At 43.0% G+C, this 72,089-nt stretch overlaps 1 protein-coding gene and 1 non-coding gene across 2 annotated transcripts; both read right to left on the bottom strand.

Moving 5' to 3' along the window:
- Nucleotides 1-9,264: 9,264 nt before the first annotated feature.
- Nucleotides 9,265-9,337, bottom strand: TRNAE-UUC (transfer RNA glutamic acid (anticodon UUC)). Its single transcript has one exon. It is a non-coding gene; the product is annotated as a tRNA-Glu (tRNA).
- A 14,423-nt stretch (nt 9,338-23,760) lies between these two features.
- Nucleotides 23,761-68,759, bottom strand: CYSLTR2 (cysteinyl leukotriene receptor 2). The gene is made up of 4 exons (XM_057707206.1): nt 68,579-68,759; nt 60,208-60,277; nt 26,887-27,921; nt 23,761-25,006 (listed from the first exon to the last, which is right to left on the bottom strand). The coding sequence occupies exons 1-4, from the start codon at nt 68,757-68,759 to the stop codon at nt 24,937-24,939; spliced, it is 1,356 nt and encodes a 451-aa protein (XP_057563189.1). The 3' UTR covers nt 23,761-24,936.
- Nucleotides 68,760-72,089: the final 3,330 nt, after the last annotated feature.

Here is a 72,089-nt window from a genome sequence, read left to right as displayed (position 1 = left end):
AGTGTAGTGGTTAAGAACATTGACTTAAGTTCTGCCACTTGAATAATCTTGGACTGTTTACTTAACCACTTCATGCCTTACTTTCTTCATCTGTAAACTGTGCTGAGAACAGTTCCTGGCCCAGAGTGAGCACTATTAAGCCTTTTGTTGTTGGTGGTGGTGGTGGTGGTGGTGGTGGTGGTGGGGGTGGGTGGATGGCCCATGCTGTGCAGCATGTGGGATGTTAGTTCCCTGACCCGGGATCAAACCCGCACCCGCTGCAGTGGACGTGCCGAAACTATTGAGCCTCTGCTACGGTTCCCTTTTCTGACTATTTCCTGTGGTCCCTCCAACCCTGATCAAATCATCATTTAATTCCCCCGCATGGTATTGAGACAAGATTTGCCTACAGAAATGAATAGCTGAGGAATTCACAATGTTCGTTACAGAGTGACATTCCTCACTTGAGTCAGTGTCTCCCCCGACCCAAGAAAGCCTATATGACAGCAGGAAAGACCCTGTTCACACTGGCTCCCAGCTCATCCTCCTACCCCTCAAAATCACACCCTAGCTTTCTCCAGGGCCCCCTTCCAAATGCCCAGCTGTGGACTCTTCTACCTACTAAGCGCATTTCCTCTTCTAGTGTTAGTTCTGAACCCTCTCAAGGAATCTCGAGTAGTAGGTGTCACTAACTTAGATATAAAATTTATATCTATTTTATAGTAAAATTTTTAACTTATGCTCATGGAGACCAATGTTCTATTTTACACTCTTTGTTCTTGGAGTCTGCTCCATTCATTTGTGGGTTTCGGCATGGAGTTTGGGTAGATGTCTACCTTGGTGTTTTCCGTATATTCCATAAGCCTGAACAAAAGCCTGACATGACACTGCACACTCATCATTTCCTCCTCTTCAGGAATTGCTCTGTGCAATAATACGATGCTATTGCTTTTTAGTGATTTGTTTGTGACAAAAGAGCCAAAAATTATATCCTGCTGGAGAAAGATCATACTGCCTTTAAAAGCAAAATTCTATTTCTTTCAGGTATAATATAATTTGATTTGTCGCTTTCTTCAAGGATATTGCATATTCATCTTTGTTTTTCTGAATTCTAATATTCTGGTTCTCTCTGTTTTATCGCGGAGATGAGCCTTTTAGGCAAAAACTCTCAATGCTTAAGCTCAGTTTTACTTTTATCTTTGCAAAGGTGTAAAGGATAAAATGACCTAAATGATGTTAGCTCCCCTGCTCTATGTCTTGACTGGAAGCCTAACTGAATAGACTTAACTGGCAGGTGTGTCCTAGTGGCTTTGCAGCTGGGACGTGTTAAGGGTGAGTTTACCGCCGTGACTGCTGGCAATAAGAAGAAATACGGAGCTGTTAAGAAGAGTACATTAGCACAGCAGGTGTGACATCTGAGCAAGTTGCCATCGTGTACTTTCTAGGATTCAGTCCCCTACTCACTGAGGGATTTCAAATTCGTATACACTACCTTACTATAGTTGGATGGGAAACTGGGAATCTCATATACGGCTTCCTCAGTAAAAGAGCTCATGTGTCTCCTACTGGTGAGATCCCAGCCCTCCACGTCTCACTCTGAGCTGGTGGTGGCCCTGGGTACTCCTTGGTAACACTATGAAGTAGGTGGAGGCCATCTGGGGTACCTCCGCACATCCCTCGCAGGGACCCTTTGCCCCACTCTGGGTTTGAGTCTCCTGTGGAATCTCTGGCTGCCTGGAGCCCTTTGCTCTTGGGCCTTACCCTTGGCAGCTCTTACTTCTTTCCCTTCTTTCTTGCTGCCTTGGAGAGAAAAGAGAAATGCATAACATTTGCTTTTGACACCTAATTCCATTTCAAAACCCTGTGTCTCTGTACTTATCATCTGTATCAATGATTTAAAAATTATCTTATTGGATTTTTTCCAATAAAATTAAGCATGAATAGGACTTGTATGCTGAAAGCTACAAAATACTGATGAAAGAAATGAAGGAAGATCTAAATAAATGGAGACACATACCATATTCATGGATTGGAAGACAGTGTAATAAAGATGTCTGTTCTCCCCATGCTGATTTATTGGTTTAATGCAATTCCTGTCAAAACCCCAGCAAGATTTTTTCTGCAGATATAGGCAAGTTTGTTTTAAAATTGATATGGAAAGACAAAAGAATTAGAATAGCTAAAACAATTTTGAAAAAGAATAAAGTGGAAGGAGTCACTCTACCCAATTTTACGACATTACAGACTATAGTACTCAACTTCAGCTATCCCCTCCACACAAATGCCACCCCACTCGTGTTTGCAGCCTGGAATTCATTCTCAAGTTGCTTTCTTGAATCTCCAGGGTCTTGCTAGCCATTTCACCTCTCACTTGGGGTTGTCTCACCAGACCCCAAATTTAACTTGTTTATGCCAACAACACAAACAAACTCCAGATTTTCCATCTTCGCCCTGTGATGTCATTGCTTCACCTGCTATTTCTTTAATCCTACTATCTGCTTCCTCTCCAACTTGTATTTACTTGTTGCTCCCCCTCCCCCCGACCCCCCGGGGTCATCATAGTTTGGGTCCTTATTATTTCATATCAGCTGTTTGTAACAGTCCTCGAACGACTCCCCCACTTTGTATCTCTTCTTTTTCTCCTTAATGACACCCCCCTCCAAACATCATCAATATAACTCCTAAAACACCACTTTTACTATGCCATTTATCTGCTCAAAAACTTTCAGTGACTTCACTATCAAAAGGAATAAGCCCAAACTCCTCAACTTAGAACTCAACCTCCCTTTTATTGATCCCGGTTTGTCTCTACAAACTTGATTCCCACTGTTCTAAAAGAAATGGGCCAAATAGGCTGGTGCACTCTCAATGCCCCAATCACCCTGGGCAAATTCCCACTTTGGTGCCTTTGTTTCTTCTGCCTAAAATGCTTCCCATGTTGACCTTTCTGTCTCCTCAATTCCTGTAGCTCCTTGAATACCCCTCACTTAATTCTTAGTCTCCAGATATTTCCCTGAACCTGCACACACATTGATTTCTTTCTCACCGGCCACACTGCAAACACTGACTGGGTGTACTTTCTCCATTTCATTCAACATGTTATGTCTGCATCCAGCTCTCTATTATAGGATCCCTGAGGGCAAAGGCCACGACATACATGCACATACTCACCAACTTACCTAGCACAGTCCTCTGTACATAGCCAGGGCTCAGGAAACAGCTCTGGCTCACTTATGTCTTGATGACATTATAAAGGATAAATTGCTTTATTGTGTTTCATTCTTTCTTAACTTTGAGTCCAAAGTCATACAGACTATGATGAAACCACAGAAAAACTGCATATAAAATGATTAACTCTCGGTGTCAATGAGCTGCTGCTTTCCGGGAATTATTTGAGCACTGTCTCTCAGGAAGTGTCATGATTTGGCCAGATGGGGTCCATATCCGTCCAGACTGAGAAGCCACATCCAGCCTTCGCACAACACTGGCGAGGGAAGCAAGGGCTTCTGCAGACATCAATTCAATAAAGATGCAGGATTTAAAAATGACACTTGCAGCAATTGTGCAAACAAAGGCTAAGAAGTCAGCACTGGACTTCCTAGGTGGTGCAGTGGTTAAGAATCTGCCTGCCAATGCAGGGGACACAGGTTCGATCCCCGCTCCAGGAAGATTCCACATGCCGCAGAGCACCTAAGCCCGTGCGCCGCAATTATTGAGCCTGTGCTCTGGAGCCCATGAGCCGCAACCATTGAGCCTGTGTGCCACAACTACTGAAGCCCACGCACCTAGAGCCCGTGCTCCACAAGAGAAGCCACCACAATGAGGAGACTGTGCACACAATGAACTAGAGAAAGCCCGTGTGCAGCGTTGAAGACCCAATGCAGCCAATAAATAAATAAATAAATTTATAAGTATAAAAAAGTCAGCACTACCAGCTCTGAAGCAGGAAGTGGGCATTTCAACGGAGGCAATGAGGGAAAATCCGACTTAAGGGGATGTGCTGCTTTAAGACACAAGAGGGTTCCCAGATGTGCCCCACCCTGTCCTAAGTGAGGACAAACAGGAGTTTGATGCCAGAATCCAGTAGGGGTCACCACACAGCAGCCTCTGAGTATTGTTCTCATTAATACATGTAGGTTCAGCCACCTTTACCAAATCCCTCTGTCATCTGCATAAATTCTCGAGTTGAAGAACACATCTGGACTCTCTGAACAGAGTGGATCCAAGTGACTCTTTGGAGTGGACAGAGCCCGTCTTCATCCCACGCACTTTCACTCTTGTGTCTGTTACAAACTCACGCCTCTAAACAGGGGCACGAGGAAGGAAGGTGGAAGGCAAAACTAACATTGACCAAACACCTGCCCTATACCAAGTTCTGTGTTAGGCGTTTCATTAACATTATCTGCAACTTTTACAGGTGTCCTGAAAGGTGGAAATGAACTTCATTATACAAAGAAGGGCACTGATGCTTGCAGAGAGGAAGCCGACTTGGTGGGTGTCACAACTGGGAAGCTGTGAAGCAGGACTCTGCTTGCCTCCGGAGCTCATGAGGTGTGGCCGTCTGTATCTCGGTTCCTGAAATTTTGCAGCCGTGCACAGGCTTCCTTCTTGGGGCCATCAGGGCCTGCAGGACAGGAGCTGTCCCTCCAATGGGCAAAGTCGCTCCTTAACACAAGTAACAGCCTTTTCTTGGGAGGTAGCTTCTTGATGAAGAGGTTTGGAAACTCCTGCAGGAAAGAAAACATGTATCAGTGCAGCACAGACCCTTCAGAAGGCAGCGTGGGAAAGCCTCTGATTGTGTGCCTGCCTTGGCAGTCACCGAGGTGTCCTGCAGAGCGCTCACTCAGAGAAAGGTCAAGGGAATCTTGACTCCCTGGAAGAGAACACAGAAGAACAGCTTCCCTGTTTTGCCTTGCACCGTGCTGCCCCCACCCCCCTGCCCCATTATATAATTTAATCCCAGTTTCAAAAAAAAAGGAAGCAGAGTCTCTGAGAGGGTAAGGAAATTGTGCAGGTCACATGGCTCCTAAAGAGCAGGGCCACTCAGACTCAAGTGTTCTGCTTCTAGGACTCATGACTGCCCTGCTGCAGATGCAACACTTTCCAGAAGAACCTGCTCATCCTCCCTGTAGCCTGGGGCTGGCCAGCTCTGAGGTGTGAATTTCAGAGACACCAAAGGGGCTGCCCACTGACCCCTAGACTCTCCCTCCCAACTATTTCCAGAGGCTTGGAATTAAAGACAAAAACCAGGGAACAGATCCTTTCATTCTTTAACTAGAGTTATTGCAGAATGCAAATACTGATACGAAACATAGAAGCATTGATTAAAATTTGTGCTAAAGTGAAAACAGGTAACATAGCCAGAAGGGTAGGGCATGGGCTTTGGAGTCAGGACTGAGTTCAAACCTGGCTCTATCAAATGTGAACTGTGTGGCCTTGGGCTTGTTGCTTCACCTCTCTGAGCCTCAGATTCCTCATCTGTAAAGTGAGAATTATGCTACTTACCTCTAAGGGTGAGCAGAAAGATTGCATGAGAAGTGCACAGAGGTGCCCAGTGCAGGGCCTGGCACACAGTATATGCAGAATCAATGATAATCCTTCTTTCGATGGCCATCACAGCTTCTCAATATGTTTGAGTTCCCAAAAGTGTAATCATACAGAAGGTAGAGCAAATGTGATTAGCTGACTTTAGCCCCACCATTTGGGAGGTCTGTAACCTCAGGCATATCACTTTCCCTCTTAGCCCTAGATTCCTCTCTTTAAAACCAGACCGTTGTGAGCATGAAGTGAAATGACCTATGTGAACATGCTTTGTAACATGGGAATGTCTACGTCAATACGCTGGGAGAGGGGGGTGTTGGATATTTGAAAGTGCAGGGTAAGGGACTTCTCTGGTGGCACAGTGGTTAAGAATCCGCCTGCCAATGCAGGGGACACAGGTTCGATCCCTGGCCCGGGAATATCTCACATGCCATGGAGCAACTAAGCCTGTGTGCCACAACTAGTGAGCCTGTGCTCTAGAGCCTGCAAGACACAACCACTGAGCCCGTGTGCCACAACTGAAGCCCACACTCCCAGAGCCCAGGCTCCACAACAAGAGAAGCCACCACAATGAGAAGCCTGCACACTGCAACTAAAGCCCGCGCACAATGAAGACCCAACACTAATCATCACAGCACTAATTACAGGTCATAGAAATTTTCTGTTGTTGTTGTTGGTCATAGAATGTTGATGGCAGAATCTTGCCGGAGCTGTAAAGAAATTTCGCCTTAATGCTATATCTCTATTAGTGTGTATATATGTAAATAGGCACATAAACTTTATAGACATGTAATAATAAGTTGAATGATGATATCGGTTTGATTATGCTTCACATAAATCGAACAATAGTTTGTCCTTTTCTTTTGAAGCACTTTCTAGCACTACCCTCAGGCCAGTCTGCGAATAAGTGCTACTATACATGTTGACTCACAAAAATAAAACATGACACTGCAAGCCGGGCCACCAGACAGCCAGGTGGAGTCCTGAGGACTCCGTCGGCTCTGAAGGCAGCATGTCCCTGAACAGGAGACCTGAAATGGCCAGGAGGGGTGTGAAAGCATTCACAGAAGTGGGCTTCCTCTGAGGCAACCAAGAGCCACATCTGAAACAGCCCTTGGAAGGCTTCCGCAAAGAAGGTCAGGAATAGGCTGCGCAGAGTGGGAAGTGCTTTTGAAGTTGTCTGCAGGCAGATGCTGGGGGCTACTGCTTCTGCATGAGGGTATGGCAGCCCAGCTCCACCTTCAGAATCCTCGCAGAGTCTAAAGGAAAAGCACTGTCTCTCTTCTACCCTTTTCCATCCACTAAAGCAACACTCTCAGTCTTCATCTGTTTGCCACAAATTCTTGGGTGTGTTTTACTGGCGAATTCTCTTCCCTCCAGAGAATTTACCATTCTGGCCTGGCATCCCAAGTAGTTTTACAAGAAGTAAATATAGCCTTTTAGGGTGCAAACAAGTGCAAGAGGGAAAAACACAGATAGTTTTATGGCGCAATTGGCCAAGTGGATATAGTTAGCAGCTATCAAGCCCTTGAAATGTGAAAATTAATTAAATTCAGCTTGATGAATGAGAATAATCACTTCAACAGGCTAATGTGATAACCCCTTACATAAGGAAAACAAACATTTCAATGCTACAGGTGCCATATTTTGAGAATTGCTGAAATGAGAAAAAATTCAGGTTTTGAAGTGAGTGGTTTTGATGGTCATGAAGTGAGCCCTGAAGGTCCCTCCAGCAGGACTCCTGCTTCTCACCGCTGGGTTGGTTCTTACTTTCCACCAGCTGGAAGTGCTCTGACCCCCAGAGATATATACTTCTCCCAGTGTTCATTTCCTCCTGCTGCTGTAACAAATTACCATGAGTCTAGTGGCATCAAACAATACACATTTTTGTTGTAGATCGGAAGTCCAAGATGGATCTCATTGGGCGAAAATCAAGGTGTGGGCAGGGCCATGTTCCCTTTGGAGGTTCTAGGAGAGAATCCATTTCCTTGCCTTTTCCAGCTTGTAGAAGCCACCTACATTCCTGTCGAATGGCCCCTTCCTCCATCCTCAAAGCCAGCAGTGGAACAGCTTCAAATCTTTCTCTCCCTCAGATCCCTGCTTTCAGTTTAGCACACATGCATTTGTCAGAACCCACAGAACATACAGCACCAAGAGTGAACCTCAGGTAAACTACGGACTTGGGACGGTGATGATGTGCCAACGTAAATTCATGGCTTGTAACAAGTGTACCATCTGGTGGGACATGTTGATGGTGGGGGAGGCTGAGGATATCTGGGGAAAGGGAGCATATAGGATATTTCTGTACTTTCTGCTCAGTTTTGCTATGAACCCTAAAACAGCTTAAAAAAACATAAACTCTTGGGAATTCCCTGATGGTGGTCCAGTGGTCAGGACTCGAGCTTCCATTGCAGGAGGCACGAGCTCAGGGAGCTGAGATCCCCCAAGCTGCTCAGCACAGCTTAAAAAAAAAAAAAAAATTAAAAAATAAAAGCCTTTGAAGGGAAGAATGAGCTGTGTAATGTTTGTGAAAAGGTTAGGAACTATTGCATTAAACATAACTTATTTCAACTTTACATCCTGAGAGCTGCACAAATTCCTGCCCTTGGTGGGAGCTGGATCTACGACTGACACGGGAAGGAGACCAGGGTGTGGGAGGTTTCATGCCGCTCAGGGTCATCTCCGGTGTCAGCCCAGAGCAGAAGTGGGGACCAGAAACCAGCACTGTTCAGCCCTGTGCCAAGTACTTCTGCATTGTCTCACTTCAGGCTCACAGGGAAATATTAATATTTCCTTTTTTTAAAATGAGAAGAGTGGGGCTCAGAAAGGTTAAGTAACTTACCAAGCTACAGGTCAAAGGGCCTGGATTCAAACCTAAAGCTCATGCCAGGCTTCCTCCTCAAGTCACTAGAGAGAAGGCGGTTCTTTGTGTGTGTTCTGAGCTCTGGATGTGGAAAACATGCAGAAAAATGGACCTGCAAACCAGGAGCGTCTCAAGGGTGGGTTCACTGGTGAAGCCAGCCTCTCATATTCATATAAAAGCCTGGTTGCCACTGGAGGAATTCCCAACCCTTGGAAGATGCCAGTGGTCCCTATGGGCTCTTGCGGGAAAGGGGAACCTGGTCTAAGGCTGTCAGATCTGACAGTGCTGGAGCAGAGAGAGGCCGCCAGACGGCGCTGTGCAGACATGGTGGGCTCATGTCTTACCATAGGACCCTGCCCAGCTCAGACCCAGCAAGTGCTGAGGGCTAAGTCAGGAATGGAGAACTAAATTTGTTTCTTTACCTTGAGACAAAGTAACACAGAGCATATTTTTCAGAAAGATTTGGAGAGTGAAGTTTGCCTCTTGCAAAATCACCGATTGTTGTGGGTTTCTTTCTCTTGCATAAGACTTTCTTTGGCCACAGTGGATGTCAGGAGACTGCAGAAAAGTAGGTAGAATAGAGAATGTGGGCGTGTCCACTCCCAGATCTATCCCTTCTTAGAGGTGTGGGTTTTCTCCGAACCTCTTTTGTGTCTTCTGTAAGCTGGCGATCAAAGGCTTTACAGGTCTGTTCTGAAACTTAAACCTGTTCTTATAGGTCTGTTCTGAAAACTAAAGAGAAGGCAGAGAGTAGAGAAGCACACAGTCTCAGTCAGTTTGCAATCATTTTGGTCTTATGACCTCTTTTCAGTCTTAAAAATTATTGAAGACTCAAAGCTTTTTTTTTTTTTTTTTGGCTGCTTGGCTTATGCAGATCTTAGTTCCCCAACTAGGGATTGAACCCAGGCCCATGGCAGTGAAAGTGCCAAGTCCTAACCCCTGGACCACCAGGGAATTCCCTCAAAGAGCTTTTGTTTATGTGGCTTCTATCATATTTACTGCATTAAAATCTAAGATTTGGAATTTCCCTGGTGGCTCAGTGGTTGAGAATCTGCCTGCCAATGCAGGGGATACAGATCCAATCCCTGGTCCAAGAAGATCTCACATGCCACAGAGCAACTAAAGCTGTGCACCACAACCACTGAACCTGTACTCTAGAGCCTGCGAGCCACAACCACTGAGCCCGCATGCCTAGAGCCCGTGCTCTGCAAGAAGAGTAGCCTGCGCCCTGCAATGAAGAATAGCCTGTGCTTGCCATGACTAGAGAAAACCTATGCGAAGCAATGAAGACCCAATGCAGTCAAAAATTAAAAATAAATAAATTTATTTTAAAAAAAACTAAGATTTACTTTTCAACTTAATTTCTCATTAAAATATCTATTTCGTTAGGAAAAAATATTAATTAGCAAGAAAAAAATGTAAGGCAACTATACTTCAATTTAAAAAAGAGTAACCAAAAAAAATATCCGTTAGCCCATCACATGCTAACTTAAAAACATGTTTTTAATGAAAAATAACTATATTTTCAAAATAGAAAGTATTTAGTTAGAAGAGTGACTAAAAAGCATTTTGCATTTTTTAGACCTCTTTAATGGCTGACATTTGCCCATATGTTCCACATGCAGACTGTTGTGATATCACACATCAGTGGCCTCTAGAAAACTCTATTGTACACTCACGAAAGAATAGGAGTGAAAAATTCAAATAACATCCTAGTGTTCTATGGAAATAGTTTTGATCCAGGCATTCAATAAGTGATAGTGATTATATTGTTCCCCAACAGAGTTCATCCCAATTTTGGGCGGCTACACCAGTCTGTAACACAGGATGCTCTGTGCGCACAGGAGGTAAGCTGGTCCTTGGAGGAAGTGTCTCCCTGGAGGGCTATGAGAGCTTTTACTCAGCATGCAAAGAGCCTGATGAGGAGTCAAGTCGTTGTTGAGATGACTCAGACCTTGCATGTTTGGAACAAGCCTGAGCTCATGGTGCTTCCAGTGAGTGCCAAGTTGATATCTATCTTGAACATACAAAACCCAGAGGTCATAAAAAAAGAATGAAATTCTGCCATTTGCAGCAATGTGTTTGGACCTAGAGAATATTAAGTTTAGTGAAATAAGTCAGACAGAAAGAGAAAAATACTAAAAATAGAACTACCATATGATTCAGCAATTCTACTCCTGGGTATTTATCTGGGAAAAAATGAGAACACTGATTTTAAAAGATACACACACCTTGGGACTTCCTAGGTGGCACAGTGGTTGAGAGTTCGATCCCTGCTCTGGGAGGATCCCACATGCCGCGGAGCAATAAAGCCCGTGCACCACAACTATTGAAACTGAGCCCGTGAGCCACAGCTACTGAAGCCCACATGCCTAGAGCCCATACTCCACAAACAAGAGAAGCCACCACAATGAGGAGCCCGTGCACCACAATGAAGAGTAGCTCCTCTCTCTGCAACTAGAGAAAGCCCGTATATAGCATCAAGACCCAACATAGCCAACAAATAAATAAGTAAATAAATTTATATTTAAAAAAAAGATACACACATCTTGATGTTCAGAGCAGCACTATTTACAATAGCCAAGACATGGAAGTAAATCAAGTGCCCATCAATAGATGATTGGATTAAGAAGATGTATCTATATATATAATGGAATATTACTCAGCCATAAAAAAGAATGAAGTACTACCATTTGCAGCAATGTGGATGGATCTACAGAATATTATGCTTAGTGAAATGTCAGACAGTGGTTACTATATATCACTTATATGTGGAATTAAAAAATATTACAAATGAATATATGTATACAAAAGGGAAACAGACTCACAGATAGAGAAAACAAACTAGTGTTTACCAAAGGAGAGAGGAAGGGGGGGAAGGGAAAAATTAGGGGTATGGAATTAAGAGATACATAACTACTATATATAAAATAGATAAGCAACAAGGATACATTGTACAGCACAGGGAATTATAGCCATTATCTTGTAATAATTTTTTAATGGAGCATAATCTGTAAAAATACTGAATCACTATGCTGTACACCTGAAATTAATATAGTATTGTAAATCAACTCTACTTCAATTAAAAAAAAAGTCACAGAAGTCACTCAGAGAGCAATTGATTAACCAAACATCTTATTTCAAATGAACATAAAATCTGCCTTTCAGTGACTTCCAAAGTGTTTCATTTCCTTCCTGCTTTGAATGATGAGATGCATTTACTGTGTTTCCATCTCCTCCCCAGCAAGCATCTGAGCCTGATGTGTCCTGTGTTAACGAATTTCTGCCTCCTCCTGAGACTTGCTCCACTTCTGTGGGCCCAAATAGCCCTGCATCTGCCCAGGTGGGCATGAGGGCCCCCCCAGGCTGCCTTCAGCAGAGGGAGAACACAGCCAGCAAAGCCAGTGCTTCAGCTGCTGTGTGGATTGTGGTATCCCTGGGTCTCTGTCAGGGTCTTGAGTACCTCCATCACCAGATTTCTCTTCCTCCCCTCCTCCCCTTCCCCTGCTCCTCTTCACTCCTGGCCATCCCATTACAAAGCTCCCTCTCCTTGATCCTTTGGACTCTCTCAGTCCTCTCTGTAACCCTCATTTCTCCCCTAGGTTCTTCTGTCTACCCAGCCTGAATCCTTTCCACTGACTCATGGCTTTCTCCCTGTCCTGTACCACCTCTCCTTTTAGGCCCTTCTTCCTCCCACCTCTCTCTTCTGTGCCTTTCAATAGAACTCCCTTCAGGTGCCAGGGCCATGCTGGGCTCTTACATTATAATTAAGATGCAGGGCTTCCTAGGTGGTGCAGTGGTTAAGAATCCGCCTGCCAATGCAGGGGACATGGGTTCGAGCCCTGCTCCAGGAAGATCCCACGTGCCGTGGAGCAACTAAGCCTGTGCGCCACAGCTATTGAGCCTTCACTTTAGAGCCTGTGAGTCACAACTATTGAGCCCATGTGCTGCAACTATTGAAGTCCATGTGCCTAGAGCCCGTGCTCCACAAGAGAAGCCACGGCAATGAGGAAACTGCACACCACAACGAAGAGTATCCCCCACTCACTGCAACTAAAAGAAAGCCCGCGCACAGCAAAAAAGACCCAACACAACCAATTAAATAAATAAATTAATTAATTAAAAAAAAAAGTTGCAACTGGGAGTTCCCTGGCAGTCCAGTAGTTAGGACTTTTTGCTTTCACTGCTGTGGGCCTGAGTTCAATCCCTGGTTGGGGAACTATGATCCCCACAAGCCATGCTACCCCCCCCCCCCAAAAAAAAAAAAAAGATTCAGTCTACAGAGTAAGTAGCATTTGTACCCATTTTCCAGACCAGAAAGATAAGACACAAAGGAGTTAAGGAACTTGCCCAGGTTCCCATGGCCATTACCACTGGGACCAGGCTGTGACCCTTCATCTCCAGACTCTCCATCTCATCACTGATGCCTCTTTAAGCAGCTTCTTATTTGGACGCTGTCCATCTTCACTGTCTTTCCCACGTGCTCCCTTTCATAGGTCTCACCACACATATTCCTACCATGTGCCCTCTAAACGCATCTTGCAGTAGACTACAGATTGACTGAGTCTCTGTGACGTGCCAGGAACGGCTCTAGGGCCCGGGAGAGAGGGGTGAGCAGCCCTTTTCTCACGGATCTCCCAATCTCTTCCTTTTTGCACTGACATTCAGGCTCGTTCAGGCCTTTTTGCTTCTTTGTCTGCCTTCTGCCTTTATTCCAGAAACAGTTTTCTCTGTAGCAGATGTGGACTGGATAAAGTTTGGCTTTGTGCGGTGTCGTTAGCAACCCCTCCCAGCCTCTCCTCTAACAAGGCTACTCTGCTTGCCATTCCCGGCCTTTAAGATGTCAGCTGGCTGTGAGCCCTCTTCTGTTCCTCATCCACTTCCCCCTTTACCCTCACCGCTCCCCCCACCAGCCTCACCATTTCGTGAGAAAGCCACCATTTCAGGGAAGCTGGCCTTTCTGGAATCTCTCACACGCGGACAGCAGCCCAACCCCATTGTCTGCTGAAAGCAGGAAGCTGGCGCAGCTATAGAAGCTGTAGGGTGATGGCAGCTCAGGGTCTACCTGAGATGCTAGAGCTTTGTGAGGCCAAGGGCAGGCCAGAGTTCCCTGAGAGCTAGATCTAAGTGAGGAAGAGCCAGGTTAGGGAAGAGGAAACATGTTAAGTGCCTCATTCATGCATCCATTCCGAATATGTATTCAGTGCCTTCTTTGTTTCAGGGACTATTCTAGGCCTGGGCTCCAGCAATGAACAGAACCAACAGATCTGCCCTTGTGGAGTCTGCAATATATTGGGGAAAACAAACCATAAACACAAACACATACAATAGTGTCAGATGGTGATATGTACAAGCATAAGGAGAAAGAAAGCAGTGTCTGAGGACAGAGTCGATGGAAGTGAGGGGAGGGTGCTGTTTTAGATCGGGTCATCAGAGAAGAGCTTTTCTGGGAGGGATGGTGTTTAAGTAAAGTAATAAATGAAGTATGAGAATAAATGAAGTCCAAGTGAGTGCCTGATGGAGAGTATTCCAGGCAGAGGAAACAGCTGTTGCAAAGTCCCAGAGGAGGGGAGTGTGCTTGTTGGCTTTGAGTGGAAGGAAGAAGCAGGCCAGCATTGCTGGAAGGAGTAAGAGACAAAGGGGGTCAGGGATGAGGGTGGGGGAGGGGCAGGGGAGCCTGAGTCCCAGTCGTGAGGAGGCTTATGAGCTATGGTGAGCTGTTAGGATTTGAGCCCAGGACTTCTGATCCCAGGTAGAGTGCTCTTTACACCGCACCATGCTGCCTTTTCTGGGAGTTATCATAAGAGAGAGTCCAGTTTTGAAGATCAGCAAAAATGATGCTTTGGTCTCTCTTGACATTTTCTTTCCTTCGATTTACTTGCAAACCAACCAACAATCAGAGTGAAAGTTCTGCACAGGATCAAGAATACAAAGAACAAAGCTTCCTAACACCTTCCTTATTCTTCGTGGAAGTGTACCCCAAGTTCTGAGTTTATATAGCCCACGAGGAGAGTAGAATCTGCCTTCAAGAGGAGCCCAGAACTATTGGGCTGAGGAAGGTCATGTTGCCTTCAGGGGCTCTGCCTCCAATTTATTGTTGCATTCTCCTAAGAACTGAACTGTGTCATCCCCAACACTCATATGTTCAAGTCCTAACCCCCAGTGTGACTGTACTCGGAGATAGGACCTTAAAGAGGTAACTAAGGGTGGGGCCCTGGTGTCCTTATAAGAAGAGGAAGAGACACAAGAGCTCTCTCTCTCTCCCTCTCTCTGTGTGTAAACAGAGAAAAGGCCATGTGAGACATAATGAGAAGGTAGTCATCTACAAGTCAGGAAGAGAGGCCTCACCAGTGTGAAAGTGAAATAAGATGGGATCGCTTATGTCAAGGGGTTTTAAATGGAGCTGGGAGGACAGTAAGGAGATGGGCCTTCTGCACATCCTCACTTGGAAATGCAAACTTTTGAACTGGACTGAGTAGCAAATATTCCAAGAACTCTGCAAGAACACCTGCAACTTGCTCCAGTAATGGGCTTCTGCCTAGTGACAGCCTTAGCAACCAGATCCTGTGTAGCCAAGGCAAGCTTTCAGCTGCCAACACCAATCAAAATTCTTTGTAAACAACTTATGCAAGCATTTCCCTTTGTCTTTAACCCCACCCTGACTTTCACTCCCTAATGGGACACCATTTAGGTTGCTACTCAAATCTGTGTACCCTGACTTGCTGTGCTTTGATCCCAAATAAACACTGATTGATCATTGCCTCCTGAGAATTTAAAGTTGACACCAGGAACCAACCCTGATGGCACTTTGATCTTGGCTTTCTAGCCTCCAAAACTATAAGAACATGTCTGTAGTTTAAGCCATCCAGTCTGTGGAATTTTGTTATGGCAGCCTGAGCTCACTAAAACACATTCCAATGAATGACTTCTGTATTCTGTTTATTTTGCACCACTGGACCTCTGGTAGGCCTGGCAATGGCCTACCTCACCATCAAATTAGAGAGGAAGGCTTCCTCTGATTTCTAGGAAGGGCACTTTTGCTTGCAAGAGGGTTGAGCAAGAGGTAGATTGGAATCCAAGATGCTGTAACTTGTTTATGCCTCTGTTTCTTCACCTATAAAATAAGGAAGGTAATACCAGTGCTTTGGGGGAAGTTGTAAATATAAAATTCAAGTGAATAAATAGCTGTTGACATTACTTATGCATAAGGGGCTGTTCTGGGAAGGATGTAAGGGTAAATATGTATGTTTCCCTTTATGGGAAATTTTTCTCGATCATAAGGTATATGTGTTTAATAACTGTGAAAGTATTCTGTGACATTTTTAAATGAGGAGGGTTTTTCTTCATAATGTTAACAATCTTATTACTTGTTTAATGTAAACGTACTGATTTTGTAATCATTATATTAGTCTAAGTATTGTCTCTTAAGGTGTTAAAACATTTACAAGACATATATCTGTGAATTGAATTTAACCTTTTAGAAGTATTGGATTAGGTTTGCAATGTTTAAATATTTGGGACAATTCACTATTAAATTTATACATTTTGATTTACTACCTATGTAAGTAATCTGAAAATATTTAGAGGATTGTTGATAATTTAATATTCAAAGAAATGCTAATCATTTAATAAATGTCTGTGTAAGATGACTACATTATGCATCCCCCTGGGTAACAAAATGTTAAGGAAAAGTAGGGGCTATTAAGACAAAGGGACTTCCCTGGCAGTCCAGTGGTTAAGACTCTGCACTTCCACTGCAGGGGGCACAGTTTCCATCCCTGGTTGGGGAACTGAGATCCCACATGCTGTGCTGTGCGGCCAAAAAAAAGAAAAAAGAATGCAGCGTAGGTGATGTAGGGAGAATCTAGAGCAGCTGCCCGATGTTTGAGAGATGATGACAGAGAGAAGGGTGGAGGAAAATTACTATGTGCTAAGAAAACAGATCCTCTTGGGCATTTTCTGGAAGGGATACAATAAAGATTCTAAGTGTTTCATTACTCTTGGGTTGCCAGGCTGTTTCTTTGAATGTGATCCGATGTTGTGACTGGACCACAACAATACCTGACTTTACACGAGTTACAGGTGTAAATGTGTAAGTTAAAACACAGAATGATTTAAATGAAGCAGCTTTCTCTGCAGTATCATCCAAACTGATCCAAAGACTTTCCTTCTGGAAAGTACAAATGGACTAAACTTAAAATTCCTGCAAAATGACTGCATCCAGGTTGGGTTATAGATAGAGGATGATGTTATTTAGATGAGAGCATCTCAGAAAACCTACAATGCTGAAACTTTCCTCCAGTGCTTGAAATGTTTCCCTTCAGACCTACAAAGGACCTCATAGACACACACACACACACACACACACACACACACGCACATTGAGCTGGGATTTTTTTTTTTTTGGTTCTCTCTTTTCATTACTATTTTGCATTACTATAATAGTGCAGATTTTCTGACCCTGTGATTTGATGGAATTCAGGACACACTCTCTCAAAATACAGCACATTGGCATATTGAATATTTGGGGCTGCGGGAATTTGAAAGAATCATGGAAGCAGAAAGGTCACTCTGACCCTTCCCACCACCCTTCTTCCCTGAAAACAGATCATAAAACCTTCATGTGAGGGGTGCCCTCCCTGTACCTAAAGAAAAGGATCATCCTTATCTCAGAAGACAATGGGACTCCAAGTAGAATCCAAACAGGACTTGCCAGGTTTCCGCCAGTTTACTCCACTCACCTTATATTCCTTAATCTGTCATATTTCTGCCTGACTACCCAGTCTTCATCAAGTCTAGCATAAAAACACTCAGGTCTAACTGTTTCTTCCAGGTCTTCATTTTCTCATAAGGGAATGTAAAATTTATATGAAATAAAATTTATATTAAATAAATGTGTATGCTCCTTCCTTCTTAATCTGTTCTAATGTGTGTTTTTCCAACACCACCAAGCAGTTAACTCAGTTCTGACACTATCTACCTGGAGAGAGCATCAGATTCCACAGGTTAAGGGTTCAGTCCCACAAGACTGCCCACCCCCATTTCGTGTTAGATGCCAACGGCAAGTCCAGGTTGTTACCTGTGCTTCTGACCAACGAGCTATACATTGGAGGGTCCCCTGACCTCCTCCTTGGGTTTGGTTAATTTGCTAGAGTGGCTCACAGGACTAAGAGAAACATTTTTTTTTTAAGGTCTTTATTGGAGTATAATAGCTTTACAGTACAAGAGAAACATGTACCTATGTTTACCAGTTTATTATAAAGAGTATTAGGGAATTCCCTGCTGGTCCAGTGGTTAGGACTCAGTGATCTTACTGCCGGGGCCCAGGTTCGATGCCTGGTCAGGGAACTAAGATCCTGCAAGCCACGTGGAGTGGCAAAAAAAAAAAAAAGATAGATTTTGATCATTTAAAATAAAAAAGAAGAATATTAAAGGATACAGATGAACAGCCAGATGAAGAGGTACCTAAGGGGTCCACCAGGGTCCCAAGTGCAGAGCTTCTGTCCACATGGAACTGTGTGCACTACCCTCTCAGCACATGGCTGCTTCTGCAATCCAGAAGCTCATCAACTCTTGACGTTCAAGGGTTTTTACAGAGCTTCATCTCTAGCCCCTGCCTCCCCTTCCCAGAGTTCAGTGGTTGGTTCTGAAAGTTCCAACCCTCTAATCACTTGGTCTTTCTAGTGACCCGCTCCATCCCAAGGCTCCTCATTAGCATAAACTCAGTGTCCTTGAAGTGGTACGTTGTGAGAGACGAGAGAAAACCCTGTCACTCAGGAAATGCCAAGGGTTTTAGGAGCTCTAAGCTAGGATCTGGGGACAAAGACCAAATAGATTTCTTATTTTCCTACATCTATCTTTGTCAGTTTAATTTTCAGACCCTGCTAGGGATGCTTAAAAAAAAAAAATCTCTTTCTTTCCCTAGAGGTTCCTGCTCCGAAAATAAGCAAGATGTATTGAGTGCCTACTCTGTACCCAGTAGTTTGCTGGCTGCTGTCACGTACATTATCTTGTATTATCTTCACAACACTGTGAGATAGATTTCAATGTTTTCATTTTTACAGATTAGAAAATCAAAACTTCTAGAGATTGCCTTCCTTGCCTGAGAATCCAGAGCCAGAGTTCAGATGCAGGTCTCCCAGCTGTGAGTCCATGACCTCCCCACTGCACTAAATAGCTTTCTAGAAACTTAGCCTTGAGTCTTATATGTGACCCATAGCATAGTCCTTACTATTCTGTGGCTTTCTCTTTCTTGCAGCCTTGTGGCAAAATGGAAACAAGCCAACCCAAAATAAACCCCATAACCTCTGGTTTAAGGTTATGCATTTCAAGCTTCCCTAAAGAACAGATGGTCAGCACAGAATTCAACCAGATTTGGACTACTCTCGATTTCTAGCACACAGCTTTGAGGGTCTAACCTTTCTCCTTTGAGATGATGGCTTTCTTCCCATTGTTCTTGAAGTCACTGACTTTATTTATGGAAGAAGCTGTTTATAGATGTCTGCGTGTGAGAGGAGGTTAAGGAGATCCAAAGGGGCTTTGAGTTATAATAAATTAGGCTTCTGTGATGTCACTTCTTATGTAAAGAAGACTGAAGTCATTTGTTCCAGGAGCCCTCGGGGGGCATGTGGAGGCATTCCAGGAGACTTGTTTCTCCCTCATCACATGAGTGAATGCCAGCATCTGAGCTCCCTCTGTCCAGTGCTGCATTATGCTCAGTATAATCATTGCAATCTTTTAAGCAGGAACACGATTGCGCCGTATTTTCAGAACACTCAAAATAGCAAAATTCAAAGAACAGACAAATCAGGGACTAACTTATCACAAAATAATTATTTGCTTTAAGTAAAGATTCACTGTGTGATCTCATTTTAGGGGCAGACTCTCCAAAGGCATTTAACTTGTAAGTTGATTAATATGAACTCTATTTATGCAAAATTTCTAGTAGCGTAGAATAGCTGGCATTTCTGTGGGGCTTTAGAGATTTCAAAAGGATTTGACACGTGTCTCCATATTTTATTTTGTCCTCAGGACCACTCTGAAAGATGGCGTGAGTATTGTCATTCCCATGTTACAGATGAGAAAACTAAGGCAAAGAGACTAAGTCCTTGGCCTGAGGTCACATAGCTGGAAAGTGTCTGAGCTAAGGCTAGATCCCAGCTCTTGTGACTCTTTGTTAAAACACTCTTTCCTTTATAAGCATACTTCTTTTTTAGGTTTATTTTTTCTTTGAAGTGGAACTCAGATACTTAGGAGCTATTTTGGAGTACATTCAAATTTGAAATGGAGAACTGTTTGTAAAAAATGACTTGTCTTCTTTCAAAGAGGGTAGCTGGAGATCTATATGGGTCTGAAAAGAGGATCTAAAACTATACTTCATCAGGATCACCAGTGAAGCTTTAAAACAAACCACACAGATGATCATGCCAGGCTACAAATATACTCAACAAGATTTTCCAGGTGTGGGTTTGTTTGTTTTTCTTTTAAGGCTAAAGAGTCAAGTTAGCCCAAACTAAAAAGCACAAGCTCAAATGTGGCCAGAGGGAGGCAATCTGAGGACCGCTGATGAGGGTCATAGGTTTTCAAGGTGAATGGCTCCTATGCTCAAAGATTTATGCCATTTCCTTGCAGGCAAACCTAATAAAATTGATTTGTACTTAACTCCTCTAGCAGAGAAGAGATAATGAATCACTTGTAATTGAAGATAATCAAGAGAAAATTCTGTTTAGCTTTAGAACATGGTTCTAAATTTATGTTGAAGATCTAGCCTATAAGCTCTTTCTAGAATAATGTTCCTCATACTTGGACGGTTCTAGTCATTACACTGTTCCGCTCAAAAGTCTTCCATGGTCTCCCAACCACCCCCCCACCCCCTGCCCCGCGGAACACCTACAAGTCCACCAAGTCCACATCAGAGGGCTTGCAATTTTCTAAAAGCACTAGGTTTTGTTGGGGTCTTTACCCATGTCCCTCAACTGAAATTCTCTTTAATTTTCTCTTCTTCAATGTCTGCCTGCTAAATTCTGCCCATGAGTTGACTGGGCTCAGCTGGGAAGTTCTCACTTGGGGAGTTTCCAGGGGTGGAGGCAGAGGGAAGCAGGGGCTGGAGTCATCTTGGGTGAAGGAGAAAAGAATAGCTTTATTGCTTTGCCAGGCAAAGGGGGGCACAGCTAATGCCCTCAGAACTGTGTGTCCCAACCTGGGGGATTTGGCAAGGAGTTTCATAACAATGGTTCAAGGGCAGGGTTGCTGTTAACCATCAGGGTGTGTGCAGGGCCTACAGTCCTTTCATCTGGCTTCAGGTAGTCTCCTGATGAGCTTCTGTGGTTCTCGAGGTTATCAAACTGTGACCTTCTCTCTGGAATGAAGAATGCTTCCTCAAGTGGTTAACATCTTCTATCTGTTGGGGGCTTTAGTTCTGCAGAAGAGCTCCAAGATATTGTTGTGTAGCTCTTGAGACAGAACCAGGGTCCTGTCCCAAGCCTGCACTATTGTTTCGTGACGGCTCCTCCCTTGTCTCTGCTTCCCCTTCCTTCCCTGATTGGCAACTGTTTGAACCTGCCCTTTGGAACTCAGGGAAGGTCATGGAAGCCAAAGCCAATTCCCGAAAATAAGAAACGGGGAACACAGCAAGGCTTTCATGCCCAGGGGCCCAATAGGGTCCTGCCAGGTTTCATAAGCTCCATCCTCAGTGTAAGAGCAAATGAGAAACAAACATCAGACAGAAGGAAAGAGAAATGGACTTTGCCTGTCTGGACCCCTTCCTCAGGGGCAGGTGGAAAATTTGAATCAGGAGCTGATTCCTGGAGAATTACGGACAGAATTTTCACTTACCTGTGTGGTATAAAAAAGAAAAAAAAGAAAAGAAGTCAAGTAATGAATTTAATCTAATATGGTCACAGGATTGTAATGCATCCAAGAACCTGGCATAAAAGAAGGGCAAAACCTCTCCGGAGGAAAGCCAACATGAGCCTCAAAATTTTTTCACTGATGAAAGTCCAAAGAATAGGGGTCCACGGTCGCCATATCCCCCAATTACCCCCTTCCCACTCCCATTCTCTGCCAACAGGGTCTCTATTTTCAACCTCTTTTCCAAGAAGAAAAATGAGTTATTTCTAGAAAGCCATCTCCCCTACTGATCTCCCTCCTAACCCATTTTTGGCCAGTTTGATATCATCATCTCTACTCCAGAATAAATTACAAATCAGCTTAATCGAATCCAAAACAGAGAACTGGTCATTTAAAATAGTTACAAAATAGAATGGCATTTGCCTCTTAGGTCTCACTGAAAAAGCACAGTTCTAGTATCATAATTCTACTAAAGTTTGGAAGACAAAAATCCTTTCTCACAGCTGAACAATGTATGTAAATACTTTCTTGAGGGGATACTTAATCTCTCAAACAAAAAGGACTATATTTAAAACTCCAGATACTCTTGGCTTTCACTTTGGTAAATAAAGAGTTCCTTTTTATTTTACTCCTCAAGGACAATATTCTTCACTCAGCTGGGAAAAGGAAGTCTTGGGAAAAGGAAAAGGAACTCATGAAGTTCCTCTCTCTCATAGACACACACACACACCCCATAGACTTCCAGACACTGATACCTCACAACCCCTTCACGGCTGCTCACCCCAAGGACCTTGCTTACTCTCGGGTATTCCCAGCTGTATCTGGGTTGTCTGACCCTTGGAAAGTTATTGAGATTTCCAATTGCCATTTGCAAATCTCTAGGACTCTATGATACAGACACATATTTTAGCTTTCACCCTTCTTTGAGTGCATCATTCCTCCCACCCTCCTCAGTTGCTGCACCTGTTGAATGGGTCCAGGCCATGCCCATTATAGATGCCCAGCGGGCTGGTGGTTCTCTTTCCATCTCACTTGCAATGCAGAGTATGTGGTCTCTGCAAGCCTCATTTCACACCGCCCCCCCAGCTGCGATTTCAGTAGGTTTAACCCCAACACCCACTTTTTATTTATTTATCCATCCATCCATTAATTTTTATTGAAGTATCGTTGATTTACAATATTATATTAGTTTCAGTTGTTTACAATATAGTCGTTCAATATTTTTATCGACTGTGTGATTATACAGCTATCATCTTGGTAAGAGGTGGGGCTGGAGATGGAGCGGGGAGGGTCGGAGCCAGGTGTGAGCAGGGGCTGCTTCTCTGCTTGGAGGCTGTCACTGCTCTGTTGGGGGTGGGGGTGGGTCCCAAGTTGCTGGAGCGGTGACCTGAGGGTCATACCCAAGCTGGCTCTATTCCCTGTAAGCGTGTGCTCTCCGCGCTCCCAGAACCGGCACCCCGCCCTGGCGGGGAGCAGCACTGGAGCAGGAGGGGCTGGTGTGAGCACTCAGCATGGCTTGTGATGTGGGCTGTGGCATCTGGCTGGGGTCAGAGACCCAGACTGCTTCTGACGTGCTGCCTGTGGAAGCCCCAGGAACGGCTGCCCCCCACCCTGCTCGACACCACTCAGCTTCCTTTGTCCCTGAGAGCTGAGCTCTCCCTTGGCCTTTGCCACCCTTACCCTGGTGTGGAGCTGCATGGCAGGGCCGGTGGGATCGGTGCGGGCACTCTGCGTAGGTCAGGGCGTTGGTTGTGGCAGTCTGGGCGCAGAGATGGGGACTTCTGATATGCTGCCTGTGTGTGGACCAGCGATGGTTGCCCCAGCCTTGCTCAGACGCCGCTTTGGGTCGGAGCTGCTTTTGTGTCTCATACCCAGGAGCTTTCTCCTTGGCTGTAGCAGCCTTTGCCCCAGTGTGGAGCTGCCTCGTGAAGCAAGCGGGGCTTGAGCCGTTGCTTTGGTTCAGGCTGGGACACGTGCTGGAGCGATCTCGGAAACCAGCCAGTCACCTGCGCAGTTTCAACCGGCCCTCTCCACCTCTGGAAGTAAGTGATTGTGTACCTGCCCCTCACGAGTGGAGTCCAGGCTTCCCACAGCCCTCCTCTTAGTCCCACTGGCCCTCCTACCGGCCAAGGGGACTTCCTGGCGTCAGACCCCAGGCAGGGGTGCCCAATGCGTAGCGCTAACTGCTCCCTCCCCAGGGAGGGTCTCCACCCGTGAAATCTCCACCCCTTCTCTGCTGAGTCCCTTCCCAGGAGCACAGGTCCTGACCCCATGGTTCCTCTTCCCTTCCTACCTGATTCCATGTGGATCTTTCTCACAACCTTGGTTGTGCAGGAGTCTTCCTGCCCGTCTCCACGCAGTTTTCAACGAGAATTGTTCCACGTGTAGATGTATTTTTTGGTGCGTTTTGGGGGGACGTGTGTTCTGCCTCCTCTACTCGGCCATGTGATCTCCTCCCCCCAGCTCCCGCTTCAGGTGTAGGCTCTGATCACCCTCACTCAGTCAGAGGAATCCCTTCTTGGCTGGTTTATTAGGAGCTGGTGTGTAATCTGAGTCGATCGGATCAAAAGGAAACCTGGGACTTTTGTTAGATGACTTGGGCGGGAGATACACTGTTTCTTCTCCTGGATACAGGTGAGGAAATATGTAGCCTTCAGCTTCTTGCAATCAGCTGGTCTCCATGAGGAGACGTGTCCATGGGACCAAGCTGATGCAGGGAGAGAAAGGCTCACAGGAATCCTGGTTGAATAGTGCCTGAAGCCCAGCTTCCCTGTGCATGGTTGGGTTATGTGGTACAGTGATTGTTTAAGCCCCTTGGAGTTGGATTTTTCTGTTACTTACAACTAAAAAATGCTGACATACCAAATCACCCCTGACCCCAGAAAGTGACTCCCCTCACCCCAAAAGGGAGCTCCCTTTCCATGGCAGGGCCAGGTGGGCTTTCCTTAGGGGCCCAGATCCAAATGTAGTCCTTTTCTGCTTTCCTTTCTTCTCTCAGTGTACAACTTCCTCTTCTGGTCACCTTTCTTTTCTTCCTCATCTTTTTTTTTTTTAAGGCAGAATGAATATGAATTTTAAAATTAATTTTCAACTTAATTTTTACTTTGTTTTAGTAATACATATTCACAAATTAGACAGTTAAATAGTTATTAAAAGGAAAAGAGACATCCCCACCTTATCCTCCCAGACCCAACTTTTCGCCAAAGGCAATTCCTGTCAATCTTTTTCACTGTTTCTTCTGGGCTTTAGCCTCTAATGCTAAATAACATTTTTATACAGATATTTATCATTCTTTAGCTTTAGTTATTATGCATTTTCTGTGATAAAATATAGGAACATAGATTTCTTATACCCCTCCCCCCCACATACACATCTTCTCCCTTCATTTCCTAAAAAAAGTTATATCATAGTATTTTGCTATTTACATTCTCTGTGTAAATATTGTTCACAGCTGAGCCATGTAGTGCCTACTATGGTACTATGTCCTTTTTAAACAATGGTTTCTTTTTCCCTAGCATGTAATAATTGCATTGTCTTTTCACTTGTTTATTTTCCTATGTATTTTTACTAGTTTGTCCCATGCTACCCAAGAAAAATATAAATCCCTCCAACATGTGCAGATCAATTAGTTTCTTGTTTTTCTGCTACACACCAACGTCCTGGGAATTTTCTTCATCTTTCTTCTGTGTTGGATTCCTTGTTTGCTAGATGTCATGCTTTCCTTTATCCTGGTTTAATCTCTTACTTTGGAGAAGCAAATTCTCCAGTAGGTTTCTGATGAAAGGGTGAGGGTAATAAAAAGGTTGAGAGCTTTCATACTGAAAATGTCTCTATCTACCCTCTCATTTGTTGTTGGTTTTTCATGTTTGGGCCCTTTCCTCCGATGTATAGTAGTCACTGACTGCTCATAATAAGTGTGAGGCTCTAATAGGTTGATTAGAGGCTCTCTATGAGTAGAAGGGATGAATTGCCATGTGGGCTTCCCTGTCAAGTACGTAATAGGGCCAGCCCTGGCTTTTGTGTTGGGGAATCCTCAACAGTCTGTGTCTGTTGGTCTTTTTCCTGGAGTTGGGCAGTTTCCCCATAGGAGGACCCTCCAGACTCCTGTCTTGACAGGATATGTATCTGTCAACATTCTGGCAGCTGAGTGAAGCAAGGGCTCTGGGGCTCTTGTTCACTATGAAGACTTTCCCTCAGTCCCTTCCTAGCTTCAGAACACCACCCTCCCACCCACCACTCTATCTTGGGGTCAACCACTCCAAAGAGAAAACCTCAGCCTTCAGTCTTCTCATGGGAGTGTGGAGGGGTAGGTAGATGATGGGGGAAGAAAACTCTTACTTGGGCTTGCAACTAATCTTCCTGGAGGTTTGCAAGGGGAACGGTGGGGGAAGCACCCAGCCAATCCCTCTGCACAGAGGTTTTTAAAACTCTTACAGAGCTGGGTGAACGTGAACAGATTTCTTAATTTCTCCAGGCTTCGGTTTCCTCATCTGTAAAATGAAAATGTAGAGCTTTGGTGTGAGGGTTAAATGGGATAATGGATGGGAAGTGCCTTGCACAGCCTGCCCAGCACAGAGAGGGCACTCAATGGTTAGAAGTACAGTGGTCATGGTGGTAGCAGTAGGTGGTCTCCTTAGCCTTGTTTCGCTGGACAGAAAGGAACCCCTTCCCATAATCCAGGACTTTCCTACACTCTCTCAAAGGAAAGCCACCCTACCCGTGTTCTGCCAAAATGTTAAGAGAATTTCAGGGGTACCAAAATCTTTGCAACTTGCCTTCCACCCCATTGTCTCTCCAAGCACCCAACCAAACCCTTAGCACCACCTCCTCTATTCTGGCTCCCATCCAAATGGATTAACCTGCAGGATGGGAACTGCAGTCAACAGCCCAAACCCAAATCTCAGGAGTAAAATGGACCCCCTTCTTTCCTGTTCCACACATAATCCCTCCACCCCTAGAGCAATGCCCCAGGTCCTCCTCCTACTCTTCCTGCCTTTCCTAACCCCCGACAAGAGAGAGGCATGCCTTTTGCCTTCAGTGTGTTAGAGCCCTCGCCTAGTGCAAAATGAAATTCTTTTTTCCCCTTTCTCTCTTGCCCCAGTCCTTCTCCCCGTTTTTCTCCAACTGTTCTCACTGGGGACCTTGACTCTGTTTTGTTAGAGGGCAGCCTTCCTCTTCACAGTCTAAGTCTTTCCCGAGTTCTAAGGATGCTTTTCTTACCTGCTCTGGGGCCTCTGGTAGCTTTGTTAATTGGTTATATCTCAGGGGACTGAAGAGGAAAGAGGAGCTAGAGGAGCTGGAAACATTGGGGTTGTCTGAGAACTAAGAATTTAGAATGCCCAGTGGGCCAGAGATCTGGAAGAGAACCTGAGGAGAAGCAGCATTCACTGCACTCAGCATTTTTTCCCAGCTTGACATTTCAGATTGCAAGACTCTCATAAGTTTTCCTGCCATACTCTTCATTTAGACGCAAACACTGAAGATACACCTAATGAAAAATTTGAAGCAGGTCTTATTAATAAAAGTCGTGGTCAGTTAAATCTTGGCAATCGACCTTTGTTGGGAATGGTGTAAATACACGGTCATTTGGAGACTGTGTGTGAATGAAGGTGGACACAAGGCCATAGCAACAGCCTCACCTAATAAGCCCCTACACTCTTCCTTCACTTTTCAACCTCACACAGACAGGAAAGTAGCACTTTGTTCCCTGTGGATGGTGTTTCCTGAGTGCAGACTTTAGTCTGTCCTTAAAATTCTCCCCAGCAAAGTAATAGAGCAAAGGGTTGAAGCAGCTGTTGGCTGCCGCTAAAGCCAGTGTGACGGCCACGGCTTTATGCAGATTGTCTTTGCATTTATCCGCTTCCCATTTGATGAGGTGGAGGGTTCTCAGTATATGATAGGGCAGGAAACACAGGAGGAAGATGATCAACGCGATGATGATGGTGGTCAGTGCCTTCCGGTGAGAAAGCCGCAGCCCTGATTCTGGGACCTCCACCTTCAACAAAGCTCGGATGATCAGCAGATAGCAGACGCTGAGCGTGCAGAAGGGCAGCAGGAAACCCACCACCAAGGCAAAGTAGTTCATGGTCTTCAGCTGATGAGCTTTATTGGTATTCAGCTCCAAGCACAATGTGATATTGCCCTTCGGCTCAGAGCCATTGTTCAGAAGCGTTATTGAGGAAACCATGATAAAAATCCATATGATCCCACACAGAACCCAGGCGTTCCTGATGCTGGTGGTGTGAAGGAGCCGGAAGGGGTGAACGGTTGCCAGGAAACGCACAACACTCAACACAGTCAGGAAATAGATGCTGCTGTACATGTTGACGTACATAGAATAAGACATAATCCTGCAGGTTAGGTCCCCAAATATCCAGTCGGCGCCTCTGAGGTAATAGTCAACCCGGAAGGGCAGTGTGGTTGTGAACAAGAGATCTGAAATGGCCAGATTTAGCATGAAAACATTCGCAGATCTGGGCTTCTTATAAGGTTGCAGGAAAACATATACGGAAAAGCCATTTCCCAAAGCTCCCCAGATAAATATTACCAGGTACACGACGGGGTAAAACTCTCTCTTGAAGTTTTCAGTTGTGCAGTTCCTACTGCTGTTGTGATTGCTGAAGCTGCCATTGGGTTCCATTTCTGATATGGAGATGGATGGAGGTAAGGACGCAAGTTTTCTCTCCTTGCTGAATTAAAAAGAAACAGATACAAAAATTGACTTCCTGCTCATTGCTTACATTGCTTCTATTTAATGCAATAGAGAGAAATAGTAGCTTTTCTTTGAAACTTAAGTCAACAAATACTGGCTCTATTTTACTATATGTTTTATACTTTTACTCCATGTCTTTTCTATACGCTTCATTACATTTCATGATAAATTTCTAGAATGCAGAATAAACATTAATTTATTTGGTTGAAGCTGAAGCCTCAAACTGGGGGAACTTTTGCCTGGTGCCCAAATGAGGATCATCCAAACCTTGTCTCTGACCCTGGAGAAAGTCATCAGTTACACAACTTTTGCCCTGGAAGTTGACAAAGATTCTCTTCCTGATCAAACTCTAGCCAGGCTCCTCTGAGTTCTCTTCTCAAGCAGGTGTCAACCTTGGCCTATACAGACTTGCATAACGACTAACATCATAAACACTGAAATAGTTTTTAACAGCTCAAGCCTGCATCTCTAGGATGACTATAACCTCTCCTTCTTACATAGCCTGAGAAAATGAAAGACTGCCACAAGAAATTACTGTTTGTTCCAGCCAGTACCTGGACACAGGGCATCTGCCTTTCAGCCTCTGTGGGAGGGTAGGAGCTTATCCTCTATAAGCACCGTTAGCACACCCAGATGCTTTCCACTTGGACCAACCCTCCCTTTCTTTTTTTTGTAATTTTTTAATTCCCTGCTCACTCCTATCTCCTTTCTCTCATTCTCTCTTTAAAACATCCAGTTAACTCTGAGTTCAGTTCATGTTGGATTCTTTTCCCTATTGCAATAGTATATGACTGAATAAAATCTGTCTTACTGCTCTAAGCAGTGTGCAGCTTTGTTTATCTTTGACCAAGCCCTGGTGTACATGTAAATTCATTAGGCAGAGTTGTCATGGCTAATCACATGGCTCTTTTTTTTAAGAACTTTTATTGAGATATAATTATCATACAATAAACTGCATATATTTAAAGTGTACAATTTGATATTTTTTCACTTGGTGTCTATATGTTCATTCTCTACATCTGTGTCTCTATTTCTGCCTTGCAAACCGGTTGACCTGTGCCATTTTTCTAGATTCCGCATGTATGCATTAATATATGACATTTGTTTTTCTCTTTCTGACTTACTTCACTCTGTATGACAGTCTCTAGATCCATCCCACATGGCTCTTAATTTCTTCTTTGCTAGGCAAAGAGAAATTTTTACTAAACATGTCTTGTCTCACCTAGATAAATACTACAGAACAACCCATGAGTGCAGAGGTAGGGGGAGCCTTCTGGATGTCTAGGAGAAAACAGGTGCCTTGGGGGTGGGGGCACATATTTTCATTGTCTAGGTATGATAGTCTGGGTCCCTGTTTTTCGGAGTCTGTTATAAGAGCTAATAACCATTTTTCTTCCTGCAAAGTCCTGCTTTTTAAAATCTTACCCCAAAATTACCTAACACAAGCCCAACTCCTATAACAATTCCTCCCTTACACCCTCTTTCTGAGATGTCCTAGTTTCCCATGGTGTGCATTCCCCCTTGATACAACGAATCCGTAAACCCAACTCTGTGTTCCACTACCAGTGTGTTCCTAAAGGCCTTTGACAAGAAGACACTGATTCTGAGAATTCACATAATGATCTAAACACTAAAAGAAATACAGTAAAATATTAGTTAAATTAACTTACCCAAGTAGATGGTTTGTAAATATATTTCTGAAACAGCAAATGTTTTTCAATTCTCCTTCAGAGACCTATGTGGAGATGTAACTCAGAAAACATGGTTGGCATAAAAATAGTGTCAAAAAAAGTTTTTTCTTTAACTCAGCACTTCCCAAAGTATCATCTGCAAACTATGAATTCCCCAAGATGCTTTGTGTAGGAAAAGGCTTCAGTGTTCAAATCAGCCTGAGAAACACAGCAAGTTTTAGTATCCCTCTCTTGGAGATTCATGACACATGTTAAAGGCTCTATGAGGTCCTTGAAGAAGAAAAAAAAAAAAAAAAGTCTGATAAATACAGAGTATCCCTCCTTTTTTTTTGCATATCAACACATTCTAGTATCCCACAGAACTAATGTTCTACAAAATCTTCCCTGTGAAATGCTGATGTTACTATATAATTTATCTGGAACATGGTTTTGTAGGAAAGGAAGAGGATTCCTACTTAATGGGCCAGATCAACCAGCAAGCATTCAAGCATCTGAAGCCAAGGTGTTCTAAGCGTTTACTATTGGGGAAATGAGTGTTTCTGAACATCCATTACCTTGTTTGTAAAAATAGAGATTGTATTAGCTTCCTGGGGCTGCCTTAAAAAGTACCACAAACTGGGTGGCATAAAACAACATAAATGTATTTTCTTAAGTTCTGGAGGCCATAAGTCTGAAATCAGGGTGTCAGCAGGGCCATGCTTCCTTTGAGGGCTCTAGGAAGAACTCTTCTTCGCCTCTTCCAGCCTCTGGTGGGTACCCAGTCCTTGGTGTTCCTTGGCATGTAGATGCATACTCCATGTGACTCTGTCACATGATGTTTTCCTTCTGTATCCTGCTACTGTGTGTCTGTGTCTGTATCTCCTCTTCTTATAAGAACACTAGTCCTATTGGGCCTAGGCCCACCTTAATCCAATAGGACTTCATCTTAGCTACCTACATCTGCAAAGATCCTATTTCCAAATAAGGCCACATTCATAGGAAACTGGGGTTAGAACTTGGATATATCTTTCAGGGGACATAATTCAACCCAGAATAGGGGTATGTAACATCCATTTCATAGAGTTGTAATGAGGATCACATGAGAGACAGAGTCTTACAGCGTACTTGGCACTAAGTAAGTGCTCCCTAGCTGCTCCACTCTCGTGACTGAATGTAGGAACGATCTAGCTTCAACATTTGTCATCCCACTGACCACAGGGAGGAATTAATGACCTCAATTCTCACACTCACGTGAAGGGCAAAAAGTGCACTCCTCTTGGTGTTTGCTAGAAAGGCACACAGAAGCACTGATTACTCTCAGATTATTCTGACATTTTTATTATGAAAATATCTCAAGCCTTCTCCACTCCTTTGCTCTGAGTCTGTTCCTACCAGAGAAACTTCTGATGACCCATCAGCTCAGTCAGGCCTCTCTGAAAGAGTGGACTGCGGTTCATGAAAGGAAGAGTCCAATAAAGTGAAAGTAGAATTCCCCATTGTAAATATACAAATCAGAATTCTGGGTAAAAAATTAGACCTCTGTGAGTCTGGTTTGTGTAAACTGACTTTTTGAGGCCAGATGACATTTCTCCTATGCAAAGCTGATATAAGTCACATCCTATTTCTGAGCTGACCCCAGGGCCTTAGTTCTGATTACATGGATGGTAACTCTCCCCTTTTAATGTCCCACCAGCAAGTCTGAGGTTTCTAACTTGAGTTACAGGGAGAATGGTGAGGCCATTAGCTGAGCTTGGAGCTCAGGAGACAGGTCAAGGCTGCAGATAGTTCAGGGAAATAGTCACATGGAGGCTGGAAGTCTGTAGGCCTGACTTGGGAAAGGGAATACAGCAAAAAGAGAAGCTTGGAGATTTTTTCTTCACTCAGCTTTAGAGAGAATTAAAGATGTTATTGGTTGGCAGGGCCAAGACAGAGGATCAAACCCCAAATGCTAGAAATAGTACAGGCAGAATGCACAAACCAAGTACATGAAGCCAACGTGGAGCTGGATTAGGTGTCACAACTATGTGCCAGCTCTGGATGGGCAGAGCACTGGGACCAGGGTTAACACGCATAGCCCAGAGGACAAGGAGACAGAGACAAGGGAGCTAAGACTGATATGTGACCAGCCGGAGGAATTCTCATGATGTGTTCCATTACAAATGGCCTTTTTTGAAAAGGGGCGAGGCTGATGTGGGATGGGAGTGGGAGTGGTCCAAGGCTGTCAAACAGCCCCAATTGTAGGAAGAGGATAACTACAAGTAGTTAGGGCTTTGATTCCCAGAGCATCTTAATCCTTGGAAAGCTAGAGAACGAAAATACACAAATGTCCTTCCTAGAAGCTTCATTTAGCTAACAGCCACAGGCTAAAGGCAGGGCCAGCTCAGATCCAAAACTCCATTTAGTGTATCACGTTCTCTTGAGAAACCTTTAAAACACTTTGATTGTTCTTTTCTGCCCATAAGAAATACACTTGACTACACAACACTGCAACATTTCACTAGGCTGTAAAAAAGAAAAAAAAAGAAAAAAGAAAAAGAAAATCATCTGCTAGATGTGGCTGTAAAAATCAGCCAGACCAATGAAGTATGTGACAGGGAGCTAAGAAATATATGAAGAAGTAAATTCAAGGGAAATTAGGAAATGAATTGACAGCGTAACTTGCACTGCCTTAGAGGGAGAGGAGAGCTTGAGTACATACGTGCACAGCTTTCTGGACTGCAAAGGGCCTTGGAACAGAGAAAGAACTGAGGCTTTGTCTCCTGCAGCTTTACTGGTAATAAAACAACAAAGAAGAAACAGTGCAAAGCAGCAGCAGCAGCTGAGGATTCCATACTGCAGTTATGAAGAAAACTAAACGTGCTGCCTGACCAGTTAAAATCTGATGAGGATGAAGAGCTTACGTGGATGATTAGAATGTTTATTGCAAAGCCACAAGTGTTCCAAACCTCACAGAAGTTATTTTTATTGACACTTCGAAAAAATATCTTTTGATGCCTTGCCAGGAGGTCAATAGACCTTGTCAGAGATCCCACCTCCACTGTCAGCACTGACCAGCACGGAGAGCCCACAGGTGTGCTTACCTTCGGTTCTCAGGTACAAGCCTGTGACCTGGTGGCAGAGCCCAAAGGCTGAGGCCTCGAGATACAGTGGCACAAACAAGCTGCATGCAACTAGACCACTGGCTGCCAAAGTGACATCATGGTCAACTGCTAAAGAGCAGATAATCTGGAGAAAAACGTTGGTGCACTTTGCATTGTCTTTATAGGAACTCATGATGAGATTTTGTGCAGAACAGCCCTGAGGGGGTGGGCAGTGGCCTCTAACCCATCAGCAACTTGTCAGAAGGAGAACTTGTAGACCTGCAGAGGCCCCGCCTCTCTGAGCTGCTTGGTGATGTTCTGAGTCATGTTTGGCCACCATTTCTGGGAAGCTTAATTCCCACATGGAAAATCCTTCTGGTAAACTGACATCAGAGCCCTTGGCTATCTGATTTTATCAGCCACCCTCACCACCCTTCACTTCAAGCCACCCAGCCTTGGCCATACCTGCCAAAGTGCTCTGGAAAAGCACGTTTCTTCTACCAGCCTGCCTCCCCTTCAGGCCACAGATACTCACTCATTCAAGGAGGAAAGACATAGCCAATTCCTGGGTGTTTACTCTGTGGTCGGCACTCCGCAAAGCTCCTTATGGTTATTAATTCAATGAATCCTCAAACAGCTTTGCAGACTCTGAATTGGTCATTATATAGATGAGAAAATGCTTTGCATTTTGCATTTGTATTTTGCATGTGCAGAGACATGGAACAGTCTGTGAGCCTGAGTTCACTAGTCAGTTTAGTGCTGGGCTGGGACTTGAACCCTGTTGTCAGGTCTGTCCCAGTGCTACCCTGCTCTCTCTGAGCCACTTATACTAAGCCCTGTGTACATGACAAGGAAGAAAACACTATCTCTGACCGAGAGGAACTTCCAGGGTAGTGAATAAATCAGACGGGTTAATAAACAGAGCTCTATTAAAGATGAGAAAAGAGGCAAAGTGAGGTGAGAAAGGTCATCAGAATAAAATATAAAGAGTGCTGTAGAAACTTGTGGTAGTGACCCCAGACAGCCTTGGGGAGCAAGGGGGAATTTTTTAAAGGGCTGAGGGGAAAAGCTGGCTAAGGAGAGAGGGTCAGGATTCCAGACAGGGGAAGAGGATGTACTAAGTCATGTTGCTGAGAGCCCAGGGCAGGTTTGGGGAACTGCAAATAACATAGTCTAAGTTAAGCATGAAAGGGAGAATGAAGTGGGCAGAGGATAGCTTGAGAGTGACTGACATCCATTCTAAGGAGTTTAGGTTTTATCTTGAGGGTAAATGAAACAGGAGGGAAGGGGGCAGGGCACAACCTTTGAACAAATAACGTAGCCCGAGGACATGACATAAACTGATTTACAACTAAATGGGTCCAAGGTGGTGGACAACTCGACTTCCACTAGACCTTAAGCCACAGTATAGGCTCACTATAACACATTTGCAAGCTAAATGATATACCCACAGGCACCATGACAGTTCTCAGGCAGACCATAAGGATCCAAAAGTGGGCAGTGGCCCAATTCCTTGAAACCTCATACCCTAGTGCCTTTCTCCCTTTCTGAGATGACCCACACTCTGTCTGCAGAGTGTGTTTCTCTCTAAGTAAATCCAGTCCTTACCTATCACTTTGTCTCTCACTGAATTCTTTCTGCAATGAGACATCAAGAACATGAGCCTCAGTAAGTCCAGACACAAGGTGAATGATTCTGAATTAAAAGTCCGTGGAGACTTCCCTGGTGGCGCAGTGGTTAAGAATCTGCCTGCCAATGCAGGGGACACAGGTTCGATCCCTGCCCCAGGAAGCTCCCACATGCCATGGAGCAACTAAACCCATGCACCACAACTATTGAGCTTGTGCTCTAGAGCCCGTGAGCCACAACTATTGAGCCCATGTGCTGCAACTATGGAAACCCGTGCACCTAGAGCCCATGCTCCACAACAAGAGAGGCCACCACAATGAGGAGCCCACGCACCACAACAAAGAGTAGCCCTCGCTCACCGCGACTAGAGAAAGCCCACCTGCAGCAATGAAGACCCAACATAGACAATTAAATAAATAAATAAATAAATAAATAAATAAATAAATAAATTTATACCAAAAAAAAAAAAAAGTCCATGGGTTCAAGTCCCAATCAGGATTTAGGCTGGATTTGAGTCCTGACACGTGGGTTCAAGTCCCAATCTGAGGTGCACGGTTTCAGATTTGCATTTTAAAGGTGTGATTCTGGCAGCAGATGGAGGACAGTTTGGAAGGAGGCAAGCCTAGGTCCCAGGAGACTCGTGGAGATGCTCTTGTGATTGTCTAGGAAGAGGGGGTGAACATATCTGGGTGAGATTGAGAGTATAAAGAAATGAGAGTTGCAGCCATAAAAAAGAACAAAATAAGGCCATTTGCAGCAACATGGATGGACCTAGAGATTGTCATACTGAGTGAAGTAAGTCAGACAGAGAAAGACAAATATATGATAGCACCTTGTCAACTATAAATTGGAACTTGCCATCAGCCTGTACAAGAATTAAATCACTTTGTGCTGTTGTAGCTACTGACCTTCCACATCTCCTGAAGGGAATTCAAGGTGGAGACCAGGAATGAGGCACTCTGTGCTTTGAAGGATGGGTGGAAGAGGTCTTCAGATAGTTAGATGTTTTCAGGAGCTGATTTTATGAGTCCAACACTTGCATCTCCTCATATCTAGAAAAGCACTAAATCCCTACATGGTGATGTCTGCTCCTCCTGACTAGCAGAAACCCCCTACCAAAAAAATGTGTTTGATTGCATGTAATCCTCCTTTACCAACAATATTTATATACCCTAAGCTTCCCCCTGCCTTTTTGGAACAGTTTCTCAGAGCTATCTGGGATGCTGTCTCACAGCTTGCAGTCCTAGTTTTGCCCCAAATAAACTCAGCTCACAACTCTCATGTTGTGCAATTTTTTTTAAGTCAATCACCTATGTGTGGAATCTAAAAAAGAAATGGTACAAATGAACTTATTTACAGAACAGAAATAGAGTCATAAGTGTAGAAAACAAACTTATAGTTACCGGGGGGAAAAGGGGTGGTAGGAATAAATTGGGAGATTGGGACTGACATATACACACTACTATATATAAAATAGATAACTAATAAGGACCTACTGTATCGCACAAGGAACTTTACTCAATACTCTGTAACGACCTATATGGGAAAAGAATCTAAAAAAGAGTGGATATATGTATATGTATAACTGATTCACTTTGCTGTACAGCAGAAACTAACACAACACTGTAAATCAACTCTACTCCAATAAAAATTTTAAAAAATAAAAATAAAAAGAAAGGAATGAGGGGGGAATCAAGATGGTGGAGTAGGAGGACATGTACTCACTTCCTCTTGCAATGGCACAGGAAGTACAACTAACTGCTGAACAATCATCAACAGAAAGACACTGGAACTCACCAAAAAAAAATCCCCATCCCACATCCAGAGACAAAGGAGAAGCTGCAATGAGATGGTAGGAGGAGCGCAATTGCGTTAAAATCAAATCCCATAAATGCTGGGTGGGTGACTCACAAGCTGGAGAACAGTTATACTGCAGAAGTCCACCCACTAAAGTGAGGGTTCTGAGCCCCACATCAGGCTTCCTAACCTGGGGGTACAGCAAAGGGAGGAGGAATCCCCAGAGAATCAGACTTTGAAAGCCAGTGGGATTTGATTGCAGGACCTCCACAGGACTAGGGGAAATGGAAACTCCACTCTTGGAGGTCACACAAAAAAGTGTGCTCACCAGGACCCAGGGGGAAGGAGAAGTGACCCCATAGGAGACTGAACCAGACCTACCTGCTGATGTTGGAGGGTTGCTTGCAGAGGTGGGGGCAGCTGTGGCTCACCAAGGAGACAGGGACACTGGCAGCAGGGGTTCTGGGAAGTTCCCATTGGCATGAGCCCTCCCAGAGTCTGCCATTAGCCCCACCAAAGAGCCTGTAAGCTCCAGTGCTGGGTAGCCTCAGGCCAAACATCAAACAAGGTGGGAACAGAGCCTCACCCATTGGCAGACAAGCAGATTAAAGTGTCACTGAGCTCCAACCAACCAGCCCAACCCACCATCAGCCCCTCCCATCAGGAAGCACCCACGAGCCTCCTAGATAGCTTCCTTCACAAGAGGGCAGATAGCAGAATCAAGCAGCATCAGCAGTATTTCATCTTGTGGAACTGAAAACCACAGCCACAGAAAGACAGAGAAAATGAAAAGGCAAAAGGCTTTGTACCAGATGAAGGGACAAGATAAAACACCAGAAAAACAACTAAATGAAGAGGAGATAGGTACGCTCACAGAAAAAGAATTCAGAATAATGATGGTGAAGATGATCCAGGACTTTGAAAAGAGACTGGATGCAAAGATCGAAAAGTTGCAAGAAAAGTTTACCAAAGACCTAGAAGAATTAAAGAACAAACAGAGATATGCAACACAATAACTGAAATGAAAAATACACTAGAAGGAACCAATAGCAGATTAACGGAGGCAGAAGGGCGAATAAGTGACCTGGAAGACAGAATGGTGACAATCATTGATGTGGAAAAGAATAAAGAAAAAAGAATGAAAAGAACTGAAGACAGCCTAAGAGACCTCTGGAACAACGTTAAATGCACCAACATTCGCATTATAGGGGCCCCAGAAGGAGAAGAGAGAGAAAAAGGACCTGAGAAAATATTGGAAGAGATTATAGTTGAAAACTTCCCTAACATGGGAAAGGAAATAGCTACCCAAGTCCAGGAAGCACAGAGAGTCCCAGGCAGGATAAACCCAAGGAGAAGTCATATAGTAGTCAAATTGACAAACATGAAAGACAGAGAAAAGTTACTAAAAGCAACAAGGGAAAAATGACTAATAACATACAAGGGAACTCCCATAGGTTAACAGCTGATTTCTCAGCAGAAACTCTGCAAGCCAGAAGGGAGTGGCACGATATATTTAAAGTGATGAAAGGGAAGAACCTACAACCAAGAATACTCTACCCAGCAAGGATCTCATTCAGATTCAGTGGAGAAATCAAAAGCTTTCCAGACAAGCAACAGCTAAGAGAATTCAGCACCACCAAACCAGCCCTACAACAAATGCTAAAGGAACTTCTCTAAGTGGGAAACATAAGAGAAGAAAAGGACCTACAAAAACATAAACAAAACAATTTAAAAAATGGTAATAGGAACATACATATCAATAATTACCTTGAGTGTAAATGGATTAAAGGCACCAAACAAAAGACACAGACTGGCTGAATGGGTACAAAAACAAGACCCATATATATACTGTCTATAAGAGACTCACTTCAGACCTAGGGACACATACAGACTGAAAGTGAGGGGATGGAAGAAGATATTCCATGCAAATGGAAGTCAAAAAAAAGCTGGAGTAGCGATACTCATATCAGATAAAATAGACTTTAAAATAAAACATGTTACAAGAGACAAGAAAGGACACTACATAAAGATCAAGGGATCAATCCAAGAAGAAGAGATAACAATTATAAATATATATGCACCCAATATAGGAGCACCTCAACACATAAGGCAAATGCTAACAACTATGAAAAAGGAAATCGACAATAACACAATCATAGTGGGGGACTTTCACACCCCACTTACACCAATGGACAGATCATCCACACAGAAAATTAATAAGGAAACACAAGCTTTAAATGACACAATAAATCAGCTTGATTTATTGGAAGGGTGTTCACTCTCGCCACTAGTATTCAACATAGTTTTGGAAGTCCTTGCCACAGCAATCAGAGAAGAAAAAGAAATAAAAGGAATCCAAATTGGAAAAGAAGTAAAACTGTCACTGTTTGCAGATGACATGGTGCTATACATAGAAAATCCTAAAGATGCCACCAGAAAACTACTTGAGCTAATCAATGAGTCGGGTAAAGTTGCAGGATACAAAATTAACACACAGAAATCTCTTGCATTTCTATACACTAACAATGAAAGATCAGAAAGAGAAATTAAGGAAATAATCCCATTCACCATTGCAACCAAAAGAATAAAATACCTAGGAATAAACCTAACCAAAGAGGTAAAAGACCTGTACTCAGAAAACTATAACACACTAATGAAAGAAATCAAAGACAACACAAACAGATGGAGGGACATACCATGTTCTTGGATTGGAAGAATCAACATTGTGAAAATTACTATACTACCCAAAGCAATTTACAGATTCAATGCCATCCCTATGAAATTACCAATGGCATTTTTCACAGAACTAGAACAAGAAATTTTATGATTTGTATGGAAACGCAAAAGACCCTGAATAGCCAAAGCAGTCTTGAGAAGGAAAGACGGAGTTAGTGGAATCGGGCTTTCTGACCTCAGGCTATACTACAAGGCTACAGTGATCAAGACAGTATGGTTCTGGCACAAAAACAGAAATATAGATCAATGGAACAGGATAGAAAGCCCAGAGATAAACTATGGTCACCTAATCTATGACAAAGGAGGCAAGGATATACAATGGAGAAAAGGCAGCCTCTTCAATAAGTAGTGCTGGGAAAATTGGTCAGCTACATGTAAAAGAATGAAATTAGAACACTTCCTAGCACCATACACAAAAATAAACTCAAAATGGATTAAAGACCTAAATGTAAGGCCAGACACTATAAAACTCCTAGAGGAAAACATAGGAAGAACACTCTTTGATGTAAATAACAGCAAGATCTTTTTTGATCCACTCCCTAGAGTAATGGAAATAAAAACAAAAATAAATAAGTGGGACCTAATGAAACTTCAAAGCTTCTGCACAGCAAAGGAAACTATGAGCAAGACAAAAAGACAACGCTCAGAATGGGAGAAAATATTTGTAAATGAATCAACAGACAAAGGATTAATCTCCAAAATATATAAACGGTTCATCCAGCTCGATATCAAAAAAACAAACAACCCAACCAAAAAATGGGCAGAAGACCTAAATAGACATTTCTCTAAAGAAGACATACAGATGGCCAAGAGGCACATGAAAAGCTGCTCAACATCACTAATTATTAGAGACATGCAAATCAAAACTACAATGAGGTATCACCTCACACCAGTTAGAATAGGCATCATCGGGAAATCTACAAACAGTAAAATCTGGAGCGGGTGTGGAGAAAAAGGAACGCTCTTGCACTGTTGATGGGAATGTAAACTGATGCAGCCACTATGGAGAACAGTATGGAGGTTCCTTGCAAAACTAAAAATAGAGTTACCATATGACCCAGCAATCCCACTGCTGTGCATATACCCAGAGAACACCATCATTCAAAAAGATACATGCACTCCAATGTTCATTGCAGCACTATTTACAATAGCCAGGACATGGAAGCAACCTAAATGTCCATCAACAGATGAATGAATAAAGAAGATGTGGTACATATATACAATGGAATATTACTCAGCTGTAAAAAGGAATGAAACCGGGACATTTGTAGAGACATGGATGGACCTAGACACTGTCATCCAGAGTGAAGTGAGTCAGAAAGAGAAAAACAAATATCGTATATTAACACATATATGTGGACTATAGAGAAATGGTACAAATCAACCGGTTTGCAAGACAGAAATAGAGTCACAAATGTAGAGAACAAACACATGGACACCAAGTGGGGAAAGCGGGGAGGGTTGGGGGGGAATGAATTGGGAGATTGGGATACCAAATAATACACTCTAAATATATGCAGTTTATTGTCTGTTAACTGTATCTCAATAAAAGTTCTGAAAAAAAAAAAAGAAAGAAAGGAATGAGAGTTGATTGGAGTTGAGGATGGAGTAATTATGGAAAGTCAGGGAAAGTTGGGGGAGGGATGGTCAAGGATCCTCTCATGTATTTGGCAGTGGGGGCGGGGGGAGGAGAATGGTGCCTTACATTAATAAAAGGAACATAAGAAGAATAAGAGGAAGTTGCTGTTTGGGGGTGGGGGTTAAAATTAGTTCAATTGGAGGCATTTGGAATTTGAAGCATTCATGAAACACACAAGAACTGTCCCATTGCAGTCTAGAGACGGATGAATCTAGGGGCCATCAGCATTTGGTAACTGAAGCCAGGAGAGTGAATGAGCTCCTGCAGGGGTATGAGAGCAGAGAAGGAAAGAGGATCAAGGACAGACCCTCGGGGAACATCAACAATTAAGGGACAGGCAGAGAGAATGGGAACCTAGAAAGATGATTTAGAGAGATTGGCCAAATGATAAAAGATGAATGAGGAATGCAACTTCCGGGAATTTTCTGGTGGTCCAGTGGTTAGGACTGCACGCTTTCACTGCTGAGGGCCCGGGTTCAAAAAAAAAAAAAAAAGAATGCAACTTCAAGGAGGCAGGAGATGTCAGTGGGGACAAAAAAGTGTCAGGAGATTTAGCAATAAGGTTATCAGTGTTCAGAGGGGTGGGGTGGGAGCCCAAGGTCAGGAAGCTGATAAAGGAGCAGGGGTTGAGAAAGTGACCCCCATGAGGGGAGAGAATATCTCAGCTCAGCTTCTGTGAAGGGTTTGTTGCTGGAGGAAGTCAGGGAGGAAAGATGCATTCTTTTCTCTAGAGACACTTTCTTGCTGTCAGCCCGTCTCCCACAAATGACTTCAAAGTCTTCTTCTGTTCATTTCTCGTCCTATCTCTTCAACATCATACACCTGAACTGGGCTAGAGTAGAATGTACACTGAAGTTGAAGTCCAGTAGACATGATTTGACTCCCAACCCTTTCACTTTCTAGCTGTAAGACTTTGCACCACTCGTCCCAGAAATACCTGTATTTTTATAAATGAGATGCAGCTAGTGGAACCATGCCATAAGGTGAGAGACGGTGGAAAAGCCGCAGAAGTCTGGGTCCTGGTCTGCCAGTTTCTAGATACACATGGCCTTGAATAACACATCATTTAGCTTCTTTGGGGAAGTGTGTCTGTCAAATGAGGGTAATGCTGCTCCCTGACTCTATATCTGAAAAGAGCCCTGAGAGGAGCAAATGCAATGACGGATTTAATGAAGAGGAAAATTAGAAGTTTGCACTCAGCTAGAAATAACTTTATGCTAGCTCTGTTTCTGTAAAATCTGCTTGTTGTGCCATGATAAGAACAAGATGACCTAGTAATCAACCTTAAGATGTTCTGATAAGTATGGAATGTCCTGCTTCTGCTCCTGCAAGTTTCTGTTTGGAAACCGCCCCCACCCCACCTTGTGTGTAACCCATAGCAACTCCCACGCTCTGTAACTGCCCCTAACCCATAGTAACTGTGTAACCAATCAGTTTGTGCCAAACTTAGCTAGAGCCTTGTTTAAACCAACCAATCAGTCTGCGCCAATTATAGCTATATGCCTTAACCTATATAAGGAAAAGATTCTCCTGAAATGGGACCCAGAATTTTGGAGCATTAGCTCGTCTGGGTCTGCTGGCTTAATAAACCTGAGTTCTCCAACCCTCTGAGTGTGGTGTTTGGTTTCTCAACAGACCTATTTGATTTTCTGCAACATTTCTGGAGGCCCCAGGGAGATTCCAACCTTGCCAGCCCCTTGAGCCGCCCGGCCGGTGGCTCCGCCAAGTTAGAGTGAAGGAGCCCTGAGACGAACGAGGGGGCGTCCCACCTGACGGTTTTCCGGGTTCTCTTTCAGACCAGTGCTCTGACTCTCTGGATGGCCGGGCCCCAAGTGGACTCATTGCGGGGACGGACCAACTCACCAGGAATGGCCACAGGATCAGGTGAGGCCCTGGAGCACTGAACCCAGTCAGGTCCCATCTCAGGATGGAAGAGGAGCTTGATCACCTCCTAAGGTCTTCAGTAAGAAGACCACCAGTTAGGGACCTTCCCAGAGTGGGGAGACACCCACCAGTTAGGGACCTTCCCAGAGAGGGGAGGCATTGTGACAAACTCTGGTCTGAATGTGTGTGTGAGTGAGCACCCTGGTTTGTCCTTGTTCCAGGGAGATTGTGTGGCTCCTTGTCCTTCATGGCTACAGAGTCCAAGTGGGCCCTAAGCTGTGGTTCCTTGGTGACTCATATGGCTCAGGGTGGTATTTGTCTCTGGGGGACCCAGTCCCTCTCTACGAGTTAGATTCAAGTGGGACTCTATACCACCCACCAAAGCTAAGAGGCACCTAAGCTCCCCACAGGGACATGGCCAGTGGGCACTTGAGTGGTCTCCTCTTCAGAGGGGACACCCATCCTTGTTTGTCTTTGCATCATCAACACAGGGGGGGAATTTGTTACTGATTTGACTTAGAAATTGTGTATGTCCAAAAGGCCTTTTTGCCCTAGGGCCCTCCGCCAAAATTTTCTTAAAAATTTTAAGGCTAACTCTCCCCTTCCGTCAGCTGACTCTTTGAGCTGACTTACTGAGAAATTAGGTTTTCCCTGAAAGACTTGCCCCTTTTGCCAGACAGATCTGCATCTCTCTCTCTCTAGGTCCCCTGGGCTGGTCCGTGTGGAGCAGCACACTCTGATATGTTCTTGTATACTTTTGGATTCTCATTACGAGGTTGCCTTGCTCTGTCACCTTTCCTTCAAAATCCCCTGATTCCCCAAGGATTCCAGGCTCTTCACTTAGGTGAGGAGTACGCATACTGCTCCTCTGCCTGCCCAGTGCCCTCGAGAGGGTCAATCACCCCAGACCCCCTCTGGAGCCCCACCTGAAGTTATTCCTCCACAAACCCCATTACAAGGGACCACTTCCTTTCAGCCCTGTCTCCCTGAGACATTTAACGATCAGGGCCATCTTCAAGGAGGCATGTAATCATGCTGTCTGGGAATGCCGGGCTTTCCAGGAGTGGCAACATCAGTGCTACCTAGGTTATTAGGCCCTAAGACAAGGCCCTTTCCATGCGAGCCCCCCTCCTTCCTGGTCAAAGAGGTGAATTACATTTGTCAACAACGGGGAAAAAAGTCATCTTAGGAGGAACTTGCTTGTACCTTTGAGAGGTAAATGTCTTATCTGGTCATCTAGGGAACACTTATCTCTGCTATCTTTTTAAATGCAGATTTTTAAAAAAAGGCAAAGTAATTTAAAACTTGACTTCTCTTCTCCAAAGAAGACATACAGATGGCCAACAAACACATGAAAAGATGCTCAACATCACTCATCATCAGAGAAATGCAAGTCAAAGCCACAATGAGGTATTACCTCACACCGATCAGAATGGCCATCATCACAAAATCTGGAAACAACAAATGTTGGCGAGGGTGTGGAGAAAAGGGAACTCTCCTGCACTGTTGGTGGGAATGTAAGTTGCTACAGCCACTATGGAAAACAATTTGGAGGTTCCTTAAAAAACTACAAATAGAACTACCATATGATCCAGTCATCCCACTCCTGGGCATATACCCAAGGAAAACCATAATCCCAAAAGAAACATGTACCATAATGTTTCTTGCAGCATTATTTACAATAGCCAGGACATGGAAGCAACCTAAATGCCCATCAGCACATGAATAGATAAAGATGTGGCATATATATGCAATGGAATATTACTCAGCTATAAAAAGGGATGAGATGGAGCTATATGTAATGAGGTGGATAGAACTACAGTCTGTCATACAGAGTGAAGTAAATCAGAAAGAGAAAGACAAATATTGTATGCTAACTCATATATACGGAATCTAAAAATGGTACTGATGAACTCAGTGACAAGAACAAGGACACAGATACAGAGAATGGACTGGAGAACTCGAGGTTTGAGAGGGGGCAGGGGGTGAAGGGGAAGCTGAGACGAAGTGAGAGAGTAGCACAGACATATATATATTACCAACTGTAAAATTGATAGTCAGTGGGAAGTTGTTGTATAACAAAGGGAGTCCAACTTGAGGATGGAAGATGCCTTAGGGGACTGGGACGGGGAGGGTGGGGGGGACTCGAGGAGGAGGGAGTCAAGGAAGGGAGGGAATACAGGGATATGTGTATAAAAACAGATGATTGAACTTGGTGTACCCCCCCCAAAAAAAAATTAAAAAAAAAAAAAAAAAAAACTTGACTTCTCAAGGATAAATAGAAATCCTAAGTGTCTTTTCTGTAAAGAGTAAAACAGTTTAGCCATCTAGATAGGTGACCTCTAGATAAGTGACCTTGATTTGTTCCATCTGCTAGAAGCCAATTTGAATCCAACCCCTTGTGACTGATGGCTTTTATATTGTATCTGACTCAGTACTGAAATTTTAGAATGAGAATTATGAGGCCTCTATGTTTATTTGTGTGTTCATATGTATCTATATGTTCATTGTAGATGTATGGTATTGCCAAAAGAATTCATGAAAGAGCTCTAACTGGCTTAAAAAAATTATTAAGTGCTTATGAATACTCAGAAATAGAAAATAATCTGGCCAGAATGAATTTCAGGTTCATGACATCTGGAAAATTCAGTACTAAACTGATATCTGGTATTGAAGATGGCTTATGCTTGTTGGTTTGATTAATATAGACATGTTTTAGAGTCATCAACATTAAGTATATTTTATATAAATTTCTATTGTGCCTAGGTGTAATATAAGCTAAATAAAATCTTATTATATCTGTTACAAATTTGTCAGCAAGGAAAGTAACTTGATGTAAAGAAACTTCTAAGGAAAGAAAATGTAAATAAGATAAAAGCTTTTAGATAAACTCTGTCAAGAAGAATTATGCTTTAGGAATATTTACCCAAAATAGTCTCTCCAGATCGTGGTAACTGGAAGTTCTGGAGTTGCCCTAAATTAAGTGATGAAAACTTATTGACTAGCTAGATCATTCCTAAATAAAATAAGATACTAAAATATTAATTACTGAACATTGTCCTCCTTTGACAGAGAAACAAAAGGGTATTTAGGACTATTGATAAATATGTTTGGTGCCATGTTCTGTAAAGAAAGCAAATGTTTTTTAAAAATATCACTGGTATTTATGTTCACCAATCTGTAGAATGCTATCATAAAGGCAGTTCATGGTTGCTTAAGGAAAGTAGGATATATGTTTTCTGTAAAGAAACCCTGAAGAACGGAATTACATTTTATTAAGGAAAAAAAGTAGGTTTGACTTCTGTTTCTGAATGGGAAATAAAATAATGATACAGAAAGTGATAAGAAGTTTTGTGGAAAGTAGATCCTGAGCAAAGAGTTTTGTATATGATCAGGATTGACTAAATTTAGATAAATTTAGTTGAGTAAATCAATTTTAAAAGTAATTGGTGCAAAACTTACATTTGGCTTTTCTCTCTGCTAAGAAGACAAATTTTCTTAAAATGTTAAACTGCCTCTTGATAACAGATTTTGTTTCCTTATCTTTTAAGTGATCTGTATTTGCCTTTGACATATTGTTTCACAGGGACCTGTGAGCCTATCTAAGTGTTCTAAACCCTTTTTGGTATTTTTTTTGACAAAACTTCCTAAAACAAATTTTGATAAAGTCTTTTGACCTCTAGCTAACTTTGGGATGCTTCAAAGGGCCCCTGAAACATCCCAGAGATATAAACTATGTTCATTTGGTACATTAAGTTACATGGGAAGTATTGTCAAATGAATAATAAATCTTAGATTTTAGTGCATGGTAATTGTTATGAATATAGATATTCTAGAAATTATATGGAGTTCCTAAAATTCTGATATGTCCTGGTAAAATGTTATCAGTCATAATTCTAGTTATTATCTTAACATGCTGTATGTCACAACAATAACCAAATTGATTGACCTTGCAATCAGATTTTACACACGCCTTCTTAAGCCTTATGTCTTAAGACGATTCTGGTTTTATTCTTATGCCTTTGCAAAATGCTTCCTCTTCAAGAAGATTTATAAAAAGGACTTTTGGATAAATACAACTTTCTGACTTTCAGACTGTAATGCTAAACGGGATAAAAAAAATTGAAAAGTCCTAATGAAAAACCTGATGGCTTCATAAACTGTTAACAAAAAGGATGTTACATAGGACTGAGTAAACTGGTGAATATGGTTATAAATTTTTATGGTTTCTATCTAAAAAATTACTGGTTTAAATCTGTGTTTTCCAGGTGTAAGGAAAATCTTCCCCTCAAACTAATTATGATTTACAATAATTTGGTAAATTATTTACTTTTGTAAAGCAGGATTGAAACATTTATCTTTTCTCTCTATCTGTCCCCTCCAGACATTGGAAACTCTTAGGTTCCCAGCAGGTTTATCAGATAAATTAGAAAGGCTACATCACTAACAGGTATAGAAAACTCAGGGTACTTTGGGAACCTTGAAAAGGGAGGAATTCACCTACATCTGTTAGGCAAAAATCTGTGATAAGCCCAAGCCCTTGGCGTGGCTTTCCTAGCCCTGAGAGGTCTTTTAAAAGTCCAGCCTGAGGCTCCTTATAAAAGTTTCAACAAAGCCAAAAGCCTACATGACAAATTACAGTAATATAAATTATTAGGCCAAGTTTCTCTTGAGAGCAGACTTATTTTGCAGACAAATTAGTCTTAATTTGGTTATATTAGGTAAAAATGAGGGTAATTTTAGAGAGAAAAAGATTCTGTTTCAATAAAGATTATGTGCCAGTTTTGTTGATGGAGGTCTGTATTTACTAAGATTCACTCCCTGGATAGTTCCTTGCTGTTGCGCTATAGTAATGTAAAGTCCAACTGAGTTTTTAAAAGGACACTCTAAGCTTGTTTCTGAAGCTTATCTCAGTAATCTGTCTTTGGAGAAAAACCAGATGCCCCACAACCTGCAACCAGGGGATTATGGATACTAAAAAGGACGTAATTTAAAGGACAATCTGCAACCTAGATGGAAGGACACATCAGATTTCTGCTTTGAGCGACCCATTCCGAAGTCTTGACCTCTTCAAAAACTGGTTTGGCATGGGAAGCTCTTGGCTTAAGTACTTACTTGTAACTCTATTGACGCTACTAGCTATATTATTTGTATTTTGCCTGCTTTTCAAGATTATTGCTTCTCATATTACCAAATTGTGTGACTGAACTGCCAACAAAAATAACGATGACCAGACTACTTGAAGCAGTTGATCAAATATATAGTTCTGTATGTGATCAATGATTGTAATAGTGTAACTACTTTTTTTTTCCTGGACCATAACAGATTAGGAATACAGGTGGTCCAGAGAGCTTTGGCTTTTGTTACAAAGACCTAGCCCAGTATTGGCACATTGAGTGGCCTATCGGCGAGATCTTCATCAGACCTAGGAATGAGCCTTCCTAGCCCCGTGGGACGAAATGGTCATGAAATGCCTCCCAAAGCATGTTCAAATTGATGACCATGAGGGGGCCCTGTCAACTATAAATGGGAACTTGCCATCTGCCTGTACAAGGACCAAATCACTTTGTGCTGCTGCAGCTACTGACCTTCCACATCCCCTGAAGGGAATTCAGGGTGGAGACGAGGAATGAGGCACTCTGTGCTTTGGAGGATGGGTGGAACTGATCTTCAGATAGTTAGATGCCTTCAGGAACTAATTTTATAAGCCCAACCCTTGCATCTCCTCACATCTAGAAAAAACACTAAATCCCTACGTGGTGACGTCTGCTCCTCGTGACTAGCAAAAACCCCCTACACACACACACACAAAATCCACCTTTTTCCTACTTCCCTTAGCCCAAGGTAAATCATTAGGGGTCCCAGTTTATAAAGACAGAGGCCTCACCAGAAAACGCAGATCTCTACAGATTGGAAGCTGGAAAGATGATGAGTGGCATCCTAAACACAAAATCCAATGTTATGGGCCAGCCACTTGGGCAGAAGATGGTCCTGGGGCTACTGAACCCCAATTTACATGTTTAACAGAATTATCTGGCTCCAGGCAGTAATTAAAATAATTACTAATGAAACGGCCAAGGCTCTTAATTTATTGGCAGAACGACAAACCAACATACACAATGCTATTTATCAGAATCACCTGGCCCTAGATTACTTACTGGCTGCAGAGGGGGGTTGTCTGTAGGAAGTTCAATCTCAGTATAAAAAACAACAAACAAGATGACTAAAATAGCTCATGTCCCAGTCCAGACTTGGAAGGGATGGAATCCTGGAGAGCTCTTTGGGATATGGTTCTCTTACTTAGGAGAATTCAAAACTCTTGTGGAAATAGTTCTACTCCTCCTTGAGACCCGCCTCCTCTTACCTTGCCTCTTGCCATTATTCATGAGAATAATTTCCAGCCTAGCTGAAGCCACTGCGGATAGGAGGGCCACCGCGCACCTCCTAGCCCTGAGAGGTGACCAGCCCCTGGGCCTAGAAGATCAAGAGGTTGATGCCTTATAACATTTAAGGGGCATCAAGAGGGGAGAATGAAGAGGAAAATTAGAAGTTTGCACTCAGCTAGAAATAACTTTATGCTAGCTCTGTTTCTGTAAAATCTGCTTGCTGTGCCTCGATAAGAACAAGATGACCTAGTAATCAACTGTAACCATAAGATATTCTGATAAGTATGGAATGTCCTGCTCCTGCTCCTGCAAGTTTCTGTTTGGAAACCGCCCCCACCCCACCTTGTGTGTAACCCATAGCAACTCCCACGCTCTGTAACTGCCCCTAACCTATAGTAATTGTGTAACCGATCAGTTTGTGCCAAACTCAGCTAGAGCCTTGTTTAAACCAACCAATCAGTCTGTACTAATTATAGCTATATGCCTTAACCTATATAAGGAAAAGATTCCCCTGAAACGGGGCACAGAATTTTGGAGCATTAGCTCATATGGGTCTGCCAGCTTAATAAACCTGAGTTCTCCAACCCTCCGAGTGTGGTGCTTGGTTTCTCAACAGACCGATTCGATTTCCTCAACATTAAAAGCAGTTTGAAAACCATGAAGCTGGCATTATTGTTACTATTTTGCTGCTCCTCAACACCAGGCAGCTGGGACCTGGATTTGCACTGCTCTTTTATCTCTGCCTTTCCCCTCTTCTCTCCCTCCCTCCTCCCCAATCTGCAAGGTGCCCAACTCTAGTCAAGCCAAATGCTCTTCTTCAACACCTACATCATCTTCTGCACGTCACCTTACCCAACCGACACATCTCGCTGGTCTCTCTCTTTATCATTCCTGCAGCACTTGTAAATAAACTGCTGCAGCCTGAAATTCATTCGTATTCTTTGATAGATACACCTTAGCCAGACATCACATTGGCCTCTCCAGATTATGAGACTTGCAGGAGGGAAGGACAGTCCTCTACTGATTTTGCATCCCCTTTTATGCCAAGCACATATTTGAGGAAACTTGGACAAATGAGAGTTACCATAGCACATAGCAGGCTCATAAAGTGCAGGCGTTAGACACAGATTCTGGAATTTGATGGTCCAGGTGAGCACACAGTCCCATTAGGCTTCTTCTCCTCCTCACTTACGTCTACATCCAATCGCCATGTCCCTTGTGGGTTTGATGTTCCCCATAGTGGGAAGCTTCTGCTTTAATAATCCAACATACAATTCACAACTCTCTCCGCAATAATGCTCTCTATTGTCTCTAATAATTTTAGAGCATACCTTGGGTTTTAGCTCCCAGAGCTACTGCATACCGTGCAATGGCAAATAGAGCATTCTTTTTAAAGTTCTATAAGAAATGTTGGTGTGAGGTCATAGAGCCAAATCTCCCACTTCTAAGCTTGGGAATCTTGCACAAATGACTTCTCAGAGCCTCAGTTTCATTCTCTGTCAATGACATAATGAATGTGAAGTATTTCAGGCAGGGTGAGCACTCAATGACGTTAATTTCTATGATTAAATCTCAAAGTGCAGGCTTAGATATATGATTAAAGAAGTGAAAAGGATCTCAGAACATTAGTAAAAATATAGAAGCAAAGGCTGAGTGGTGATTTAATGATAAATATGGTGAAAGCCGTGACAGGGGTCCCTCTCTGCTGCAGGGAAGCAGTAGTAGAGCAGCAGATAAGAGCACAGACTCTGGTTTGAATCCTGGTTCCTTCACTCCCCAGCTCTATGATCTTGGACAGCTGCCTTTATCTCCCAGTGCCTCAGTCCTTATCAATAAAATGGAGATAATGGAGACAGTAGTCCTTACTTCTCTGGGTTGTTGTGGGGATTGAGCAAGATAACACATGAGTGGCACTGAGGTCAGAACCTGGACCAGAGGAAACCCTGGAGAAAGCAGCATGTGTCAGTGAAACTGAGCAGGGGCTCCTGGACACAGAAGCCTTTCTGTCCCCTGTTTCTTGTACGGGACAGACTTCAACCTCCATAATACTCCCTGAGTTCCAAAGGGCAGATTCAAACAGTTGCTAACCTGGGAAGGTAAGGGATGCAAAGATAAGGGAGGGGCAGCCAAGAAACAATAGTGTAAGCTTGGGGCAGGGTCCTGGTTCTCCTCAAGGGATACACATAACCATGTCTTTAAGCTCTTCATAGAATTAAACCCGAACAAATGGAAGATGTCAGCATTCTTCATACCAGAAAAGACCACTGGAGGCCAGATTAAAGGAACCAGAGAAGCTCACAAGAAGATTACCTGAGGGACTTCCCTGGCAGTCCAGTGGTTAAGACTCTGAGCTCCCAATGCAGGGGGAACTGGTTCTATTACTGGTTTGGGAACTAAGATCCCATATCCCACATGCAAAGTGTGGCCAAAAAAAAAAAAAGGGGGAAGAAGAAGATTGCTTGAGAAGAAGATTACAGGAGTGCAGGCCCTGCACACATGCTAATCTTATCAACAACCCCACCCTTGAACTATTTGCTATAAAACTCCTCATCAAATCCTCCCAGACTGGGACACACAGTTTTGAGGACAGGAGTCCATTGTGTCCCCCTTTGCCTGGCAAAGCAATAAAGCTATTCTTTTCTACTTCACCCAAAACTCTGTCTCCAAGATTCGATTTAGCATCAGTGCACAGAGGCTGAGCTTTTGGCATCATTAGCTGTTATTAGTGCAAAGGCTCCCTGAAGTTGTGCAGAGAGGATTTGAACCTCTGGATTGGAAGATTCTACAAGCTCAAAATCCAGAGGCCCCAGAGTGCTAACTGATATGCATCCCCAAACAGAAAAGTATCAGTGAATGCCTTGTTCTTGAAATCCAACACTGCTGGTTCAGCCCTCAGTTGTAACAGACTCCAAATGTCCTGGTGGAAAAGTAAAGCTTCTGAGACTTCTTTAGCCTCCCAGGAACAGTCTTGCACTTTTAGAATTTTTTCAAGGGACAAAGTGAATTAAATGCTTCGAGATCAAAACAGAAATACAACTGAAAAGATCTGAGATTACAGCACCTTTTGAATGAGGAACTGAGCTGGTCTCCAGGTTTCCGGAATAAACAGGGGGCAGGGGAGTGAACCGCACGGGGCCCTGTTTCCATGGAATCAGCGCCTCAGAGCATTCTGCTGCTCTGATCTTCCGCCCTGTCTCTCCCAAAGCACCTCAAAGTGCAAGTCACGTCTGTCTGTCACCACCAGCCTGATGCTCCTTTGCCTTCCAAATGCCATTTACTTCCCCACACCTCATAGCTGCGAAGTCAGTCCATCGGTGAAAGGAGTGCTTGCAGATCTGCTGTAAACCAGTAGGTGTCAAACAGCATTTATGGTTCAGAAGATCTCCCAGGAGCAAATGCCCTAATTTACTTTCTCTGTGCTGCAAAGATCTCTTTAACAGCTCAGGGCCCCAGAGGGACTCCTCAGCTAGGGTCCTGGGCCTGATAATTCGCCCTGCAGGGTGACTGTGAAGTTTCCCCTCCAGGGCCTATGGCCTAATAGGGTTTCACTGTCTCATATCTGTCCTCTGGCTAGGAGTCCACATTTGGAAGTTGCAAAGTTCATAGCGCCTAACCTCTCCTCCCGGATCCCAACCAAACCGTGCCAGACTCGCGCCAGAGCTCAACAGACAGAAAAGGCAGTGTGTTCTTCCTAAGATTTCTGGGGATTCCTAGAGAGCTTGAAGCCCTGAGGGGCAGTCTTTGGGCCTGGTCTCTTTTCCACCACGGGAAGAGCTGAGCGAGTCCTTGTAGCAAAAGTGGGACTTGTCCTACTATGCAGAAGATCCCTGTGGGGACCGAATGCTCTGAGAAGTTTCCCACTTGTAATCACCTCCTCTCACTGTCTTCTCTCATAAGGAAACTGGCCCCCCTTCACCGTCTCTCCCCAGATTCCTCAGGAACCCACCAGGATTGGGTCAATAGGAAGGGGGATATTGGTGATTAATCAGTCTTTCGGCCCTGCTTCCTGACTAAATTCTAGAAAGTTCAGACCAAGTTCAGAACCCTCCTAAATAACTTTTTTTTTTAATAAATTTATTTTATTTTTGGCTGCATTGGGACTTCGTTGCTGTGTGTGGGCTTTCTCTAGTTGTGGCGAGCAGGGGCTACTCTTCATTGTGGTGTGCAGGCTTCTCATTGCGGTGGCCTCTCTTGTTGAGGAGCACGGGCTCTAGGTGCACGGGCTCAGTAGTTGTGGCACATGGGCTCAATAGTTGTGGCTCACAGGCTCTAGAGCGCAGGCTCCGTAGTTGGGGCACACGGGCTTAGCTGCTTCGTGGCATGTGGGATCTTCCTGGACCAGGGATTGATCCCCGTGTCCCCTGCATTGGCAGATGGATTCCAAACCACTGCGCCACCAGGGAGGTCCCCTAAATAACTTCTAAATTTCGTTATCTAGGTTTGCTATTTTGTTTCTAAAGCCCAGACATGCTCTATGGTATTGTTTCCTAATTAGAATCTTTTCTTGAAATCACAGTTTTTGGGTTCTCAACTTTTTAGTGATTTCTCTCTGCTGATCCACACGTGCCCTTCAGCTGCCTCTCTCTCCTTCTAGAACTTTCCCTGATGCCTGAGAACCCATAGGAGCCACCAGAGCCTTACTTGCCTGGACTCCACCTCAGGCTGCTGGGGCCTCTTGAAATATTACCTGTCAAGCCCTGTTTGGGGTGGGCGTGGACATGCAGTGCACAGCAGTGTGGCCTTCCCCCACTAAAAGGAGAACTTTGCTCAGACCACAGAGTGTGTGGTAAAGTGACATCCACCACCGCAAATGCACAGGGGCAAACGGAGGAAGAGGCACCTCAAGAAGAAGTGTGTCGACAGAGCCGCCATCTGGACAAAGATCAACATGGGTGAAAACTGATCATTTGGAGAGTGTTGGTGTGGTCAAAATATCAGATCCTCTAATAGCAACGTCTTACTGGCGGTTTAGCAAGAGCTACTTTTTTCTCTCTTTCGTTGACAAGATTTTCTCCCCTCTATTCACTCGATCGGTCATTTTGCATGTTCTCATCTAAAATTCCATTCTTGAGAATTTCCCTGTGCAAAAAGGTGCCTGTGGGTTATGGACACATTTGGGGATAATGACGCCTTAAAAGTGGAGTCTTTTCACAATTTCACTGTTTGTTGTGTTATTTAGAAGAGACAAATGCTCCCAGAGAACCACTTGTCCCAGGGACATGGCAGGGCCTGAACCCTAGCAGAAGGTTGGCATTCAAGCCTGTGAGGGGCCTCTCTGCCTCTGAGAGCAAGAGGTATGGCAGTATCTTGACATCCTTCTTCCCACCTCCATCCTTGCTGAATCTCCTTGTTTCATCCTCTAATACTCTCCAAAAGCTAGTGTTCCTTCCACATTCATTAGAACAACTAATACTCAGCCCCCACAATAAACAAACAGCCACAAATTCAACAAAGAGAAAACTTAACACGTAAGGAGAGCTCTGAGCTCCATGGAGATATGGCTTCTCTCTCTCTCTCTCTTTTTTTTTTAAAGCATTATTTTGACTTAGTGCTGTCTTCTGTCTGGCTCTCATAACTTCTCAGTTCTTCTTTGTTAATAGAGTAGATGAGCCCATAAAGCTGATTGCAGATTTAATTTTATAAAAATAACTGAGCTTTTTTAAAAACTAAAATATTTGTTTGTTTGTTTGTTTGTTTGTTTCGGCTGCTGTGTGTCTTACTTGCAGCATGCAGGATCTTCTTTGTGGCATGTGGACTTCCTAGTTGTGGCATGCAGGTGGAATCTAGTTCCCCAACCAGAGATCAAACCCAGGCCCCCTGCATTGGGAGCGTGGAGTCCTACCCACTGGACCACCAAGAAAAGTCCCAAGCATTTTTAAAATCATTTTCTAATTCACTTCATCAGTGTATTAAGGAAGATTGGAGGTATCTGTTAGGAACCCTACTTCTGATCCAAGAAAGGCCACAGAATCATTCTGCAGCTGAGTCTCTGATTTCCAAGTCTTCTGATTCCAAAGACAGAAAATCAGCAAGTGTTGTCTCAGAGGCCATTGCCCTACTCAATCCAATAATTTTCTAGGGATTGTGTCAGTGTTAGGACTTTCCCTGTCCACAATCAAAGTGACTACGTGACATAACTGAGGGGCTCCCCCAAAGCCCATTATTCAAATGAAAACTCCCTCTCTGCCTTTCCGCTCCCACGTTGGCATTTCATATCCCACCATTAGGTTCACTTCTTAGAATTATTTACCAGGAATTATTTACCAGGGTAAATAATTAGTTAAACATCATAAGATTCCTGGAAGGATTCAGAGGTGTTTGATGTCATAGAAAACCTGGGGAAGTAAATCCCAACGGGATCCAAATCCTAGCTCTGCCCTTACTGGCAGAGTGAGCATGAGCAAGCACTCAACTTTGCTGCATTATTGAGGGGACCCAGGAAGCAGCACAGTGAAAGCTGCCCCCGTCCCCCAGCTGCGCCGAGCCTGACACATCGTACACGTTCAATGCCTTAGCAAGCCTGTGCGAGCCTGCCTGCTGTCAGAGGGGGTAAAAAAGGCCTAAGAACTTTTCAGTATGCCAGGTGCAGTATACCTGTAAAGGATAGTCAAAAACCAATAAGAAGAAAATGTTTTCCTATGTCTCAAAAAATTGAAAACCAGGGAATTGCCCAGGAAGGGGCCCTATCCAGCTGCCAGTAGCCAGGGGACAGTGGGCATGTGTGACCCAAAAAGGAGAGGTCAAGGGGCAAAGCACACCTCCAGCTCCCTCCTCCCCCAGACCGTCCTGCCGCCCAGTGTCTCCTCCGAGGCAGACCTGCCCTTATTACCCAAGGTTTCCACCAGCCCCTCCTTCCATCACAGGGGCCAGCTCGGGCCCTCAAATACAGGCTGTCACCTCCCCACCACTCTGCTCCGTAAAATCCACTCCAGCCTCACGGAACTTATTTCAATGCTGGGAACAAACCAGGCTCTGTCTTGCCTACTCACTCTGAGCTCCAGCTCATCACCTGACTCTTTCTTATCAGCCTCAGGTTTCTTTTTAGAATCACTTCTAGAAAAAGTCTTCTCTGACTCCTCCGGGTCTTGGCTGGCTGCTGCTTTCTGTCCTTATACTACCCCATGCAGCAGCCACTAGCTCCTGCTTATCCCCACCTACCAGAATGTTCGTGCACTGAAGGCAAGAACGCCTCACTTCTCACTGCTGTATCCCAGGCCCTGGCACAGCTCATGGCCATAAATGGGCACAGAGAAAGGACCAGTGAGTGAGTGAGTGAAGCCATGATCCAATCCCCCCTCCTCATTTTATGTCTCACTGTGCTGCCTTCCCAGATATCTTCTGGAGAAAAAAAAAGATTCCCAATGGTCTTTTACAACAGAATGATGTTAGTGCATTTTTCCTCACAAACTTCCTGTCTCTGAAATTCAAATCTAAGATCTAGGGACAGGAATACACAGGGTCAATGGCATGGGGACAAAAGGAAGGTTGCAAACGGGACCCAGACATCATAGGAGGTGACCCTCTTTACATCTCTGAGGGTTGCAAATTGTTTTTCTGGCCCTGGGTCAGCAAGTTCTGCTACAACTAACAAGGGGAGTCGCCTTCAAACCTCTCAAAGAATCTGTTAGGGAACAAAGTTATTGTTGCGGTAAGACTCAAAATAAAAAGAAAACAACTTACTTCACAGAATCTGTGATGCCTCCAAGCATTCGATAGATGATTGTGTTTCCTGTACCAGAGAAGCAAACAAGGTAAAATGCTCTCTCTATAGCCTCAGGAGGACACTTACATAGGAAATAGTTTTTTGCATGATAAAACTATTTTTGTTTTTATAATAGACAATAGAAGTAATAACCTTGGACTGGACACTTTTCAATTCTCCCAGCTTAATTAATCTTTAAGTTTCCAGAGCAAATAGATGCCCCACCCCTCCCCTTCCTTCCTCTCTCTTCCTTTCTCTGCTCCTCCCCTGCCCACCCGCCCCTACCCTCCATTCTTCCTTCTTGTTCTTCCTCAGATCTGCTTCTTTCTCTGAAACCTCTGCTTGAAACGCTAAAGGTGTAAAAAGCTTCTGCACTGGCCCTGACTCTTCCTGAGGACTCTCCAACTTTGGGATTCTTTGGCTCCAGCTTGCTGCTCAGGCCTCCATTACTTTCGTTGTCAAAGGAGTCAGCCTTTACTGCCACCGAGTCATCAATCCAATAGGAGAAGTTTTCCTTTAAAGATTGTCCAAGATGGTACCACTTTCTCCATGGGTCAATTAATATAAAGAGGTTAATAGGCTCAACAGAGAGAAACAGAAGCTATTAACTAAAGTTCACATTCACTGATAAATTAATTTATTTACACCTGCCCATTTATTCTTCACAGAGCCCATGTACTGGGTTGCCTGCAGGGACTCCATCCTCAGGCATTCTTCATCCAATAGAAGGAATGAGGCTCACACATAAGTAAGTCCAACACAAAGAAGGCAGTTGGCAGCTCCCTGAGAACAGCGTAGATACAGTGCTGGGGGTTCTGTCACGGGTTTGATAAGGCTCTACAGCAGAGCTGATCAACCCGGGCGAATTCTTGCCTTTCTCTGCATTACCCAGCTGGGCTGCTGCATTAACCAGAGCTCATGGGGAAACTGCACAATCTCTTGTTAGGTTTTCACCTTCCAGGCTTCGCCTTGGGGGATTAGCACACCTCAGATGTCTGGTGTACATGACAAACTAGAAAAGCAGGAGGAGTCCCAGAGTCTGGAGCACACACGAGACAAACGCCCAAGGAGATCCTGACGCATAGCAATGAGTACACTGCAAAAATACATCACCTTTCCTCCCAAACGGGTGTTGCTTACATGATGGGGGTACCCCTGATGACCCCAGGTGGATAGGAAGGAAAGATGGTATAATGAATGAAAACATGTGTTTTAAGTTAGGTGGGACCCAGGTTTGAGCCTCAGCTCTGCCTCTTGGTCACTCTTATTCCTGTGCTTCAAGACCCTCATCTGCAGAGGGAGGACGGCAGTGAGTATTGATGAAGAAAATAGATGTAAAGTGATGAACTTGGTGCCTGACTCTTGGTAAGTTTTCAGCCAATGCCAGCTAACAATGACAGGAACAAGCGAGCTAACAACAACAGGAAGATGAGCGACAAGTGTGAACAAACCTCATCAAGAATTAAATGAGAGGCTTCTTTATGGCCAGATGAAAGGAGTTGGGACCATTTCATCTGGAGAAGAGCCAACCAGAAAGACAAGAACAATTCTATTTAATTTACTTTACATTTTTATTACCCAAGTAGTAAATGTGGTAAAAAAAAAAAAAAAAAAAAAGGTAATACAGCTGAAATAAACTTATATGACAAGCTTCACCACCAACCAGACATATATAAATGTTTGTGCCTTTGCTTCCTCTCATCTTTCTTCAAATAGACATATTTTTAAACAAAAATGAGTGCATATTTTAATGCTGTTTTGTACCTTGCTTTTTTCTTATCGCTAAATCATGATTATTTTTCTGTGCCAATTAATAAACGTTAATGTCATGTAAATAGCTAAAAGAATATTCAATTATATAGACACAACAAAATTTGAACAAATTTTTTACAATAACTGTTACTCAAGTTGTACGGCAAGGGCCATGTATATGTCCTGAACTGAACCAGAACCAATTCTGGTTCTACCCTAGGAAAGATCCTGTGTTCTCTTGGCCTCACTTTCTTATTTTAAAATGAGAATTACACACTCCAGCACTCAAGGCTATCATGTGGATCACATGAACTACTGTATGTAAAGGGGTTTTGTAAACAGTGAAGTCCTCTGGGATATTTATGTTCATCAGAGAAGGTGCTAAACAGATATTCTCCTCCATTGAGTGAAAACAAGAAGAGATTTCATTAATGTGCCCTTGATGAAGTTAGATTGAATCAAAAGAAGTGCATCCCTTCTGTAGGCTAGGAAAGCAGCAGTGGAAGCTTCAACTTGGTTTAGCTGCTTTTTTCTGTTCTCAATCCTTGACTGGAGAAAGCAAAGCACAGCTCTGGTATAAGCTCTGTCCACTTTCCTTCTGGGGACACAGGGTCCAGGGAAAGTAAGTACCGAGTCTATGTTCCTGGAAAGTCAGGGTCTTTCACCTGCTGCTCCCCAATTCAATCTCATCAGTCTTTGCTTTTTTAATATTAATGATGTTTATGCCTGTTAATACAATTTAATGGCAGTGGTCAGCTATTAAATGCCCACTTTGTGTTCGATCCTGGAAGAGTTTGCAAACGGCTACCTTGGCGGGACGCTAACAGACACCAGGCTTAATTCTGATACTTTTAGAACATGCTGGAGCTTCTACTTCTCTAACTTCTAACCACCAATGCACTGGAAACAAACCCGTCTCTTTAAAGCATTAGTACGTTGAAACTCTCAAGTAGATTCTCATCTCAAGAGTCCATGAGATTGAGGTGGAAGTTAGAAATTACTAGAAGTTTTATGTTTCACCCAAATTACTCTCGCATTTTTATACAGTATTGAAAGGGAGATTTGGGCGGCTTGCCTGATAGTGTATCTCCCTTTCCATTAAAATGTGTTACTCTTAAGTATGGGTCAGAGACAGGAAAATATTTCAAATAACCCAGGTCGGCTATTAGGACCACCAGGGAAATTTTTGAAAGTTAAAAACAAAACAAAGACAAAAAAACTACAGATGACTGGCTCATCACCAAAAGTTAATTTTCAATTATTCTAAAGGTAATTTCCTAATCTCAGAATCAGGTGATTCTGACAGAATGTACAGCCAGAGTTGGGAACTACTGGTTGAGGTCCCAAAGGGGTAATAAACAGATTATAAGACATGCTCTCACATACTCTTTCCCTCTCACTGTGCCTCTCAGTAAAACCACTGAAATCTGCCTTCTCAAATTTAACCTCCTTTCTTCAAAAAACAAGACTCGGAATGGAAAAAATATACATATCTTACATAATCAAATGACTCACTCTATGAAAAATAGGAAAGATGCTATATGACCCCAAATAGGGGAATGTATGGGTAAAGTACAGTAAATCTCCTCAATGCAAGACTATGCAGCAATTTTAAATTATGATTATGAAGTGTTTGCAGCAATATGGGAAAAATGTACGCGCTAATGGAAAAGAAAGGAATATAAACGTATCCATTGTATACAAACACAACTATGGAAGTCAACTAAAATCACAAGTGGACACACAAAAAAGAATGGAAAGAGATACCCCCAGAATATCAATAAAAGTTATCTCCATGGTGGGTTTTGCTTCCTTCTACTTTTTTGTACTTTCCCAATATTTTTTAAAGTATCATGTACATGGTAGAAAAAAGTTTCGTGTAGAACAAAATAAACTTACTTTTCAAAAATTATTCTTCTCACTATGAAGTGATAAGCAAAGCATAATTCTTCACAAGGAGTTAACAAAGCGAAGATGACAGTGCTCACCTGAGTTTTCTTTCTTTCAGCTGCCTTTGCTCTGTCTCCTCTGTCTCTGCTGTCTTCCTCCTCCAAGTAATTCAGCTTGCTTGTTTAAAGGAAAAGTGAAACAGCAAATTGTATTTTATGAACAGAGTCAGCCAATAGCAAGAGAATAAGGAACTCTGTTCAGAAAGTCATCTGTACTTCATAGAACTTTGGTGTGAGTGCTGATGCTGGCTTCCTTCTCAAGATAAAGAGGCTAAGATTTCCACGTAGGGACCACAGCTAAAGGAAGCAAACTGAATTAGCCCTGCCCCTCTAATGACTGTTTTTATCAGCATCTTTTATAACAGATCAAGGGATGTAATGGGCTAGAGTCAGGGGTTTTAGGTGGCTTTTAGTTCTCCTAAGTGTTTTTTGTTTCTATGACAACACTAACATCAATACCACCTTATAAGTACAGTATTTCAGGGCTGTTTAGAGCAATTTCCATCACCCACATGCTTTTTCAATATACTTGTGCATGGGCGGAGGCCTTACACATTCTGTTGAAAATGCTGTCAAAAGTTATTGATGTCACTGCTACTCTCTTGGGAAGCTGCTGCTTAACCAGGGAGATCAACTCGATGATTGGAGATGATTTAGAGGGGCGGGATAGGGAGAGTGGGACAGGGAGGCTGCGAGGGAGTCACGGGAGGGAGGGGATATGAGGATATATGTATAAATACAGCTGATTCATATGTTGTACAGAAGAAACTGGCACAACGGTGTAAAGCAATTATACTCCAATAAAGAGCTTTAAAAAAAAAGTTATTGATGGCATCCTCACTGCTCCAATGTTAAAGGTCTTTTCTCAGTCCTCATCGTCCTTCCTCAATTTGTTTCTACACAGTTAGCCACTGCCAGTTCTCCTCCTTGTTTCTGTGACTCTCTCGGTTCTTATTCTATCCCTTGGATTGTTTCCTCTTTGCTTCCTTTTTTTTTTTTTTTTGCTTTCCTTTCTGATTCTCTTCTATCCTTTTTCTAAATGTGAACTTGCCCCAAAAGTCTGTCTTCTGACCTCTTCTCATCATATTCTCTTGTTTTTATCTATGTTATCCACATCCATGGCCAAATTTAATGTGGCCAAAACACAGCTTTTCTCTTCCCCATCCAAGTACATGGTCCCCCACTTACCCCAGCTAGTCAAATGGCACCACAATGATTCAGCCAGTTAATCCAACCATAAACCTAGAGATCATCCTTAACTTCCTTCTCCCACAGCCAACATCCAAGCCAACAATTTCATTTTTTTCTACATGCAAAATATAAGTCTAACCATTTCTCACCTTCTTGATTTCATTAAAACCCTCAGCATGGGGACTTCCCTGGTGGCTCAGTGATTAGGAATCCTCCTACCAATGCAGGGGACACAGGTTTGATCCCTGGTCTGGGAAGATTCCACATTCCGAGGAGCAACTAAGTCCGTGTGCCACAACTGCTGAAGCCTGTGTATCTAGAGCCCGTGCTCTGCAACAAGAAAAGCCACTGCAATGAGAAGCCCACGCACCACAACGAAGAGTAGCCCCCAGTCACCGCAACTAGAGAAAAGCCTGCACACAGCAATGTAGACCCAATGTAGCCGATAGATAACTAACTAAATAAATAATTTTTTAAAATCCTCAGCTTTTCTCAAATATTGCAGTAACATTAGGCAAGAAATAAAAGGCATCCAAATTGGAAAGAAAGAAGTAAAATTATGTCTGGTCACAGATGATATCCTATACATAGAAAGCTCTAAAGATCACACACACACACACACACACACACACACACACACACACACACACACATAGACCTATTAGAACTAATAAACAAATTCAGGAAAATGGCAGGATACACAATCAATTGCACTTCTGTACATTAACAATGACCAATCCAAAAAGGAAATTTCACCTACAATGGCATCAAAAAGAATAAAATACTCAGGAGTTAACTTAACCAAGGAGGTAAAAGACTTGCACACTGAAAATAAAACGTGGCTGAAAGATATGAAAGACATAAATAAACCAAAAGATATTCCATGTTCATTAATTGGAAGGCTTAATATTGTTAAGATTCTACCCAAACTGATCTACAGATTCAGCACAATCGCGATCAAATTCTCAATGATGTTTTTACAGAAATAGAAAAAAATCCATCTTAAAATTCATGTTGTAAAAATAAAAAACAATCAGGGACTAGCTTTGAAAACTCCCAAGGCAAACAAAACCAGTTTAGTTACACAACTAAAGCTAAACTAAAATAAACTAAGCTTAATTTATTTTGCAAGACTAACTTGACCTGGGTCAAAGCGTTTTGACCTTTTTGACAAACTTCTCCAAATGAAATTCTAAACTGCAGTCTTTTTGACCTGGAAGAAAGTTGGGGTTTTCTAGAAGGCCCCTAGAACATTTCAAAAGATCTGTTTTCTCGCCTTTTAAAGGAGATAAGTTAAACTGATGAGGCTTATTTGATATGTTAAATTATACGAGAATCATTGTCAATTAAGTGATACTAAGCTTTCTTTATTTTGTATTTGTATAGATATATGTTATGTGTTCTAGAAATGATGTGAAATTCCTAAAATTTTGATATAATGTTATCAGTCCTAACTTTAAATGTATGTCACAGAAATAACTAAATTTATTTGTCAATTGCATTATTTGTGTGTGTGTCTGCATGTGAACTTTCACCAGATCTTTAACCATGGCTATTTTTTTAAAATAAATTTATTTATTTATTTATTTATTGGCTGCATTGGGTCTTTGTTGCTGCACACGGGCTTTCCCTAGTTGCTGCGAGCGAGGGCTACTCTTCATTGTGTTGCTCAGGCTCCACATCGTAGTGGCTTCTCTCTACTCTTCATTGTGTTGCTCAGGCTCCACATTGTAGTGGCTTCTCTTGTTGTGAAGCACGGGCCCTAGGCGCTTGGGCTTCAATAGTTGTGGCACATGGGCTCAATAGTTGTGGCTCACGGGCTTAGTTGCTCCATGGTATGTGGAATCTTCCCAGAGCAGGGCTCGAACCCATGTCCCTGGCATTGGCAGGCAGATTTTTAACCACTGCGCCACCTAGGAAGTCCCAACCATGGCTATTTTTAAGTCTTTTGTCATTTGTCTGTGGTTACTGCTTTACCTTGATGTTTTCGCAAAAGTGTTCTTGAAAAAATTGCTTTCCCGTCAAAGAAATTCATGGAGAAGACCCTGACAAATACTTTAGAACGCAGGTTTCTGATAACTTTAAGATCATAACACTGAACTGAATAAGAATTTCTAAAGCTCTGATGGAAAACTGACGAATCCATGAAACTGCTAACAAAAGATCAAGATAAACAAGAATTAGTTGCAGGATACTAAATGAACTAATGATGATTATAATTTTTATGACTTCATTTAAAACATTGCTGCTTCTGTAATGTTTTGCTTTTGAGATTCAAAGGATCTCCTTTTCTCCTCTCTTTAAAGCTATGTATCTATAACTTAGGACAATTTGCTAAAGTATAACTTTGCAACGAAGGTTAAAACATTTATCTTTTTTCCCTCTACCTGATCCCTCCAGAATTTCTGAATTTCTTATTAAATATTCTTATGTTTCATGACAATGTATATAATTGTCTGTGTTCAATAAGAATCTAATCTCCTTAAAATAGGACACAATTGGACAAGTCCTTGTTTTGGCTTCCTAGTCTTAAGAGACTTCTGAAAGATGAAGCCGAGAACCCTCATGAAAAGTTCCTGTGGAGATATAAAATAGTCAATAGTTACTATTCTTGCTGCACTTATATAAAAAAATCAGAGCAAGTTTATTGAAACTAGACTTAATTTGCAAACAAATTAGCCTTACTGTGATTGGCTTTGATTAAAAAAGAGGAAAGATTATAGAGAGAAAAATTGTACTTTTCTAATATACGTTTGTGGATATCAGATTTTAGTGCTGTTAATTGTCCTTGAGATTTTGATTTCCACCTGTTAACTGGAATGGAAACTGAATTCTTGGGCTTCCCTGGTGGCGAAGTGGTTAAGAATCTGCCTGCCAATGCAGGGGACACAAGTTCGAACCCTGGTCTGGGAAGATCCCACAGGCTGAGGAGCAACTAAGCCTGTGCGCCACAACTACTGAGCCTGTGCTCTAGAGCCTGCAAGCCACAACTACTAAGACCACATGCCACAACTACTGAAGCCCGCATCTAGAGCCTGTGCTCTAGAAGAGAAGCCACTACAATGAGAAGCCAGCATACCACAACAAAGAGTAGCCCCCGCTCACCACAACTAGAGAAAGCCTGCGCACAGCAACAAAGACCCAATGTAGCCAAAAATAAATAAATTTATTAAAAAAAGAAAGAAACTGAATTCTTCTAGTTTCCTCCACTGTTTGTCTAGAACTTTCCAAACAAACATTTCTGATTTTTTTCCCACTATTTTGACTTGGAAACCAAAAATGTCCTTCCCCTAAAGTCATGCAAGCTAAAGCTGGACAAGTTAAAATAAGCTTCAGAAAAATCATCACAACAGCTCATGTGTGGTCAGTTTCGTGCTTGTTGCTATGTGACCCCCTCAGAAAAATCACCATAGACGTTCACGCTGCAAACCAGGAAAATCTATCAGACTGCCACTGCTTGGCCTCCCTCCACCTGAAGATGCTCAAACTTGACATCTGGAAATTTTCCCAACTGGCTGCTCTCCAAACTCAGAAACTGAATTTATAATTTGCTCTGAAATGGAATTTATAATTTGCCTTTAACCTCTGTTTTTCTTTTATTTCCATGGAAATGCTTCTCATTAAATTACTTGATTGATCACACCGCATAGAAGCCTAGTTTAGGTGGAAGCTTACCTGCAATACCATCTCCTGAATGAAAACATCCTCGTGTTCATCTTGTAGCCATGAGGATATGAGGATGTGTGTTCACTAATACACCATGTCAAGTCTACGTAAATGATTTTTAAAAATTGAAACCCAATTACACAATAGCCAAAAAAAATTGTAGATTGACTTAGAGGTAAAAACCTGAATCTGATTATAACCCGTTGGAGTTATTTAATTGTTTAAATCTTGTCTCCTGGGGATCTCTGCTCCAGGGAACTTTCCAATCCAATATTTTCCTTATAGTCATCATATTAATCTCCCTAAGTCACTGTATACTCTCAAGGGTTTTTAATGCTTGTTAGCAGCCACTCTCATACTAAGTGGTATCCATCATGACCAAACAACTGGGTAAAATCAACAATAACCACATAAATAATGCAGATGGTGACTACATGGCCCTCTGGCCTGATGACTCAACTAATGTACACAGTGAGTATGCCGTTCATTGGCCTGGCTATCCATCGATGAGGAGTAAACGAAAATAACCTTGTTTTGGGTGATGATACTCTCAGGCTGCTAAAAGAGTCACCAAAAAGGGGAAATGCTAACATCAAAAACAAACGGAGACCAGCCTTGAAAATTCCCTGGACAGACAAAACCAGTTTAGTTATACAAATAAAGCTTAATTTAGTTTACTTGCAAGGCTAACACTACCTAGGTGGTTTCTTGCTTACATTTCTGGAAATCATAAACAAAACTTGAACTGTTTCCCAAGGTTGATATGAGGTAATCACTGAAAATTCTAATGTTATAATCACATACTGTGAAGAATAAACAGTCGCTGTTTTCTCCCTACATAAGCTGCTTTATAACAATATACTTCTGAGCCTTATTCCATGTTTTGCTTTGAATACTCCCAGTTTACAAAGTATCTTTTTGTTATGTGCACAAGAAACTTTTACTAATACTACTTCAGGGATTTATTGGTTGTGCTTCAGCTATTTCTGAACTTCTGACAATGTGGAATCTAAAGGGATTCCCAAATAGCCAAAAAAATGTTGAAAAAGAAGAACAAAGTTGGAGGATGAACACTTTCTGATTTTGAAACTTACTACAAAACTATATTAATAAAAAAAAGTTTAGGCTTAGCATAAAGACAGACATATAGCTTAATGGTGTAGAATAAGAGAGCTCAGGAATGAATCTTCACATATACGGTCCAACAATTTTTGACAAGAGTGCCAAGACCATTTATTGGCAAGGACAACCTTTTCAACAAATGGTGCTGGGAAAACTGGATGTCCACATATAAAAAATTGTTAGACCCTTTCCTAACATCACATATAAAAGTTATCTCAAAATGGATCAAAGACCTCAATGTAAGAGCTACAGCTATAAAACTTTTAGAAGAAAGCAAGGGAAAAGCTTCAGAGATTTGGCAATGATTTCTTGGATGTGACATCAAAGATACAAGCTTTGGACTTCATTAAAATTTAAAACTTTTGTGCATCAAAGGACCTTATCAACAGAGTAAAAAAGGCAATCCACAGAATGGGAGAAAATATTTGCAAATCACACATCTGCCAAGGGATTAATATCCAGAATATATATAGAACTCTTTTAAATCAACAGCAACAAAAAACAAACAATTCAATTTAAAAATAGACATAGAACTTGAATCGACATTTCTTCAAAGAAGATATACAAAGCGTCAAATAAGCCCTTGAAAAGATGTTCAACTAATCATTAGGGTAATGCAAATCAAAACCAAAATGAGATACCACTTCAAATCCATTAGGATGGCTATTATAAAAGCAAAAACAAAAACAAAAAAACAAGTATTGGCACGGATGTGGAGAAACTGAACCCAAGGTGCACTGCTGACCAGAATATAAAATGGTGCAGCCACTGTGAAAAACAGTATGGCAGTTTCTCAGAAATTAAAAATAGAATTATCGTATGATCCAGCAATTCTCCTTCTGAGTATATACCCCAGAGAATTGAAAGCAGAGTCTCGAAGAGATATTTTCATACCCATATTCACAGTAGTATTACTCAAAATAGCCAAAAGGTGCAAGCAACCCAAGTGTCCATTGATGGATGAATGGATAAACAAAATGTGATATATATATACAGTGTAATATTAGTCAGCCTTTAGAAGAAGGAAATGCTGTCACATGCTACAACACAGATGAACTTTGAGGACATTATGCTAAGTGAAATATGCCAGTTGTAAAAAGATAGATACTGTATGATTCCACTTACAAGCAATATCTAAAGTAGTCAAATTCATAGAGACAGAAAGTAAAATGGTGGTTGCCTTGGGCTGAAGGGAGGTAGAAATGAAGAGTTGTTATTTAATGGGTACAGAGTTTCAGTCTTGTAAGATGGAAAAAGTTCTGGAGACAAATAGTGGTGATGGGCACAACAGTATGAATATACTTAATGCCACTGAGCTGCTCTCTCAAAACTGGTTATGATGGTAAAGTTTGTTATGTATATGTTACTACAATTTTTTTTTAATAAAAATATTTTTGTAAAAAAATGGAAGTATAAAAAAAAAAAAAGAATGCTGTAGAGCATCCTACCTAGCCGTCTACCTGCTTCCACTCTTGCTGTTCTACAATCAAGTTTTTTTTAAATTTTTTTTGGCTGCATTGGATCTTCATTGCTGCATGTGGGCTTTCTTTAGTTGTGGCAATTGGGGGCTACTCTTTGTTGCGGTGCAAAAGATTCTCATTGCAGTGGCTTCTCTTGTTGCTGAGCAAGGGTGGCACAGGCTTCAGGAGTTGCAGCACACGGGCTCAGTAGTTGTGGCTTGTGGGCTCTAGAGCGCAGGCTCAGTAGTTGTGACGCATGGGCTTCGTTGCTCCATGGCATGTGGAGTCTTCCCGGACCAGGGATTGAACCCATGTCCCCCGCATTGGAAGGCAGATTCTTAACCACTGCGCCACCAGGGAAGTCCCTACAATCAAGTTTTTCAAGAATCAATCCGATCATGTCATTCCCTTGCTCAAAACTCCGTCATGATTCCCAACGTTCTCAGAATAAAAATCCTGACTATGGTCTACAAAGACCAGACCTGATCAGCCCCTCCTCCGTTCTGTGCAACCTCATCTCCTGCTTCGAGAGAACGTGCCTGCTGCTCTGTGCGTGCACGTGCTGAAATACCCCAGTCACTTCACTGCCTCACTTCGTTTGGATCTCTGCTTAAATGCCACCACCTCAGAAATCACTTCCCTGACCTCTCTTTCTAAAAGACCTCCCCACACACTAACGCTGCTTTATTTTGCTTCAGAGTGTTCATTACCACTACTACTTCTGAAAATACGACATATTTATTTGTAAATTGTTGGATTCCTAGGCTATATGTTTGGACAGACTTCTCAGACTCCCTGTGATTCTGGCTGGAATGTGGCCACCTCCAAAGAGTTGGTAAAGCCCTTGTTCTCTTCCTACACTTAGGCCTGTGGACCCTCTAGCTTTCATGTCCATTTCCCCACCCCTGCAAACAGCCATCCTTGGCCACCCCTAGGACACAGAGGTACCCAAAATGTATGCTCCAACACACCTGGGGAAGAGGCCACCCAACCCTTGGGGACACGTGGCTGGGGAATTCTCAGGAAGTGGGCCTGAGGGACGGGCACACCCCTTAGCCCCACAGATTCCCAGCCCCCTTGGGACAGGAGGGGCTGGAAGAGGACAAGAGGGGGGTCATCCAAAGCATGGTGCGCAAGGCAGCAGCTCCCCATGCCCGAGTCTGCACAGGATTCCACCTTCAAGGTCTCACCCCAGCCCCTCTTTCTGGTCACATTTCCTGTTCGTGGCCTTTTTGCTCCTTATCTACATTCCAGTCCAACTGAACAGTTAGTTCAGCTCCAAAAATAAAAAACACTATTTTAGGGCCTGAGAGGAGTACAAAATGGTAAGGCGTTTACTTGTGTTGGATAAAAAAAATAAATAAATGCCTCCTTGAAGATAAAAAAGGCTTTGCTTTTCTTCACTTGTTTATAGTTTGTTTGCTGGAACTGTAACAGACCTAAAAACATGTTCATAGCACATATGAAGAAACAGAGGCTCAGACCTGCTGAGCCACGCCTCCACCCCTCAAGTCCCCACACACAGCTGGTTAATGTTCCTCCAGGCCTGGAACCCAGAGCAGGGACCTGAAAAGCTGCCAACAGTCTATGATGCCTGCCCACTCCGGCCGCCTCCCCTTGTGTCCTCTGTTGACCCAAAGGCCATAGGAAAGACAAGCTGGCTCTGGACACGCGCTCACCTTTGGTCTCCTCCATCCCCGGAAACCACTGGTTCCAACACCTGGCCTCAGCCCCTCCCAGCCCTGCCCCTGGCCTGGTGCCAAGATCCAAACCTATGAATCCTTCCTCATCCCATCTGTAGCTCCCCAAAGTGACAAAAGTCTTGAGACCTGGGGGTGATGAAAAGTAGGTCTTCCTTGAAAGCTCCAGGTGGCTGCTGCAAAGATGAAGAGGAAGGAAGCTCCTGGATCCGCTGTCTGAATGTCCCATTGCTCTCCAGCAATGACCGTGGCTAGGACAGTGCAGTGGTCTGATCTGTACACTGAAGAACTGGGCCTAAGAGAGGGGCTTCTCTGTGCTGCTTCTTTGTGGAGCTGTGGAGAAGGGGCTGAGGCTGAGCCTGCTGTGCTGAGAACAAGCTTCTTTCTGGGCCTGGGACTCTGTTTCTAATATTTGATTAACCCAAGTGGAAATTCACAGTGTACAAACATTAGAGCATCACTATTCATACCTTTAGGAAGAAAAAAGCTTGAAAGAATAAATCTATAAGCGACACTATAGGTTTTCATTCCCCTTCCCAAAACGTTCAATAAATTGACTAATGTATGTCTCATTAAAATAAAGTGAAAAAAAAAAAATTCAACCCTCTACTTCTGGAGCTAACTCTGCATGTTAGGTTTCCAAGGAGCAGAACGAGTCTCTTTTTCAAGAGTTAGAAAGATAAGCAGAGAAAAGCTTTTCTCCCCTCCCCCGCCCCATCTCAGCATGCAAATCTCAGAGAGAGAAATCTCTTCAAGATTTTATTTTTAGAACACGCTGGGATTTCTAAGTACTGTATAGGCAGGAACTTCACTGAGAGGTACCCATGATAAACTCTTTCTTTGTACAACTTGATCTGATGACATAAAGAGATGAAATCCCATTTTAATCAGATTTGCCAGAATGAAGAATGAAATTGTTTGGAGTAGATAGGGAAAGAATCATGGCTTTAGAGACAAGATAATCCTAAGAAAGCAGAGAAATGAATCAACACATTTTGCAACTTTTTTCTCCAACCCTGAGAAAAAAACAAAACAAAATGGCAGCATGTTTAATGTATACAGTGCACGGAGAACTTCTCTGGAACCCTCAAGGGCCTGCAGAAGTCATCAAAAGATGACAATCAGCTCTAATTTTGAACGAGATCTCAAAGTTTGTTCCTGGATGACAAGGTGAATTAAGGAGAATCAGGGCCAATTTCCTGTTGATTACTCTAGAGCATTAGTCACAGAGCCGTTTACTCAGACTTTTAGAGACATAACCCTGAATCTAGCACGTATGTTCTTGTAAACACAAATCTGGAATTTTTAAACAATCAGAGCCACTGTTAAGTCATTAGGGTACCAGAAAGAGTAGCTTATTTTTAGAACACAAGGAAGAAATCAACAGGAGTCATGTTTCTACTTAGGTCATTAACAAAGGGAAAGAATGGAAGCAAAACTTGTAAACCCGTGGATTTTAGAAAACAACAAACTTTACGTGCAGTTGGGCTCATTCTGTGATAAGACACAGTGTAGTGAGCTGAATGGTGGCACCAAATATATGTCTACACCCCAAACCCGGAATCTGTACATTTTTTGCAGGTGTTATAAATTTCTTCTGAATCAGATTAAATTGTGCTCAATATGGCGCAGTTCTTAACAAATCCGAATTCTTGAATATAAGTTAAAACACTTAGATAGTTTTAATGTTTATTCCTTAGTTATGCCGGATACATAGCAGTTTAACTACACAAAAGGCAACCCTGGCGTGGTTTACTGGGACCCAAAGTGTGGTGAAGGGACCCTGCCCCAGCGGGCTGGCTAGTGAGAAATCCACCGAAGCCCTTTAGGACCTCCTTCCTACCAGGCCACCTCCTGAGTATTCACTCCTCAGGCATCCCTTGAGGCTGAGTGAAACAAAATCTACGACTAGAATTTAATAAGGCAGTTACTGGGCTTCTCCCTAGCATTCATGCTTAAAATTTAAAAAAAGCAAAAGCAACAAAAAGAAAGCATGCTTGACAGGTAAACTACCTCAATCTCTCCAGTGTGACCTCTCTGATGTTTGGAAAGATTGCCAAATACTGCCTTCTGTGACAAACGCTGTGACAAATTTAAGGATCCAAAGAGGAGGAATCTATCCTGGGTTACTCAGGTGGGCTCAAAAATGCAACCACAGGGATTGTTATAAGAGAGAGGCCGAGGGACTTTTGAGTCCCACAGAGGAGAAGGCCACCTGAAGTGGACAGAATGGGGCAGCCATAAGCCACAGAGTACCCAAAGCCACTAGCAGCTGGAAAAACCAAACAAAGATTCTCCTAGAGCCTCCAGAGGGTGCTCTCTCAACACCTTGATTTCAGAAATCAGGCTTCCAAAACAGTGAGAGTAGGAATTTCTGTTCTTTTAAGCCACCAGGTTTATGGCAACTTGTATGACAGCCCTAGGGAACTCATATATCTACCTTCTCCAATCGTGAAGACCTAAAACTCAAGGAGAAAGTAATCAATTGTTATGAACGATCCAATGGGTTTAATCCACAGAAGACTTATTTTAGTTTATTAAAATAAAAACCCTATTTTAATATTTTGATTTTCAATCTCTCATGTTTAATTCCTCCTTAGAGGAAGAACTTAGCTTCCCAAGCACTGTCGGCTCCCTGGAGAGATGCTGAGGCTGGAGTGAGCGTTAATGGCCACTCTAGTCCAGTCTAATCAGAGGGCTGGAGGAAGGAGATGTTGATCATGTGACATATATGCCTCCTCAACACCTACACACTTACCCCTTTACAAGGTGCTTTTTTATC

Source organism: Hippopotamus amphibius, chromosome 14 (genome assembly GCF_030028045.1).
Source record: "Hippopotamus amphibius kiboko isolate mHipAmp2 chromosome 14, mHipAmp2.hap2, whole genome shotgun sequence".
Lineage (NCBI taxonomy): Eukaryota > Metazoa > Chordata > Mammalia > Artiodactyla > Hippopotamidae > Hippopotamus > Hippopotamus amphibius.
This window is presented reverse-complemented; position numbering and strand designations above follow the sequence as displayed.

Bases quoted from the DNA above. Each gene is read 5' to 3' on its own strand.
- CYSLTR2 (XM_057707206.1), bottom strand. From the start codon at position 68,759: ATGGGGAGCTGCTGCCTTGCGCACCATGCTTTGGATGACCCCCCTCTT. The intron at 27,922-60,207 runs GTGAGCACTGTC...TTTTTAATTCAG, and splicing joins CTGAAAGAAAGAAAACTCAG to CAAGGAGAGAAAACTTGCGT. The intron at 25,007-26,886 runs GTAGGGGCTTAT...CCCTTTCATCAG, and splicing joins TTGAAAAGTGAAGGAAGAGT to AAACCTACTGGAGAATTTGC.